Source organism: Mus pahari, chromosome 4 (genome assembly GCF_900095145.1).
Source record: "Mus pahari chromosome 4, PAHARI_EIJ_v1.1, whole genome shotgun sequence".
Lineage (NCBI taxonomy): Eukaryota > Metazoa > Chordata > Mammalia > Rodentia > Muridae > Mus > Mus pahari.
The window spans coordinates 135228296-135300384 of NC_034593.1; positions in this window are offsets into that span (position 1 = coordinate 135228296).

Consider the following 72089-nt stretch of genomic DNA (forward strand, 5'->3'; position numbering starts at 1 on the left):
ATTCCATAGTGGGGAACAAAGTCAGTCTAGGTGTGACATGCTAGTCTCCTCCGTTGAAACTCTATTATGTAGCAGTTCAGTATTTACAGAGTTGAATTGACAAAAGTGATATCACAAAGCCAGAAAGAGAAAACTTAAAGTCCTTCAGCATCACAGAGCCAAGCCTCTCTTTGTATTTGAAAATGTAAATAGCTTGTCCAAAGTCAGATACCCGGGGTTAGACAGTTCCTGGGGCCTTCAGTATTCTCACTAAACAATAAACCTTCAACACCCGTACCTCTTTCCTTTTGAGACTTCCAGAATACCATTTGCCTTGGGTTCAAGTTTTCGGCACTGGAATCAAAGTTCTCTCACGTTGGGCAAATCATTTATTCTCTCCCACCATTTTTTTTTCTCATCTACAAAACTAAATGAATAAAATGACCAAATTCACTGGGCCACTAGAATGACTGTGAATATGTAATGTAGCAATATTGTCAGACTGTTTCCATCTGCCAGCTCCCAATAGTGACATGGGGACTTTTTTTTATTTATGAAAGCTTAGGCCTTACAGCCTAGGCTTGTTCGCAATCAACTTAATTAGCCCCATCTACACATGGTCTCACTATGTTCCAGTTTGTCTGACTTCCTCCATGTCTGGCTGGTGAGTTGTGTGCATCTCAATTCTTCCCACAGTTCCTCTCTCTGTCTGGATGTCCCACCCTCCCATTCCTCTCCTGCTATAGGTCATCAGCTCCTTATTAAACCAATTAGAAGGTGATCAAAAGGAATGTTCACAAAATATGATGCAATACAATTGGAATTGCAATACAAGAGTCGGTCCTATATTCAGCTCTCTGCCTGCTGGTGGAGGAATCAAGGTAGGGATAATACAAAGACAACCGTTACACAGTGAGCAAGAAGATTATCCCAGCACAGCAATAACTGTAAAGTAGTAGTGACAGGTTGGCCGACGATGGTTGTCTCATGAATTTATGCTGTCCTTCAGGGAGTGGCAGAGAGTGGGCAGGAGAGGTTAGCACTAGAGGAACAGGCTCTTCTTGTCTGTCCCTCTCTCCAGTAACCCCCACCCCATCCTTCTTTATTTCTGTCTTCACGGCTCGGCTCCAAGAATGTAAAGTTCACTAAAGCTGAGATGTAGTTCTGGTCACTGTAGTAAACACAATTGCTAAGATAATGTCAGGCCTACAGTATGCCCTTGGGAAGCACCTACAGAATAAATACAGTAAGAGGAATCCCCATGACTCTTGAAAAGCAAACATTTTTTTTTCTCCATTTTGAATTTTGATTTCTCAAGCTGTACTAAAATCTGTATGGCTTCTTTCTTTCCCACTCTAATCTCCAAATAAAGGCTGTGGATACCTTTCCTTTACAGTTCCCAAGAAACTGGCCCCTAAACTGCCCTGTGTTCTGTGTGTGCAGGAAGGTGCTGGAAAGTTTTCCACGGCAGCCTGAAGACCTGTAATGGCCCATTTGGAGTAAAAAATGTTTTCATATTCTAAATGAACGTCATCGTATATTTTAAGGCCAGCATTTGAGCCTCAAGTTTAAGGTGAGCCATGTATTTTACTATATTTCAGTATCCAGTTCTTTACAATGATAATTTTAAGCCCTATTTGTTGCAGCTACCCTAGGTGCGACAACAGACACATAGTAAACGCCCTGATAATACATTTTAATAGCTGCATACCTAATATAGTGAAATTTTATTGGTTTTTCTTTGAAGTCTGTGAGTGTTCAACATTATTATCGATCATCATGGAGAGGAAACTTCATTTTGATATGACAATAGAATATGGCTTCCAATCTGCTCGTATCTAAGACTTCTGGTTAAGGTAGGTACAAGTAATCAGATAGGTCCTACATTAGCAGGGCCAAGATGAAGCATTAGCAAACGAGTCTTCCTGACATTCTCTCATGCCCACAAGGATGAGAGGCTGTGGTTTCTACTCATCTGAGATTCTAATTGAATATAAACAGTATGGGACTGCATATCTAGGTCATTCCTCATGATGTTTGCCTCTACCTGCCAAGCTGCTCTTCTCCCCTACTAAACTTGTCTACTTGCCTTTGGACCACGGAAACCCTGACCATCATCAAAAACAGGCCATGGTTGCATCTCTGTACCTTATCTGCAGCGGAGTAAAGCAATGATGTTATCTATCTCCTTAAGGATAAATGACAGTGGAAGGAGAATGAATGGGTACTGTGGAAACGTTGCTTCACAGTAGAAATTATTTTGATCTACAGAAGATTATAATGAGACCATCTATTATATCAGTTTGTCCACTGATTCGCTTAATATTAACATGAGCTCCACTGTAAATTACCTTAACACTCATTTTATAAATCTCCATCTGAGTACTATTCAGAGTCCTGCACCTGATTTGCCTTCCAGTATCGTTCGAGTCTTTAATCAGTCTGTTAATACAGGTGCCTCAGACTTTTAGCTTCAGCCAATTACTTATAAGAAAGTTGGTAGACTGCCTCACTTAAGACTGAATAATGGTGCCAGGGCAGATACTTAAATCTAAAGCTTCTTAAGCCAGCTGCTTCATTAAGAGGTAAGTGTGAAACTGAGATTTCTAAGAGCATTCTTTTCTGGAGGTCTTCCATCAACTGGGATATACGCCAGAGTAATACCCTCATAAAGGAAGAAATACAGCAGACTAGACACAATGTAGGGAAGAAAGAAAAGACACTCATCTGAGGTTATTTTCTACAATCCAAGTGAATCTCTTGGTAGCCACCCAAAACTAAGCCGATATACACACGCTTCAGAAAAGGAGGGATTAAGAGACTGCAAGAAGGGATACGAGGACCATATGAACCCCGCTTTGCAGAGGGGAGGAGGAAGTGGCTATATGAACCCAGATTTGTGAGGGGAGAAGAGAATGGCCAAGAACATGGCACCCATGACAACAGATAAAGAGAAGTCAGAACATACAATGAATATGAACTTACTACTTGTTTTCAGATAACTCATATTAAAAAATAGACAGAACACATCACTGTGCTGTGAGTCTAACATAAGGCTGGACATCATAGGCAGTCCAGATGGAGATCAAACAGATGAAGAAGAAGCAGCAGCTCATGAATAGGAGATGGGATGCATTCATGAGCTGGAGAGACACACACTAACAGAATACATGTGCTCCTATTCAGAGAACAGAGGGCAGAGTGTGGTCAGCTCTTAAAGGCTTTTGCTTACAGGCTGGCTAAAGGGGTTTCACTGTGCTTAATTGGTTGCTTAGGACACAGTTGTGGTACACTGTAAGAATTAGCATTTATTAACGGAAACAGCTGGATCACTTGGTAGAAAGTACTCTAAATACACCAAGCAAATCTGTTTGAAATACTATATAAACAACTTTCCTCACGACCTCGTTTCTTTGTTTCTTGAGTTCACACATTCATTGAAATATGGGATGATAAATGGCCATCTAAACTGTATCTTAATTTTGCATGTTTCATATTTGTCTTCCCTGTTACAAAGGATGTGAATAAAACTGGAAATTGTATTTCTGTAAGGGTTCCATTCATTCTAACAGTTGCTAATACTGCTCAACAGATCAAACAATATTTTTCTATTTATTAAATATAGGAAATAAATTTATTACAAAGTCTGCTGGAATGAGGATTGTCATTTCCAATTAATACATAGCTCATAAGAATATAACTTATTGGTAAAATGTTACTGGAATCATTAATAATCTGATTCTTTTGTTTGCTTTAAAAATGTATGTGCTGAGAAAAAAAATGTCCTATAAATAAATAGATGTGACTTGAAGGAGTTTTGTCATGGCAACATCACTCAACGCTTTGAACATTTTCTGAGGTACATGTCAAAAATTACATCGTGGTCTATTATTATTTTAATGATCAGTCAGCTGACAACTCAATTAGGTCTTTCTTTGATTTTGTTGAGTGCAATAAATGATTCAATAGATGCTTGTTATGCAGGCTTCAGAGTCACTCACTTTGAGAAAAGTGCTTGCTAACCTGGATGAAAATTTCTTAGACCAGTTCTTATACTCAGATGCTTTTTCTGTTCTAACAATTGCAATAAGAATAAAATAAAATCTTTAAAACCTTACCCTCGTGACACCAGAACTAAGCATGGTGCCACATTTCTGTAATCCCAGCAGAGAGAAGACAGCAGTCCCTGGGCTGTGCTGACCAGTAAGTCTACCTAAAGAAGGGACTGGCTACTGCTTTAGTGAGAGACCCTGTGTCAAAAGCAACATGCAGAATGATTAAGAAAGACACTTAGGATTCACCTCTGACTTCCACACACATGTTTGCACACATATACACATACATGCACTGGCACACACACACTCATCCACACACATGAATGGATGAATGAATAAATAAATGAATGAACGAATAAATAAAATCTCCTGCCAGCAGAAAAAGAAAAAAACATATTTCTCTGATGCCTTAAGTTCAGCTTGGGATTGTAACTATTCTACAACCTGAAAAGTGTGTACACATAAGCATTATTTATAATAATGTATTGGTTTGCTATGTACATAGAGCGGTAATGGTTTCTTTTCCAAAGAGCGAGATGGCTCTTCTTTCTAGTATAATCTCACATCTACAAGGAAAATATAGGCTATTAAAATTTTAAGAGCTTAGGTTCACCTGAACGTGTGTGTATGTGTGTGTGTGTGTGTGTGTGTGTGTGTGTGATTCTAAGTGTGAGTTCTTGATTGGGAATGTGTTTGCTTGTTTACATGCATGTGCTGTGGCTGGATTTAGATTATGAAATACGCAAGCTATTGCATTGCTAAGAAATAGAAAAAAGATTCTGTGTTGATAATCTTTCTTTTTTTTCTTATCACACCTTTTTCACTGTTACTTCAACTTGCAGACTCTGACTGTACAAACTAGAAATAAAAAATAAAAAGGTAATGTCTAGTACTAGCAATAGACTTTAGCCAAATGATTCTCAAGAATTGTTAAAGGCAAGTGTCCTTTGACAACCCATTCCTTAGTTATCATTTCTTTATTGTAATAAAACAATATGACCAAAAGGCATTTGGAGGAGGAAACTATTCCATCTTACACTTTTGGGTAACAGTCCATCCCTGGGGGAAGTCGAGGTAGGCACAAAGCAGAAGCCAAGATGGAACACTGATTACTGCCTTGTTGACCAGGGTTTGCCCAGCTTGCTTTTGGATGTGACACAGGACTTCATGCCCAGGGGAGTCACTGCCCCCCAGTGACCTGGGACATACAACCTCAGTCATTAATAATACTAGAAAAAAATTCACTACAGAATTTCCTCAGAAAAATCTTATAGAGGCATCTTCTCAATCGAGGGTCTTCCCAGAATGACTCTGGCTCGTGAAGAGTTGACGGAGAGCTACCCACCACAACACCAGAGCTTTATGCAAATAGAAGTGCAAAGCAGAATCCCAGATACTTGGAATCAGTGCCTGGGACCTGTCCCATGCAACGTGCTACTGAAACTTGGACTGCTGTTCAGGTGAGGTGACAAGAGGCATGGCTCAAAGAAGGCCACACTTCAAACATGATCATTTCCCAAGAGTCTCTGGAGCAGAGTGTTCTCAGCACAGTCTGACAGGCCTGGAAAAAAAAACAAATAAACAAACAACAACATCAACAAACAATTAAAGAAAAACAATCTGATTATTTCACTATTGGGGTTGCAACCATACAAAATTATAAGATTTTATAGTCTGGGAAAAGGACTTTTAACATCCTTTTATGAGTCTGTGAGTCTGAAAACAGTGAGTATCAAAGAGAATTGGGAGAGATGCCTAGCCAATTTCTTGCAAAGTCACCCAAGAATGATTGGTAGTGTTATTGCCAATGATAACAGCGTATTATCCAAGGAACATAAGGAAGCAAGATCATGAAACACTGATTTTTTTTTCTTTGTAATTAGCAATAATACTTGAGGCTACATGCTTGTTTTCATTTGCTGTGAATGACATCATGTTTTGTGGGCTATTAAAAGTTTGCAGCCAGGTTTTATTAAATGTGAAGAGTGACTATGTTAGTTAAATTTATTCTTCATGGCTCAAACCAAATTATCTTTGGTTTTCTACTGTTGCTAACAAAGGACTAAAAGCTTTAGTGGCTCATAACAATGTGGATTGATTGGTTCACAGTGTTGTTGGGTCAAGAATCTAGCTGAGGGTTAGTTGCATCTTCCAGGAGGCTTCAAGACTGCATAGTATATCACTGGTTCTGTGATCTCACCTTAAGCTTGGGGCTCTCTCCTAATGTCATGGATTTTTTAGTGGAGTTCATTGCCTGGGTGTAGTGTTTGTACAACTGTGAGCCCCTCCTTCTTGCTAGTTTTCCACTCGTACTGCCTGCACTGCTTAGAGGCTAACTTTCCGGCTAACTCCAAGGCTACTCACTTTCTTGAGGTTCAGTAGGATAGAATATTAAAGAGATCACTTGATTGGGTCAAGCCCACACACATTAATTTAATCTTTGGTTCACTAAAAAATGAAGCGAGTTGTGGGTGGGGATTATCATCAATCACTGACAGTACACTCAGCAGAGAAAAGAAGACAGGACATGCACTGGCTCAGCCATTTCTAGGCTCATTTAGCTTCCACCTGCCACAGTGTGCGTGTGTGTGTGTGTGTGTGTGTGTGTGTGTGTGTGTGTGTGTGCAGATATGGGAGCAAATGTATTCTCCTGCATGTGGAGTCTGAAGAATAATCTCTGGCTCAGACACAATCCACTTTTTCTTATGAGTAAGCATCTCTTGCTGTCATGGAGTTCACCAAGTTATATTGATTGAAGCCCAGTGAACCTAGGAAATACGCCAATCTCTGCCATCCCAGCACAGACGTTCCAAGCATGCCAGTCTGCACTGGTTTAACTGTGAGGGGTTTGGGGCATGGAACTTAGACCCTCTTGTTTGCACAGCAAGTATTTCATCAAATATGCTACCTCATTAGCTCCTCTACCTGCCACCAGGGTTAGGAATTGATTTTACACATCATATTTTCTCAGTGTTCATGAGAATAATAGTAAATATCTCAGAAGACCATATGTTTTAAATACTTTATTGACTTGACATATATCATAGTAACCAGTAAATTATGCCATTATGTATTTGATATAAGTTTTGAGATTAGTATAACCATCATAATAACAACTGAACATATCAATACAAAAATAAAACTGACCAACACTTAGTATATAGTTTGTATGAAATCAAACATGTGAGTGGAATGCAAAATTTTACTGATGCATTTCCAGTTTTCTTCATGACTGCATAAATTCTGTATTATTTAGATGGCTCTTAATATATGTAATCTGAGCAGAAATATCTTTTTACCATTAAGAATGCATGCATGGCCAGCACTTAGTAGTCTTTGTTTGTGTACATGTTTATCTAAGGCAAATGATAAATATGAATATGGAAATTTAAAGACAAAGAAAATGAAAAAAGAAAAAAACTGTTTAACCTGGAGGACTGTGTCCTTACAGAATGAGTAACACAAGCTTTGATTTGGTGTGAATTGACAAGTTTTTGTCCTTTCATCTTAAAAATGTTTACAAGTGGAAAGAAAGAAAGAAAGAAAGAAAGAAAGAAAGAAAGAAAGAAAGAAAGAAAGAAAGAAAGAAGAGGAAGGAAGAAAGGGAGAGAAAGAGAAAGCACTGAAATTAATTTTATCAGGAGTTAAAATTAATTGTTTTCCATTTCAGTGTATTTTATTGCCCTGTCACCTGCTCAAATAACACCAAGATGACTGTCATTTTTAATGACTTCACCTATGGAATAAAACACAGTAACACTCATCCTACGACTCACACACTTTGTGATCCGCTGGGGTCGATTCCACAACAACAATCTGTAAAGTCAGCGCCCTGTTGCAAGGCATTTTCCTGAGAAAGGCAGGAGGGGAGATGTAGTCACTTGTTCTCTCCAAACAAACGGGAGAAAATAATTAGTATTTTTAAAAGTTGGAAAGTAGTGATGTTGGAAGAGAATAAAAGAACCTGATGTCACCTGGAATGTTCAAGTCATTCATTTTAGTGTTCTGGAAAGATGTGGTTTCTGCATGTGATTTATTGAATAACTTAAGCTGGTTTAACGCACTGTTCCTACTCACAGAGGCATATGAAAGTTTTATATAAAAGTTTGCTACTGTGGCCACTGGTAAAATGCTACCTCTTCCTGCTCTAACTTAATGATATTGGAAATTTTCTTCAGTAACTTTACTTCTCAATTGAAAGGAAGACATATTTTAGAATCTATTTTTTGTTACCCCTTTAAACTAAGTGTTCCTTTCTAATACAAAACAGCACTCAGTGATCCATGCAGATTTCCATTTATAATATTAATAGAAGACATGTTCCATGCTAATCCACCTCATTAATATTAAAGGAAGAACTCCAAGACTGGTGAGCACTTAATCATTCGCAATTAGCACCTAACTGTTAATTCTATGGAGGGCTCTTAGGCAAAGCAGCAGAAGTGGCTCTCATTTGCTAAACATTAGTTGATTTAACTTAGAGTATTTAATTCTGAGAAAATTCAGCAATTAGAACAATCCAAGTAGCTAGACAAGTTTAATTGATCAGTGAAAAATAAAAGTCACCAACTGAGAGCAACCACACATGGACATTTTCAAAATGTCCATGGCCCAGCCATCTGGCTCATTTACTGTGTGGGGTTCTGTGTCTTTCTAGGCCAATCAATTTGGCATTCATGCTGAGGTGAACCAATGTCCAGTTCAGCCTACCTCAACACAGATCCCAACATTCAATTAGCAGAATGGGAAGGTTGTCTGGTTCAACTCCAACTGAAGCAGCTTGATTTCTCAGTGTCAACTCAACCCTGAAAAGGAAACATTGTGAAGTTCCTTCCTTAGGGAGGAAGCAGTCCTTGACTGAACATAAGTCTTTTATGCGGAGGACTTGAAGGACTTTTGTGACCAACTTCACAGGGTAGCCCAGCCTCTCTGCTTTCAATACACCTGTAGTCTGCTACGCAGTAGTCTCTCTTTCCTAGCTCTGAAGGCTGCCTCCTCTATGCCAGATCTTTCTATCAGTTCTTCTTCTCCTTCTTTTGAAACTTCAGCAGCTACAGAATAAGTGCTGAACGACTGTTATAAGGCCCTGAAGGGGCAGTGCTCACAAGTCAGATGCGCTTAAATAAAAGAGATTTCTATCTACTCACCCTAGATCATTGACCTAATTCTTAAAGCTGTTTCCAGCGCCATTTTTTTTTTTTTTTTTTTGGAAGAAGAAAGTGATTTTTTTTTTTTTTTTTTTCTTTATTTACATTTCAAATGCTATCCCGAAAGTTGGTTGCATTTTGGAGCTAAAATAAGAATGGTCTTAGTATTTTTTTTTTTTTTTTTTGGAAGAAGAAAGGCTGAGATTGGCAGAAGCCCTTACAGAGCAGCAGGACTCTGTGAAATGAGCTGAAGGCAGACCTGTCCATCTCTTCTGCTCATGTCATTTACTCAATTAGTAATGATAGAGTGCCCCCAGGACACACCACACCAAATGGTGACTACGACAACCTTTACCATCAGTTCTACTGCCAAGTTTTGCAAATTAACCAGATTTAACTGAGCACAATTTTGACAGTTTCTAATTACTGGAATGAGGTGGGGTTTTTTTTGTTTGTTTGTTTTTGTTTTTTAAGAAAATATATCCCTTTATATAAAATGAACAAGAAACTTTCTTCTGCTATCCCACCATGGTCTGCTTCTCATTGTATGAGTGCTGTCAGCTCTTGCTGTGTTCCTCACTGCTCTGGTAGCTGCAGTCCCACTGCCCTTCAATGTACCGTTCCGCAGGAGCTTGACTTGACTTCTATTCACATTTGACAACAAGCCCATCTGTTACCTTTGCCAAATGTTAGCCTTATTTCCCAGCAGCTCTCCAGATGTGTGCGGGCACTACAGCTGTGTAGCCTTTACATTTACCATGGAGGAGAAATCTGTTTCTAGCCTCCAGCCTTTCAATAAGCCCTAATCCTACCCAGATGTATTTAAGTGCTTTAACCTTTAAGGGTTTGGATGAAAGAACATGGGTAAAGCAAAGAATCATCACGTTAGATACATACCAGCCATGAGGTTGCCTCCTGGCATAGAACTCTCCAGAAACCACATTCTATGTGAGGCTTGCTGGAGAACTACATACATACACAAAAGATTGAGTAGTTAGTAGCTGTTATCTTAAAATAATCTCTCTGACTAGTAAACAATAAAGACCAAATTTGAAAGTTACAGAATCCAATGGAAAAATCCTTGGGAGTTGATGAGGGGAAGCACTGAGAAAGCCCACCATTCAGATCAATGGTGCAGCAGAGTCAACTCTGCGTGGACTCTGCCTATGAGTTTGCCAAGCTAAAATACTGCTGCTTCCAGAACAGTTTCCTCACCTGTGAATTAGTATCATAATGATATCCTCATCTTTGGGTTCTGTAAGGGCTGTCAACACCCATGATCGTATTCCTGTATGTGCCTAGACACACCTCAAACCCAGACAGGTTAAAAAGGGTTAACCCTGTAGTTATTTTAGTCAAACAATTAGTTAGATGTCTTCCCATGTTATTTTCTTCAACAAATCATAAGCCTGAGAAACTTTTCTCTTTGAAAAAAAAAAAAAAGATAGAAAATAGTTGAGTTTTAACTCCCTTTACCCCATGCAGTGAGTTTAACAACAACAACAAAACTATAACAAAGAAGTAATTAAATATAGAAAAAGTCATTACATGTCACTATGTAGGAAAGTTGGACATGTGGGATTAAGATGAATACTGTCATGAACCTGAAAAATGTAGGGGTTAAAGATTATGGAAGGGTTGGAGAGAAGAAATGATGTTTTATAATCTAAAAAAAATGTAAGTCATAATTAAATTTTTAAGTACACAAAAAATAACATTCTCCTTTTCAGGAAACCCTGACCAGAACATTGACATGAGGGTATTTATTCAAATTCTGGTGTATCTGTTATCTCAAAAGATTCACGGTTTTATAACTAACTCAGTGTGTCCCATGCTTAGCTTGTCAACGTGACTAGATTCAGGACCATTGTGAAAACACACCTATTTGTCTGTGAGGCTCTTTCCAAGAAGTTCAACTGAAGAGGGAAGATCCACCCAGATTGTAGGCAGCGCCATCCCATAGGCTTAAGTATTAGTCTGACAAAACGAAGGAGGTGAGCTAAGCCCCGCTTTCAGGTCTCAGTGACCTCTGACTGGGGGAGCAGTGTGCTCCTCTTTCCCCCTGGGAAAGCTGCCTCTTCCTCTGCTGCCACAGTTAAAGGTGCTCTCAGCAACGTGCCCTCCCTACCATGACTGAACCACTGTATGCTTCAAACTGTGAGCTAAAATAGTTCCTTCCTTGCTTATATTTGTCAACTATTTTTTCACAGCAGGGTTAAAAGGGAAACGAATACAGAAAACGCAATGCTTGTGTAGAAAAATGTTGACAAGTATGAGGTCTTTCTCCTTGGTAACATTTTTTGATCAACCAGAGTGTCAGTGAATACAAGTCTTAGATGTAGAATTTCAAATTCAAACATGACTAAAATAATCTATGCCAGAGAAGCAAATTGCATACTTTTCTGATAGGTTAGTTTCTTAATCCACAAAATGGGGACTAAGGCCTATGTTGTCAAGATTATTTTAACAGAACAATTATTCTCTACATGCCCAGCTAGCTTTTGAAGTATAATGGCATTGGTGAAAGGACAACTATAAACAATATTCATAATAGCTTTATAGGTTTTCTAGTATAATAAATCACCTGGATTGGGTTAAACTTCATCTAACCCCAAAAGATTACGTTGGTCAGAAGTCCAGGCATAAAGCAGATGAGTTCTTTGCGAAAGTACACATGTGAGATGGGCTGTGTTCTCATATGGACCTCAGGTCCACTTCTGAAATCAAGGAGGGCTATGGAAGAATTCATGTCCTCGTAGCTACAGGTCTGGGGATCTCCACTTCCTTGCTAGCCCAACTTGGAGCTACTTCGGGATCTTAAACACTACCTATATTAGACTACCGATGTATCCTTACCTTAGCATTCACAAATCTTTGGCTTTGAACCTCAACATCAAATGAAGAAACAAGATGACTAGCCACGTTCTTACACAGGCATCCTCTATCTTCACGGGCTGCAATGCAGTCATCTTGCACTGAATCGTCCTTACACCATTCCTGTAAAAACAGGCTGACATTTGATTCTATAATAGGTTTCACTGGCTTTGACTAAGTACCAGCATCATTTCCTTTTTGAATTTAACTGACTTGGGAACTCAATCATACCTGTAAAACTCTCTAGATTAGTAAAAAAAAAAAAAAAAAAGTAACAGGAGAATATATGTTTCCAGTGGAGATGAAGAATCTGGAGGTATTTCTTAGAATTTTGCCTCCCACTATCATCCAGAGATGAATATCTCTATTTTTAATTTTTGAAGAATTAATTTCCAGAGGCACTCAGGTCTATTTTCATGCAATGTCTGGCAATACTTTATTGACTTAATAATGTAAATTATTTTACATGTAAATGTGGACAAGTCTACAGTGCTGAAATACAAGCAAGGAGGAAACCTGCTAAAGAGTTGAGACAATTTCCTCAGAAGTCTGTCCTGTTTGTGTTGAATCATTCACAGAGACTCTAACCCACTGTGTCAAAGACTGGTCCGTGCTGCTTCTGTATCTGCAAATATACACTAAAAGAAGGTTTCTTTTTAGGAAAACATTTCTCAGATTCACAGATACCAACTTGGAAGCTCTCTTGCTCACGAGAAGGTGTTTAACACCATCCCTGGCATCTGTTTATTTAATCTTCACAGTTTCTAAACCCTCTGCCTCCAAACCATGGCTGACAAAATATTTATCCTAGGATGGACCAGCATCCCCTCTAATTCTAAGACAGACTGCTGTACTAGGATCATTTTCCTCCAGTCAAGATACCCTACTTCAGACACAAGAGTTGAATCCTCCCTTACCTCTTCTTGCTTCTCTATTGGCTTGAAGGCAGGTATGATGCCTACCACCAACACAGACATCAGAGAACAACCTTTGGTAGCCAAATGTTGAAATACTAAAGGGATTCTATTCCTTGACTGCAAGACCTGGAACACTTCCACCTCCACCTTATGTATAAGAGAAAGATGAATCCCTGTCTTGTTTCTATCACCACATTTGCCTGTTCCTCTGGTATACCAAGTGCATTTTTTATCCTAATGCACAGTTCCTGAGAAAGTTGCTTTGGCAGAGTTGGTAAATTTTACACACACTGCCTGTTGCCTTAGAATCCTTCTGTTTCCCCTTTGTTATCCAGAACACGCTTTTTGTGATGTAGCCTGTCCCCAAAGAAACTGTTCTTGCCCTGAAAATCAGCGCTTGATTCTTCAGTAAATTCTTTGGTGCTGTTCTAACAACCCAAATGGAAGTTTCTGTTGTAAACATTTGTTTCACGAGCAAACACATATGAATCAAAATGTTTCTTTTCATTGTTGTGGGCCAATATGCATTTGCTTTCAGGCCTTTAGGGACTGCTGAACAGCTTTTGTGAATGTTTCTACAGGCAGCTGGCCACTCGAGTCTCGCCCATTGCCCAGGAGTTTCCATTGTTCAGACACTCCTCAGGGACATGTTACCTGTCTGGTAAAAATGAGTGAATGACAAAACTACCCTGCACCTAAAGCAGTTAAGACTCCTATGAATGCATGAAAGAATGCATGTATGCTTTTGTGTGTGTGTGTGTGTGTGTGTGTGTGTGTGTGTGTTTGAATATGTGTGTATATCATTAGCTCATATAGTCTAGAGGTAGTTAGTTAGGAGTGTTCCTTGCTGGTTTTTCCACTTCATTTCTGGAGACTAGGTCTCTTACTGAAACTGGAGCCCTCCAATTTAACTGGACTGCCTGGTCAGCAAATCCTATGGTCTTCTTCCGTGTCTGCCTCCCTAATACAGGAATTGCATGCTTCTACAACTAAGTATTTGGATTGGGTGGGTGCTGTCAGATTGAACTTGAGGTATTCCCATTTTCGGAGCAAGCACTTTAGTAACTGAAAAACACTGTTTTTTAGCACTACTCATTAATGAGCACATTAGCCTAACTATGGGTGTGTGTGTGTGTGCCTATACCCCAGTACTCTATGACTGGGCAAAAGATTGCTGCAGCATCCAAGCATCTTAGCTCAATCAGCCAGATCCTCCACTCACTCAGAGTTGTAGCTAAATTAGACACAGCTAAGGTTATTTGCTTCTTTGTTTGTGTTTTTGCTTTTCTTTTTGTAGTTTTATTAATAATGTGTGGTAAATTAGGCCATGGCCACTCTGACTATTCTAAGCAGACATAGAAAGCAGTCAGTCCCCAAAGGTATCGACAGTCCTCAAAGTACAGACACAGCTGAAGCAAATGAGCCCCCTCACTATCCTTTGCACACATCCACACACCAGAAAACTAAATTATCAAAAACATGAATTTCTTCTTTGAAATGTGTAGCTGGTCAGTGGTGGTAGCATGCCTTTAATCTCAGCACTGGGGAGGCAGAGGCAGGCAGATTTCTGAGTTCAAGGCCAGCCTGACCTACAAAGTGAGTTCCAAGACATCCAGGACTACACAGAAAAACCCTGTTTCGAAAAACCAAAACCAAACAAACAAACAAACAAAAAGTGAGGAAGGAAGGAAGGAAGGAAGGAAGGAAGGAAGGAAGGAAGGAAGGAAGAAAGGAAGGAAGGAAGGAAGGAAGAAAGGAAGGAAGGAAGGAAGGAAATGTGTGTAAAATAATACATGAATCTTAGCAGTCATTTTATCGCTTATCAAAACTGGAAAAATCAGAAACTCAGAAAATGCAGAATTAATAGGAAGTAACTTTTGTTGGCATTTACTGTAAGGCAGACATTACTTCTGTTTTATCACTTAAACTTCACAGTTTAATGAGAGTGCCAGATGATACATAAGAAGGAGGCAGTAGTTAGCAGATATAATATTATACTTAGTTGATTAAAAACCAGAGGTGGAGACAGACAGAGACAGAGACAGAGCGACAAAGTCAGAGAAAGATATTTTAAAGAGATAGATTATATGGCCAATAAATGGCAAAACTGGGTCTCAACATCAAATAATTAAGACAGCTTACATTATAATACAAAAACAAAAGATAAGAGTTTCCATTTGACTGAAGAAAAGGGCTAGAATGCATTAAACCGAGAAGTGAATCCTGTATATTTGACCCTTGGGAGTGTTTTCCCAGAATCTTGGACCTTGACATTATGGCTAGCTGAGAGTCTACACAGGTACAACAATAGAGTAACAAGCATACCATGACCTTAGTCCAATATATATTCATTTATGGCAAGTCAGTACCTCATGCCTGGTTCTGCACGGACTTCAAGTCTAGCATGACCAGAGGGGAGTGGGCTGGATATTGCTAGCAGCTCTCTGCTCTTAACTTGCTCTTACAGTGAGAGATCACTTACTCTCCTCTTAGTGGCTCTAAGGGCCTCTTTGATGGTTTCACAGACTTATATATATATTCGATCCTCAGTCTGTGGTTGTGCAATTTCCAAAGTGTCTCCCAACCCCACTGCACCTTAGTAGTGATTGTGGTTTGTATGAAATGTTGTTGCTAAGTTAGTCAGAGAGCAGAGGGCGTCTGTGAGGCCATCTAGTCCACAGAGCTTAGGTTTGTGTCAGGTACCAATGCCTTTGCACTTCTGTTATGTTCTAACAGCTGACTCCCACAGCCTTATTAGCATTTAATTGATGCTAGATTTAAATCAATTTACCATAGTGTTTTTAAACTTTCTGCAGTCTTTACTGTTACTCAGTTAGAAGTTCTGAAACTTCTCCTCTAATCATGACTCTTCCTATTTTCTTGGAAGGAATTTTGGAACAATGGTATCCCCTTCAAATTGGGTTTGGGCAGCACGCTTTCTCTTTGGCAGGACCGTAGTGTGCGGAGAAATGGAGTCAGAATATGATAGGCAATAAGCTGTGATTTAAATCTTGGCTTACTCTCAAGCTCTTTAAATACCCTTTCTATCCCTACAACTCAAAGTCGCTCCTTTCTCATCTTTAGCACAATGGATGTGATCTCCAAACGTGTTTCTGCAAAGAAGAAAAAAATTAACACATTCAGACCTGGGGAAGCTGTTCAATTATGTTGATTGTGTTTCTTGAATGAACACATGATTTCTTAATGGGCCTAACATTCCAGGTAGTTCAAAGGAAAATAGAAAAAAGTATCATAAATGCACACAGCCAACACGTGAGTCTTCGACTCCTGGTGGCCCTGGTTGAAAGTTGATGGAGTTGAAAGCACTCCTATTATTTAGTTCAGCTTTGAAAATTAGGAGAACAAAATATATTCAGTACATCAGGCAATCATCTCTCCAGGGATCTTTCAGAGCAGAAGTAAGTGTGCCAGGCAGGGCCAAAGTCAGGCAGGTCTCCTACATAAGGACCAGGGTGTTAACTTTGCATCACAAAAAGCAGGGAAGAAGGTAGCCTCCCTTTCCAACCTCAGAGAATGCTGCTTGAGTCTTAGGCACCCTGTGAAAGGACACAGTACCACACTGAATAAAAAGAGGCACTTTTGGGAAACCAATTAGGGAATTTTTGATCCAAATTATCACTTACAAGATATCTAGACATAAAAAGAATCATTGTACTTACAAAGACTAAATGAACTACCACTTACAAACAGATCACTTCCTGGAATGTTGTAAACATGTTAGCACATGTATGTAAACAAAACACATGATCTATTGTCTCTCTGACCTCAATGATTTTCCACATGTATTTTAACATATCTTGCCAGTTTAGAGTGACTACTGCTTTCAGTGATCAGATCAATTCATTGAGACATCAAAAGTATCATAGATAACAGGCAGTTTGGGGCCCAAGGAGGCTGTAGAATGACTAGATAGCTACATTTCTAAAGCTAAGTAGCAAGTTCCTTTATCCTCTGATACAGTTGTGCACTTACAATAAGAGACTTCATTTTACCAAAGGAGAAAAGGATTTAGAATGTGTTTGATGCTTTATAGTATGCTTGGACAGTTTCACAGTTTGTCAGACCTTTTACCTAATGGCCATCCTTAGCCAAATACTAACTAATACTTCCTTTATTTCCTTTGGCTTTTTTTTTTTTTCTTGTTTCAGGTTGTAATGCTGGAAATTAATCTCACAGCCTCCCAGGTTCTAGGCAAGGACTCGACTCCACCACTGAGCTACATTTCTAACCTCAAGTTTTGCATGATATGGAGGTACTTAGTGGTCTCAGAAAGAACTGTAGTCTTTGTTTAAGCTCTTACATTAATGATATTAAGATATTCAAGATAAATACAGACCTGTAGAAGCAAAACAGATCAGGTGCACACCCACGCTGAAACTGGAGGAAGTTCTTGATTACTGATGTTACCACGAAAGTGAGCTTGCCACTGGTCTGCTAAGAGTGTCATTCATGATTCAAACTTTGTAACTTCATTCAAAAATATTATGTCATTAGTCATAATAATGTCTAATTTTTCTTCAAAGCAATGGAATTTTTAAACACAAATATTACAGTTATATTACACTCCACTATAATGTTTAACCAATACATTTTCACAAAGGACAAATAAAAGGATAAATAAAATACACTTTGTGTTTCTTTCACATAAAAATTGTATCACCGTGGGAAAACCACATGGTGAGACAACTATTTCCTCAACTCATAAACTTCCAAAGTTGCTCCTGAAGCCAGAACTGCCCAACTGGTGGGAAGAGAAAGTGAGCTCGTAACAAGCACATTTAAAGAAATATCTGTGGTACTGCATTCAACATATATACATCGGAACATACATATTGTTCAGAAAGCCAGGAAGGCCTAACCAAGGTCCAAAATAGTACATCAATAGTCTATATGTTCTACTACCAAGTAAAAATAGATGGATAGATGTAGAAAGTCTGTCTTTCATGACAGTAGCTGCCATAACTATGTGACTACCAGTGTCTGAGCTGCTTATCCAAGGACTTTTGGTGACAATGATTGATAAAGGAAATTTCCACGTCTATTGTGGAAGGTGACCAGGAATGTTTTGTTACTAAACATTGCTATAATTATGAAATCAGCACCTTTTGATTTCTATTTCTATAGAATTTCTGTGCAATGCAGCAACAAATGTAGGATCATTTGTTAAACTGATCCATGCTAAGTTTAAAAGTTATGAAATTTCTCAGTGAAGTATATTAATACCGTCATGGTTGGGAGGGAAAAGCAATGGAGATGAAATTATTATTTCCATATGAAGTGTTTCCCCTTTGCTCATGCACTTGGACCTCTGAAATGTAGAGCTCTTTGAGGGGGGTTTTGAATTTGGGGGACACGGTGTCTACCTAACAAACATAGGACATGAGATGCCGGCTTTGAAGTTGGCATCGATTTCTGATTATGCATCAGCATTTTGCTTCATGATCCTCCAAGATACTAGTAAGCCGTTTTTCGGGATCTCTCATCATGCCTTCTACACAGCTGAAACTGAACTGGACCAAGCCTACCATAGCTTAAGTAGTTTTTCTCAGGTGATTTATCATAGCAACAAGAAAAGGAGTAATACAGAGGGTACCCGGGGTGGGTTGACTTTACCATTCACAGTTGTGAAGTGTCTGTCCCTGTGATTACATGGCCTTCTGACAAACCCATCCATAATTGAAAAAACCTGAACCACTGATTTTTTTTTTTTTTTTTTTTTGGTTACTAGGAAAGTCAGTACATTCTGCAGCCGAGTTTTATAAATTTGTAGGCTAAGTGTGCTAAGTCTTTCTTGTTTATTATCTGCACTATTTCCTTCATTCTGATTTATTGAAATTTTATGTGATTTTTCTATTTCACCTGCAGGAACGGTGTATGCATAAAAACACAAACAAGTGTTGGGGTTCATACCACTGTATGGCACTGCTACCTTTATTCCTTTATAATTGCCAATGGAATTAAACAGACATAAAGAGAGCAGCTTTTGCTTTAAGTGAAAATCAGTTTAACTTCTTAATGATAGGAGACACATGAATGAGTTTTCTCCCTTACAAAAAAACATGAATGTCAAGTTGTAAGTCATTGAGCTGAGAACTTATCCATGCCCTCAGAACATCCGTTTACCTTTCGCATCCTTGGAAGAAGGTAGGGCTCACTTGCCTCACTGTATTTCTATCTGTAGACTGGGGATTCTGCTTATGGGAAAGAAGTGAAATGCCCATAATAACTCTCCTAGTGTTGAACTGTGAGGGTTACGAATGTGAACCCCAAATGTGTGTCTCACAATACAGGTTTTTACATGTTTGTTAAAGAGGTATGTGTACCTCTGGCCAAAAATAAACAAACTAATTTGTATTGACCATGTGGGTTTTTGTCATGGATGAAAACAGTTGAGACCTTTGGAATGGTAGATAATCAATTTAGTCTGATTAAACACAGTTCACATCTTAAATTATGCAAAATACAAGGAACCAAGAGTCAAAGCTTAGGTAGAAAGAGACCCGAAGGTGCTCTGCTGTTAAGCCATAGAGAGCTGTGTGGAGACAAAGCTATTGGGATGTGATTCTTAGCTGAATAGCTTTGAAAAATTCTGCTTGCTTAGAAGCAGATGATGATTCATGCTGCTAAACTCCAAAGAAGAAAAATAGTTTAATGATTTAGATTACAGACATCAGTATTAAAAGAAAACAACAACAACAACAACAACAACAACAACAACAACAAAGCCAAAAACCCTGAAACATAAAGCCCCTTCAGTCGATAACAGGACAGTTTTGTAAACCACTTAAGGCTGTGATAAAATCCTACTTGACTGGCCCACGAGCAGATGTGACAAGTTGAATTTATTTCCTTGCTTACCAGGAAGCTTTGCAGGAAACTCTTAACATATGGTGCCTTTCGCTTCCATCTAGTGCTATAAATGTTATTGGAGAAGGACGTTCCCAAGAGCAGCGAATTTCTGACGGCTCTGCCAAATGGAGTCCAAATGATCCTTCTGTGGTTCTGAATTCCCTGAGTTCTTAAGAGTTGGCAACCCAGGGCCTCTGATCCAAACGCAACTCAGTAATTTAATTATTTTATTATAGATTTGTGGAAGCTCTTTCAGACCAGTGACTTAGCATCTGTATTGTATCTAGCTGTACAGGAAACGCAAGTTAGAATGGTGTAAATATTTTGTTTCTTAGCTGCTTTCATTTGAAAACTTGGACGTCACTTCACACAGAAACCAAGCACAAAAGAATGTGAAATCGAGATAAGTCAAATTTGCAGGAAATTTTCTCATTTGCGGAGCCTTACATGTTGTTTCTGCGTTAGATTTAGATACAGCATTTATCGATGCATGATGGGGGAGAGTGTTGTGTAATCATGCAGAAGTGAAATATTGTTAGTAATAGCATTTGACTATCTTATGTATAGCTCTGTAGACATGATGGCTGAGTATGTACAAACTTGCTTAGTACCTCTCTGAGACATTTTACCTTAATAGAGTAAAGGGTCAAACACTGATGCTTTGACCATTAGAAAGCAGCTGCTACCTGAGGCAGCAGCTTTGTCAGATACTCATACAGTGCATGATTGAGTAAATGTATCGAGCATGCGTAGAAGTCCAGATATGAGTTATCACAATTATATAAACATATCACAAGGTTTACATTATAGTGAAAACATTTTGAAATCTTAACTGTAATTTAAAGAGTTACCTTAGAAAAACAAAATGTCATTTGAGTATTTAAACCCAAAGTAGTTCTTAGCACTAAAAAGAGAATAAACAAGTTATAATATACCAAAGGCTTTATATTTTAAGACACCTAATTAGAAAAAATTAACATGAACCAACCATTTATACGAAACAATTTAAATGTAGTTTTGAAATTATACTTTGGGCTAATTTTTAGTATGCAAGAATTCATAATACCCTACTGTTACTAACGATGATCATTTAGAATCAATACCCCTACAGTCCTAGGGTTGCTTTTTCAGTAATGAAATACCATGACCAAGAACAACTTAAAAAGAAAGGGGTTATTTCACTCACAGTTACATATTACATTTCATCCTCAAAAGCAATGAGGGCAAGAACTTGGAGGCAGTAGCTGATACAGAGGCCATGGAGGGGCATGGCTTATTTGCTTCCTCCCCCATGGCTTGCTAAACCTGCTTTCTTATAAAACCTAGGACCACCAGCCCAGGGATGGCCCCACCCACAATGTGCTTGACCGTTCGCCATGAATTACTTATTAAATTCATGCTCTACAAGATTGCCTACAGCCAGATCTTATGGAGGTATTTTCTCAATTGAGGCTCCTTCTGACCACTCTAGCTTGTGTCAACACAAAACTATTCAGGATACTTACTTAAATAATTATAATTAATCTTATTTTTTCAATGTAATATCTTATCAAGGTCAATTTCCCCTTCTATTGTTGTAATTGCTTTAATGATTGCCAGTAACAAGATGGAGAATTTGCCTTGGAAACAAACCTCTCTCTAGGCATGCCTACAAGGAGGTAAACAAAATGCCTTCACTGTAGGATGAAGCTCTAACCTGGATGTGCATGGCACCTTCCCATGGGGAAAGTAAACAGAGGGCCAGCCTTCTCTCTCTGCTTCCTGAATAGGGATGGAATGTGAACAGACACTTCCAGCTTCTGCTGACATGTCCTCCTATCATGATGGACTGTACTTCTTAACGCAGAGATGAGGCCTCCCTCCTTTAAGTTGCTTCTTGTCCAGTATACCATTCTCACAGCAACAAGAAAATTAACTAATGTGATTGCTAAGTAGATTACTTCATCAGCAAAGAACTCACCGATAATTTTATAGAATATTTCCCTTTTCTACTGCTAATCACACTTTGTAAGAGACTACACTCCTAATTTCAATTATCCTAAACATTAAAATTAGTTTTAGAGACAGAGCCCTCCTTTATCAATAGCCAAGAAAAAAAGAGTTAAATGTGCCACATCTAGCTTCTTGCATACGCTACAAAGCAGATAAATGCTTAAGCTAAAGATGGGGTGTTTATAGAAACAACTGATTTTATTATTAATATGAAATTAAGATAAAACTATTCTGTAGTTTATTTGCTCAAACATTTTTAGGATTGTTTTCTTTAAAAACAAATGGGTGTTTTCTTAACAGCTCTACCAAGATACCAACCATTATATCACTCATTTAATCTTATGTTGTAGTTGTTTGGATTGAGTCTAAAACTAATTATGCATTCTCAAATTATTCAGAAGAGAAGTGACTTCAAATATTCAGTGGTTTGATATTCATATAGCCATGATTAAATAATCTAAAATAATGCAACTTTTGACTGACATTAACATGTGGCCAAAGCCTAAATTTTAACTCATATAATTTTCTATTAAAAAGAGGGCATAGACTCTAACATTAAATGTTGTTGCCATTAGCTTTTATAAACTAAACATTTTCTAGACCAATGGCCATTTTAGACCTAAGAAGAGGTTTTGTGGGAATCTAACACAAAGCCACAATTTTGTAGATGAGGCAAATGAACTCAGAATGTATCTTTCAGACCTCAAGAACTGATATCATATTGAGACATAAATTTAAATCACAGGAGTTTGGATTGATTTATACAGACACATGCCCTAAACAGGCCAAACTTTTCATATCTATAGTCCCTGTACCTTGGCTCCTAAGAAGTTATTCATTTACCTTGTCATAGTGGTTGAGTGGGGATAATTTGAATGAAATATTGGGATTTTATATAAAGAAGACAAGGGTTAAAGGGACTACTAAGCTACATCACATCCCACTTTGCTATGAAAAGTAGTATACTTTTTAAAATAAAAAAGGGGTGGGCAGCCCATTCTAGGTTTTCACAAGCAATTACAGTCAACCCAGAAAAACAGACACATACGTACACCCTCACACACATGCATACACACAAACACATATGAAATATGAATAATAATAATAATAATAATAATGATAAAAATAATAAATACGAAAGAAGAAATTGAAACCACTAAAAATGAAATTGCTATTTTTCTTGGGAGTGAGCAAGTTTTCTTCAAGTCGATGAAGGTTCCTAAAGTTTACAAACATTGGATTTTCCATAAAATACATCAGCAAATAAAAATCACACACATAACTCTGCACAGGAAGATTTTTTTCTTTCTCCTACTTCCTTTAGCCTTCCATGCCATGTCATTCATATTGGTTCCTACAGCAGGCATATCCAACCTTCTGACATTACTACAGGATATTGCCTTCTACAAAGTTTATCCTGGTGAGCCATACAGTAAAGTCACCCTGCTAAAAAAAAAAGTCTCAAAATGAAGTTAGTTTATGTGTTAGTTATGTGTTGGGTCACTGTCATAGCTAGTCTAGGCTGCACACAGCAGGTACATAAAGTGTGGACATACATGCTTATCCTTATGAGAATGAATTATTTCGACAGTGGAAGTGAAAGGGTCAGCAGTGTCTTTATAACATAAATGACTAGAATAGCTCTCTAGAAACTTAACTTATACTTATTTGACTCCTTCATTTCTATTGGTATAAAATTTAAAAACTTAAAAACAAAGTTCAACGAGAAAGTATTTTTTATCTTCAGCAGATAGGACAGAAAGGAGTTGAGGTGAACATTTTGTTTCCTAAATATAATTTATCTAGAACTCTCTGTGGTCCGGAAATATTGACTTATTATTAATATTTTTGGTGCCTGTGTTCTGCTATTCTATGCTTGCCCAGGCTAAGAGGAGATGTAGAAAGCCATTGTCTAAGGTTGCCTTTTTGATACAGTCATCATTCGTAGTGCTTACCACATGTGCCCATCACACGTTTCTGTTGTCTGGGCCCCACAAAATGATGACTTTTCAAGCCTCTGGACTACTGAGAGTTGAAGATAGATTAAGATTTAAAAAAATAAAAATTAAAAAAAAAATCTCAGGAAAATTGACCTGTGGATTATCTTAAAACATGCTAGCAAGCTCAAAACAAATTCAGTAGAACACAAACCCAATGGAGTCTTCACCATTAACCTAGCAATACCAGAGAGTATCCCACCCTCACTCTACAGTACCTAGCTTGAACTGCTTAGTTAAAAGAGGGGTCACATCCAGCATAGTTGGAGGGAATCTGCTAACACCTAATTGGTGGGATGTGTAGAGTGCTTCCTGCCAGGTATTCCTTCTCTAGAATAGGGTGTGCTCTTATATTGTATACTCTAACCATCAGTTAAGTCAGGGACATCATATACTTATGTGTTCTTTTCATTCTTGTTTTCACTACAGTGAGCAAGTGGGGCAATCAGCTTACGTACTCAAATGTCTATGCTGAAAATTGATGCTGTATCTGTTTGTTAAGTACAAGTTGATAAATGTATTTACAAAAGTTAAGAGTATTACTGAGCATGTCTTTGGTTTTGATCTAGGAATAAGCCAGGTGTGTAAGTGAGCCCATGGAGGCCCATAGTCCTGAACATTGGTGAAACAACTGAAGCATTTTAAGCCAAAGGTAAATAACAAAACTCTACCCTGGACCCAGGGTAACACTGTTAAGGTGAGCCTGGTTATGCAGCTAGGCAGTGCCCAGTGTTCTCCTGACTGCCGAGTTTTCTCTTGGTGATCACAGATAGCCTGATCAATTCTAGTCATTGTGATCTTGATAAGATCTAAAATGACCTATGGAACAAACTCCTGGGTGTGTCTGCCAATAAGTTTCTAGTATGGGTTAATTTAAATGGGCTAAGCACTCTAAGAGTGAGCAGGTAGAAGGTACAATGAATGGGCCAGAGTCCCAGACTGAGATCAAAGAAGAAAGCAGAGTGAGAGCCCTTGCTGCTTTCTGTTCCCAACAATGAGTGCACTGGGACCAGTTACTTAATGCTCCTGCCACCATGATGGGCGGTACCCTTGAAATACACTTTTCTCTCAACAAGTTTGTTTGTTTGTTTTTTATGGGCAGTTCCTGGAGTTTCTCGCAGTAATGAGCAAAGAAATGAAGTCAGGTACATTACTAAACTGCTCTAGATACTGTTGACTCATCTTTAAAACAAAAGCGGCACTGTTTACTGTAAAGACTGAGAGAATTCTTTTCTTTTTTCTTCTTTTCTTTTTTAAGACAGGGTTTCTTTATGTGTGTGTGGCTTTGGTTGTCCGAGAATTCACTCTACAGATCAGGCTGGCCTCAAGTTCAAATTCACAGAGATCTTGCTGCTTCTGTTTCCCAAGTGCTAGGATTAAAGGTGTATGCTACTACTGCCCAGCAAGGATTCTTATTAAATGAAAATATTTTTAAAATACTCTCATTAATTCCTGGAAAAAAATTTAAATGGCACAAAGAAGAATTTCCAGGTTTCCCCTGTCTATGTTCCTTTGATTGCCTCTGCAAAACCTGGCTTAAAAACCAATCAAGTAAACCACAATAGGGTTCCGGTAATAGTCAACCCTACCGCACATCTTCAACTCTAGTATTATCATGCTGTAGCTTTTCTTCCCATCCAGTTTGAATACAAATTGCAACAGACTTTGCACACAAATGCCTATCATTAGAAGTCTCTCATGTCTCTGCTTCTAATGAAATCTGTTTCTCAGCCTCATTATTACCCCTCATCCCTTGATAGCTCGCTACTGTCGCACATCATCAGCACCTCTTCTGGCTTCATTTGCTTGCCTAAGCAGCCTTGACGTTAGGGTCAGTCATTTTATTAGATTGTCACACTCTCTTGCCCAAGAGCTGCCATTCTAATCCCCAAGAATGGGTAAGTACAGTCATCTGCTTTCTTGCCTCCCAGTCCGGGGCTGCCAGACACGGCAGAGGAAAGTCACATAGGCAGGTTGCCTGGTTCCAGTTACGTCTGAGTTCTCTGCAGCTTGACAGAACTTGTTCTCATGGGTGATTTACAGTCTTTGGTCTTTTCAGTGTCAAATCCAGTACTCCTCCCCACCTTGGTCCAAAAGGGACACATTGTTCCAGGAACTAAAGAAAGTCAAGCCCAATGTTTGTTCTTTCTCGTATCTGAAATCTCAGATTTCCATTCTGGTCCCCTCTCCTCTCTGGCTTAGCCAGCCTTTCCCTTGAGCCTGTAGTCATTTGATCCCAAAGCTTTGTTTCCTAACTAGTTTACTTCAGGTACTCAGGGTGCCATGTCCTTGACCTTTCTTGGGAAAGAAAACAAAAAACAACAACAACAACAACAAAATGGACTCAACAATTGTTTCTGCCTTCTCGCCATTACAAGTTCAGTATCTTCTGTTGCTTCTTCCAAGAAAATTAAAAAAAAAAAAAAGTCTGGTGATGTGTTTAGGTTCCTCCTTTATGTTCTGTGTAAGATGACTGAAACTCCTAACTCTGTATTGTGGTGATCTCCTCTGTGTCCCTATCAGAAATGGTCTCCTCAGATGCCTGCCTCCTTTCAGTGGTAGCTGATCTTACACAAAATTGAGATTCAGAGTCCACAGTGTACCTGCTCCCTATACCTCCTGATGCCCTTCACCACTTTCATCTGAACAATTTCTGTCACATTTCTGTTCTATCAGAAATTACTTTGCAAAATGACTGAAACAGATTAATACAATTTTCCTCTTACTGCTTCTCTTTCAGTTAATAATATATTTGTGCTCTGGAATTTCCAAATCTCTCAGAATTTCCTAATGTATCTTTTATTCTTAGATTTTCTCACCTTTATCCTATCAAAAAGAAGCCTGTGCTCTTCCCTATATAAAACCAGAGATTGCCAGCTACTTGCTTGAACTTGAAGATCGAAGGAAGGGGTTGGTGGGCAAATAAATCAACACCTGGATATTTTCCTCCAAAAGAAATATTGCCAATACCCGTGGCACCTGATTAAAGAGAGTAAAGACCAGGGTCTCAGATTCAGAGAACTGTTCAAGCTGTTAATGCACAGAATACATATTGTTCTGTTTCTAGAGTATGCTTGTGTTTATGCGTGTGATATAGCTTTATCTAAATAATTGAATTCAATGTTTTATAAAATGCTCTAAAAGGGCAGGCTTAAAGGCATCACGGAGGCAAAAGCATGTACAACTGAACTATGAATTAGTTCACTGGGAGGAAATACATGCTAAATACATACTAAGCCAGAAATGTTGATCAGGGGCTGGCAGAATGGCTCAGTGGGTAAAAACAGTAGATACAAGTGTGATGACCTGAGTTTGATCCTGGAGACCCACATACTGGAAAGATAGAAATGACTCCCACAAGTTGTCTTCAGACCTATACACACACACACACACACACACACACACACATACACACACACACACCAAAAACCACACGATGCCATATGAGTACATGCATATAAAACAATTAACGTAATACACAATCTTGAAAAGAATTCACAAATTTCTCTTTGAATATCCTTTCTCTTAAAGTGCTTCAAGATGTATGTTACCCAGAAAAGCACTAAGACCGCCAGAACTCTAAAACTGGTATTCTAGGAAAGCTTTATATTCCCCTCACTTACAAGTGTGCTTTAGGTAAGACAGTTTGAGGGGTGTTTGGAGTTAAGCACATATGTGAACTTAGAATAATAAAGGTTTCCACACATCCTTAAATGGCCTAAGAAAGCAATAAGATCAAGTTCTTTACTTATAGGTTGTCTAATACCATCAATTATCAATTTAAACACATACATACAAACACACAGAGAGACAGAGAAACAGAGACAGAGAGACAAAGAGAGACAGGTACACAGGGACACACACACACACACACACACACACACACACACACACACAATGCCTCAGGGTATTACATGCAGGGTTGAGGGTCAAATCAAGAAGACTTTGGTATTGATTCCAACTTAGCTGTTTACTGCCTGTGTGACCTGGGGACATATCAAGATTGCTATGAATTCCAGTTTTCCCACTTACAGCATGACCACATCAACTACCTAGCAAAAAGGTGGTATGATTAAGAGGGAATATATTTGAATAACACAACTTTGGAGACACGTACACATTTAACAAATGTGTGCTCATATCTCTAAAATGCACAATGTGGAGCCTGAACCCCAGCTTCAAAGTCTTCTTCAATGTGCACACTATACATGTTCTGCATTGCTCCTACCAGGCTCTTCTTATCCATAGTGATGGCCTTAAAGGATCCTGAGGAAATAGGGAAGGTGACACATTTGTGCAGTATGACTTTCCATTGTTAATGATTTGTAGAATTTACTAGATATTTGCGGAGCTGAAACATGACTATTAGCTATCCCCAAAAGGGAACTAGTCCCGTTTTAACATCTGACAATCTATGGAAAAGCTGCCTTGTGCTTCAATCTCAGGGACTGTTCTTCAATGGAAATTCTCTGATTAATACCTCACTTATTTTTGCTACAAATTTAACTTTTATTAACATGTTAATTACATATTTTAGTGAGATAATGTGATGTTTCCATGAAGGGACAAAGCACTGAGCTCATGCAACCATCTTTTCTTGAAGCTTCACAACAGCATCATTTCACTCCCTACCCCTAGTTAGCATTATTCTACTTGAAAGTTGATGGGTTTGATTACCACACAAGAGAGAACATGGAGTACTCTTATTACCATGTCTAGCTTATTTTATTTAATATGCTATTTTAATTAGATTTATTTGACTGTAAATGAGCGGGCCTAATTTTTCTCATGGCATAATAATACATACATATATGTATTAATAATGTATTATTATATATGTATTAATATATATATGTATATATATCACATCATGTTTCTCTATTCATTCATCTACTTATTAATGTATTATTAATAATGTATTATTATATATGTATTAATATATATATATATATATATATATATATCACATCATGTTTCTCTATTCATTCATCTACTTATGAGCATTTAGGTTGATTGAATATCTTTGCTATTATAAATACTGCCCCAACAAACATAAGTCTGCAGTGTCTGTTTTGTGACTGACTTTAATTCTTTTTCATATACACTAAGGAATATAATATATGGATATTATGGTACCTCGTTTTTTTGTTGTTTTTTTTTTTTTTTTTTTAAAAATAACTTCCATGTGGTGACTATTCTTGATTGTCAAGCTGTCCACATCTTTAATTAACTAAAACCCAAGTAGCTGGGTATACCCCTGAGATTATTTTCTCAAATAATTTGGTGTGGGAAGATCCATTTTAATCTGGGTCATTTGAGGTGGGAAAATACACTTTAATATGGTCCACACCTGCTGGTGGTAGCCTATATAAAGGGCATGGAAGAAAGAAGCTTTTCCCCTCTGCCTGCTTGCTATTACTGGCAAGTAATTGCCTACCCTGGCATTAGAGCCTACTTAGGAATTCTGGAGTATACTGGAATGGTTGGACTATAGCCTATAAGCTCTTCTAATAAATATGTATAATACATATGATAAATGATGTGTGTTTATATATGATAAATTCATTCTATAAGTTCTGTTTCTCTAAGGCAGTGGTTTAGATGCTATGGGTTGCAACCTTTTGGGGGTCACATATCAGATATCCTGCATGTTAGACATTTACAATTAATGACAGTAGCAAAATTATACTTATGAAGTAGCAGCAAAAATAATGTTATGGTTGGGGTCACTACAACGTGAGGAACTGTATTAAAGGGTGGGAGCACTAGGAAGGTTGATACCACTGCCCTAGAGAACCTTGATGAATGCATTCCATACTGTCTTCCCTTGTACTTTCTGCTACTCATGGTTGTCCTCCTGATAGTATAAGAGGTTTTCCCACCCTTGCTGCGTTTGTTACTTTTCTGCTATTGTGATAACAGCACCTGAGGAAAGTCAACATAGCAGAGAAAGGCTTTACTTTACACCAGGCCAGGGTTCCAGAGAGTAGAGAATGGTGTGGAAGCATGGTGACAGTAAGCTGGTCACATTTTCTCCATCCACAGGGAGCAGAGAGACAACAGGAAGTAACCCAACCCCAGAGAAGTACTTTCTCTACTTGCAAGGCACCTCCTTAAGGTTCTTTAAGGCCCCCAACTAGCACTATCAACTAAGGACCAAGTGTTCACACACCTGAGCCTATGAAGACATTTTTTTTCAAGCCACCATTGTTGGGTTTCTGGTGTTGCTATCTTTATTAAGTATTTTGACTTCCTTGGATGTTCTAGATATCAACTATCAATGATGTCAGAAGAAAGGCTAGCAAATATTTTTACCAAATTTACAGACTGTCCCTTACTCTTCTAGTTGTTTCCCTCACAATGTAAGAGATTTTTGATTGGATTACATCCTTTTTATCAATGGCATGTGCTTGAACTCACATGGAGTCAGACATGCCCCTTGTGACATCTGGCAAGTTCTTGGATTTCCCAGCTCTTGAGTAAACCACTCTTGCTTTGTCCCTATACCTCACCTATTCTATAGAGTGAAGAACACCTGCTGAGTTCAACTTGAGCACCCTGATAGCTCATTTGGCATTCAAGGTCATCCAGTGTAGTAGTGTATCTCCTGAGTTCAAGATGTGGGGATATGCAGGGTTCACTGATGCCCAGACCAATACAAACTCTTTAAGTCACTTCTCAAGACAGATCTAGGTTACAGCAACCTGGGGCTTGCTGAGAGATGAGGTTAATTCATTTCTTTTTTTTTTTTTTAATTTTCTTTATTTACATTTCCAATGCTATCCCGAAAGTTCCCTATACCCCCCCCCCCCGCCCCTGCTCCCCTACCCACCCACTCCCACTACTTGGCCCAGGCCTTCCCCTGTGCTGGGTCATAAAAAGTTTGCAAGACCAAGGGGCCTCTCTTCCCAATGATGGCCAATTAGGCCATCTTCTGCTACATATGCAGCTAGAAACACAAGCTCAGGGGGTACTGGTTAGTTCATATTGTTGTTCCACCTACAGGGTTGCAGCCCCCTTCAGGTCCTTGGGTACTTTCTCTAGCTCCTCCATTGGGGACCCTGTGTTCCATCCAATAGCTGGCTGTGAGCATCCACTTCGGTGTTTGCCAGGCACTGGCATAGCCTCACAAGAGGCTGCAATATCAGGGTCCCTTCAGCAGAATCTTGCTGGCATGTGCATTAGTATCTAGGTTTGGTGGCTGATGATGGGATGGATTCCCGGATGGGGTAGTCTCTGGATAGTCCATCCTTTCATCTTAGCTCTAAATTTTGTCTCTGTACCTATATCCTTTCATGAGTATTTTGTTCCTTATTCTAAGGAGGAATGAAGTATCCACACAATGGTCATCCTTCTTGTTTTTTCTTCTGTTTTGCATAATGTAGCTTCGCTATTCTAAGTTTCTGGGCTAATATCTGCTTATCAGTGAGTGCATATCTAGTGACTTCTTTTGTGATTGGGTTACCTCACTAAGGATGATATCCTCCAGATACATCCTAATTCATTTCTAAAGCATGAGTACTCTGCAGATTCCACCTGTCATCTAAGTCATGCCTGGTTTTAAAGGCTTGGTGTTTAGTATGCGGTGATTGAGTTGTATGGGTGCAAATCCAATAAATGATTAACTATTTGGCTCAATCAAACCTAAAATGTTGGTGAAGTTTTAAAGGTTAGATACAGTGGTGAATTTGCAGGAAGCAGGTTGCTTAGACCATGCCCTTAAAGGGTGTACTTTGTTCATATTCTCTCTGTGTCTCTCTGTCTCTGTCTCTCTCTCTGTCTCTCTTTCTCCCTTCCTACTTCCCTCTACCACTGTCTTTGCCTCGGCTTCTCCCTCCCTGTCTCCCTCTCCCTCCCTGCCTCTTGCTTCCACATAAATCAGGAATAGTTTCTTATTCCTACAGGGTAGTCCTACTCTGACTTCTAAAAATTTAGATTCCCCTTTCTGGAAACATTAGTTACTGATAAGTTCAGAATTCAGTGGCTTGAGCATCCATTCTTAATTCAACACAGCCTGAAGTCCACCCTGGCTTCAGAGATTCCCATGGAATTGGCTTATTATCATTTTTCCTTCTACCTAACCCCATCATCTTTGCTGTCATAGCCACTGTTCCTTGTAAATAAGGCATCTGCATGTAACACTCCATTTCAGAGTCTGTTTCCAGGGAAACCTGTTCTACTGCATCCATTATCATCAAATAATGGAAAATAATTGGCAGGATGTCTTTACCAAATAACTTGAAAATTAGAAGCTTTCTATGTAAGCTCAAAGTCCAAATTTAATCCACCAAATGCTTTGAATTCCTCCTCACCCAGAGGATGGGAATTATCTTATTTTATTCAATTTCTATATTTGCAAAAGGAGAAAGAATGTAGAAACCCGGTCATCCAGGAAACAGGGACCCTGTCTTGTCCTCAGATATCAAGCTACATAAGGCAGGGCCAGGAAAACTGACCTTCTCTCCTTGCAAAGCTGCTTGGTTTTGTTAATGGTGCTTGTGGTTGGAATGTGCACCATGCTGACACGGCTCCAGTTGCTTGGATCTGTCAAGAATGCCCCTGGCTGAAACGTGGGCCACATCAAGACTGATATATGGATGAGATTGTGGTCTTCAGCTGATAACCCAGCAGCACAGCTATGTGCATTTTAAAGAAAAGTGTTGTATTTGAGCACAGGGTTCTGACCCAATATCAAGAGGTGTCCTGCTGTAATGTGGTTCTCGCTGCAGAGCCCAAAGTTAGCACAAGTCTTTACAGAGTAATAGGCAAAGCATACCTGGGTTTTTTCCTGTGAGCCACTCGCTTTTCTATAAATCCACCAGTCTTGAACCATGTAGCTTCCATTCTGATGCCCTTACTAATCCTACTCAGGCCACAGGGACCCCATCTCTAAACACCATAGTTGGGTTATTCCCCCTGTTCTTAATGTGACTGAAGATTTAGCTATAATACAGATGTTAGGGAATTAAGTAATTTAAGTGGAAACTACTAGATTTAATTTTTGATTCTTGGACCTCTTTTATACAGCATACAATGAATATTTCCAGCATTACTTCACATTTCCAAAGTCTCATCTATCATATCCAAGAAGCAGTACCACCTGTCTGCCTCTAGTACAAGGTGCACACACCCCACTCGAATCATAGGTACAGCACTGGGCTATTTCACCAGTGAAAGGAAGGAAGCATCATATGACGTCTCTGCCGTAGGTGCTCTGTAGAAAGCATCTAGTTTCACCATCTAAAACAATTCCCTCGCGGAAATCTGCACCTAGGGAGGCTGGAGGATCTCACAGACAACCAGGAGGCCTCTTTCCAGTTGCTTTGACAGTGACCATCCTGTGCTAAAGACACTCATTTGCAGTGTTATTCTTCCCTAGCACATTTTCTTCCACTACAGATTTTCCAAATGTTTGTACTACATTTTCCTTTGCTCTTGAAATCAATCAGAAGCACCAAGCCAGCTATGTCTGTATCTTGTTTAGAAATGTCATCTGTCAGATAAACTAGCTCATCACTTTCAAGTTCAATCTTCCATAAAATCTGAGGTCATGGGCATAGAACATCTAGGTTCTTTGCAATTGTGTAAAAGGACAGAGTTTTCTCCCATACACGATCAGATCTTTTCCATCTGAGACTAGTTTCCTGTCTCCTTGTCACCAAATTCTCCTGTAACTCACAATGAATACCATTCTAGGCTTTTTTAGATTTCCCCTCTCCAGACACAGTTCCAAGATGGTCAGGAATAGTTATGACAATGACTCCACTTCTTGATAACAGTTCCCTCTATTTCTTAATTTCCTGTTACTAAAACAAAATACCCAAGGCCAGGTATGTCTAAAAAGAGTTAATATAGCCCACTTGTGGGTTCAAATGCATGACAATATAGTCTGCTGAGAGTGTCCTGGTAAGTAATAGCACAGTGACTGGAGCACTTACAAGAGAAGTCACATTACCAGACAGGAAGTTAAGGGGCCTGGAGAATGGCCAGACTTAATCTTTTAAGCCAAATCTGCTTTAAGAACTAACTCAGAGCTGCTCTAGGAACTGTGTTATTCACTCCTAAGGACATTCCCTCATGAGGTACATTTCTGTTTGTTTCTTTGTTTGTTTTAAAGCACATAGAATTGAATTCATATATGCTAGGCAAGTGCTCTACTACTGAGTCAAGTTCACAGGCCTCCCTCTTAAATAGCTTCAGACTTCCCACTAAACACCAGCCCTTGAAGGTCTTACTACCTATAGTCACCATCATAATGGGAACTAAATCTTCTAACATATAGTCTCTTGGGGAATGCACTCAAACTGTCCATAGTGATAGATGTTACACAAGCTCTGCAACTGGTATCAGATGGTGGCAAAGAAAATTGGCAGCAGTCAGTTGGGCATCATGGGTAAGCAGAACAGTAAGTTAATTATCATATATTCTCCCTTCTAGCTAACTGTACCGATGCACACCTGGTGAGATTAACTTTGTATTTGTCAAGTACTCAATCACCTAGAAGCCAGAGTGCAGACAGTTGTCACCTGTTACCAAGAAAACAAAGTTTAGATGAAAACATTATCAAACCCCTTAGCTTCCCTCTTAACTGCTGTATGAGTTCCTCATGGGAGAATACAGCTCAATGACAACAAAAACATACTTAAATAAAACAATCCAGGGGCAGAGGAGCTGTGTAGTACAGTGCCTGCTGGGTAGGCATGAATGTTTCCCGTGGATCTCGATCCAGCACACAGAAGCTGAATAGAAGCAAGACAGTCCTGTGACTTGGTGCCCAGCAAGACCAGGCACATCAGGGAGCTGTAGGTGCAGGGAGAGACCTTGTTTCAAATATCATGTGGGGGATGATAGAGAAAGACACCTGAAGACAACGTGTGACCTTCACACATATACAACATACATATTTATGCATCACACACACACACACGCACACACACATCAAGAAAGAAAAAAATCCAGTAATATAGCCAAGAGGAATAAAACAAAGCCATTATCTAAGCAACCAGATCTTAAGTTCTTTGTTTTCTGGCACCTTGTACATTTGAAAAAAAAAAAAAAAACAGATTAAAATAACATTTTGATTGGACCTGTACACATTATTGATATGTCCTGTATTGAAGAGGAAATCATACATTTCTAATATATTTGTGTCTCTAAAATTACAGTAATAAACCCATGATATAGTGTCGTAAGTAACTAAAAATACTTTTTTCAAAACCAGAAAAGTGTTTGAAGAAAAAAAAAAAAGGATATCTACTTTTGTGTTTAATATTTTGCAATACTTGTTTTGAAGTATATAAAAGTGATTAGGCATAGGGCGAAGAGGCAGATGGAAATCAACAGTATTTTAGTAATTAACTGTAGATGCTGTTCTTTGATATTATATTACAATGATACAATAGCTTTTAAATTCAGTTTTAATGTAGAGTCCAAACTCCTGTTGGAAATTTATCATATCTTACTATATAGAAAGTTATTTGATGTGACTTTAACTGTATCTTTTATTCAATGTATACTTTTGTAAATATATATTGGTAAATTGAAAATATTGATATATTTACTATTACCGATTTTCTAAGTACTAACATTTTCTTGTTTTAAAATAGAAGAATTCAAAAATACCTCAACAGGAAAGTGAAGGTTGGGAATCTGTTCTAGTACTACATTTTCCTTTAAAGCCTGGATTGTATTGGCTGCCAACAACATTGTAGTAGCTCCTGCAGAGACAGGTTTACCAAGTTCATTTCTAACAGAACATCTGCCAAATGTCTAAGTGTGAACAACCATATTTTTCTGCCAATCATTCTCTTAAACAAAAATGACATTCCAGGGAAAATGTCATTGGTTCTGCCCACCACTCAATGGTTGACTGCATTTTAGTGAGGCAGCCAACAGGCCAGCACACAGTAGGATGTCACTTTTTTTTTACACACTTCCTATTTTGTCATACAACATTCTAAAAGGAAGACAACAAAACAGAAACTGATTTAATTTAATTAATAAGTCATTCCACTGCATTAACTGCATTAGAAGCGGGGGATACAGAAGCATTTTATTTTTGTACCAGTAATCCTGTACCCATATGAAACACAAGCACCATTATTAGGGTGTGGTGTTCTATCTTTCATTCCTGAGAGGCCCAAGCTCTTTCACTCTCTGTCACTGTTCCACCATCTGCACAAAAACAAGCCCTGAAGAATCAGCAAATTTAATCTTGGTTTTTGCATAAAAAAGTTTTGACCCTCAAAACTGAAAATGTCTCAGTTGCACCCAGATATGGGTGACTCACATCTTAAAATCTATTGTATTAGACTTGTATTGGTCTGAGCACAAAAAGCATTATTTTGGTAACAATGGGCATTGTGTTTCCAGCCTTATAGGGCCGATGAAAGGGTGTTGGCTAAAATTCTAACTACTCTTTGTGTTCTAAATCACAACTGGAATTGGGTGGAATATAGAAGTTCAAGAGAATTATTAACTATCCATAACAATACCCCTCCACGCCACAGCAACAACTGTACAAAACATGGTCATTGGGCCTTATGAAATGTGTCCACCCCTGAGTTAACTGGCTATGTAAATCATCCAGTCTGTTTCAGTCTGGCTTGCTCTCTGCCTCTAAGGTTAAGTAAACACCCAATGAATTGCAGTATTCTCTACATCTTGAAGAAAAATAATTGTGCCAATTCTCTTCATAATGTTCTATGTAGAGCCCCCAATATTTCCTGATATCACACTAATCAAAGACCACAACATAAATTTGCCTCCTGATACTCATTAAATCCTTGTGGAATGGCTACTTGGGATGCTCATTATAATAACCAGGCATGTATTCAAACAGATTATATGTCACCTTTCTTGTTTCTTCGGGCTAAACAATCCCAGATATTAACCTTTCTGCTCAGCCTTTATTTTCCTATGCTTTTTATCATTTCTGTTGCTCTGTGTTGGACTCACTCCAGTTTTGCCACATTGCTCTTAAAGTGTTTGAGAATAAAACTAGACACCATCCTTAATAAGGTCTTCAGCATTGCCAGCAGAGAAGAAATACGACTTGCTGGACTTGAAATGTCATGCTCCTCCTAATATATAAGCATCTTAGGCCTTTAAATAACAGCCTCGTTTTGCTGACTGGTTTTCAGTCCTAATTCTGCAGTTGCTCTGGCCTTCCTGATGCGGTAGTGTATAGGGTATAGACAGCTCCTCTTTAATCTCTGCTGTTTGTAGCTGGCTTCTGACTGTCACATCTTGCCCTTGCCCCATTTACGTTCTTCTGGCTTCCCCTGCCAATTTCCCTAATTTATCAAGCTCATGCTGAACTATTCCTGGCTCCTGAGTTGTAAGCAATACCAACCACTTAATGTCATTCACACATGTTCCATTTCCATCATGTTAGACGTTCGTTTAAAAGCACTGCTTGATGTGGGGCACATTATTTTGTAGTTAGAGAAGAGAAAAGTGCTGGAGCTAAAACAGGCTTCCCACTGGAACCTCTTCCCCACTTTTTCAGGATGCAGAGGACACAGAGGTGCTTTTTATGTCACCCATAGTAGAAATAAACACATCCCAGTTCTGAGCATTAGAAAACTCACCTCCACCCAGTAGGACTGAGCTGCAGTGCAGAAGAGGCAGCTGCATAGAGAAAGTAGGGATTAATTCCTTTATAACAAACCCCAGGTGGGCAGTTACCATTAAGGTGCCAATTCCAGGTTTTCACCAGGTTGTTTCTCTACACTGCTCGGGAATGCTGTCTTCACCTGCAGGTGTACACAGCTGTACACAGCTGGGCAAGAGGACGTGAGTAGGAACGGAGGGTGTGGGCCTCACTGATCTCCTTTGTTTGAGTGTTTCATATGTGAGTACACTATCCTTAAATAATCTTTACTCCTCATCCTTCCTCCTCTCTCCCCTGACTTTCCCGGTGTCTCCCTCAACATGACCCTTGAGTGCCTATGTTTAGGGCTGAATACTAAGGTTTGGGGGCCCTGAAACAGTCAGTACTGTCCAAAGCTCTCTACCTAGAGGTGGGTCCTGTGAAGTGCTCCTCTACCCATGTTGACGTGGTGACTGGTGTGGTCTGCGCAGGCCTTGCCTAGGGAATCAACGATTTTGTTGGGAAGCTAAGGGAGCAACGCCTCAGTCTGATCAGAGCACCATAAGCAGTGTTCAGCCTCGTCGTCGTTGAGTTTCACACTCTTTCTACTTTTTCTCTGTTCCCTGAGCCTTGGGTGTGAGGACTCAGCTAGAGATATGCAGACTGCTGCTGGGCAGGGCAGTGTCCCAAGCCCAGCTCAGGAATGACAAGGACTTTTGTTGCTTCTGTAGGAAAATGTTATCAACAAAAGGTGCTGGGAAGACCATTGAGATTATCAGATGATGGAAAGGCAGATTAAAAAAAAAAAAAAAAAAAAAAAAAAAAAAAAAAAAAAAACTGGTTTATACCACTGAAAATCTAGACTAGTTTAATTGGTATCATCTATCTTTTTGATTGGTTAAACTGAATGTCATGAAAAATACCTCCTTTCTCTGAAAGTGAATATTAGCCTTGTTCATGAGGAGAATTGCCTTTGGATTAGTTCAGTCTCTTCTGTATGAATAAGTGAGTCACATGACACCTGAGGATGTGGTGCCCTTCTGCAATATCACTCTTCCACTGTAGTTACACCCACCCTTTGTTGTCCTCTCAAGCTGATTACCCAGAACTTGGATTCCCCCAAACCTAAACTGGTATCACTTAACACGGTTCCTTCCCATTGGTACAAATGTGAGAAGGAGCTGAATGACCCACGTCTCGTGGATATTCATGCCTAATCTAAAGTTAATCAATTTCCAGATCTATTGAGATCCTTGATGCTGAGCTAAGTCCTGCAAACATACTTGGTGAGCTTCATCTGCTGTTTAAGAAGAAGCAGGGCCTTCCTTGCTTTGTGCCTAATGGAACAATTAGGTCCTTGGTATTTTTGTTCCATTGTGGAAAAATTATAATCCCTGTGTCATTTCTTATGCCTAATAAGATTAGAAAATGCAGATAAGGGATTAATATGCATAGGGATCTGTTAGTTTTACTCTGAGATGAATGATTACCGTCAATCAGAACCAAATGCCTCTTCAGGTCATAATTGTGTGTCCCATCCTACTTGCAATACCCTTCTGTGGATGAAGGAAAAGAAGGAGGAAGCCTGAGATAAGGTTTTGAGAAAATGCTTGTTTGTTTTCATTACCGAAAATAAGCATGTTATTGACAATTGGCAGACACCGAATAGTCATGTGTTTCCATGGGAAACATGACCCCACCAGGGACCAGTATGTGACTGAAAACCAGAGCAGCTATCTGGATCATCACACGGTGAACCTTTGCTCTGCATTTTCCTGAGAGTGAACTCTCTCATATCTAGAAACATGTCCTGCCTATTGTGTGAAATGTCACAAAGAAATGAGGGTGTCAAAAAACAAACAAACAAACAAACAGAAATGAGGGTGTCTGACTCCATTATTTAGTTTTAATTTTATTTACAAATGTACACACTTATTTATGTTTTAACCCCACCCTTCTTCCCTCCTAAAGCAAATGCCAGGGCTGAGGAGATGATTCAGTGGATAAACCAGTTGCTGTAGATGCATGAGCACACAGTGGCTAAGCTCTCCCGAGGCCCAGGGCAAATTAGTTAGATAGACTTCTATAGCTGGGTTTAGTGAGATGCTCTGCTTCAGAAAGACATTTATGCCTACAGACATGTGAACATACACATGTGCTCATAGCACACACAAAGATGTCACACCCTCAAAGAAGAAGGTTACATATAGTGTATAGTGCGGTGGCCTTCCTGTTCACACCAACTGTGACATAATCCAGTCCTTTCCTTATCTTCCCACCTGGCTGTGGTACCTGATTATCCACTAACACATTGATTTAAGAACACAGGAAGAAAGTCTTCTGTTTTACTCAAGAAACACTTAGCCAGGGAGACTAGGACCCTTAAATGCAGGAGATATTTGATGCTAGTGCTAAGCTTATATTGTTGCCGTAGCAACCTGGTCATTAAGGATATTTCAGCTTTTTCTATTAACCTCTATTTTCAGAGGTTTATAACTTCTTGATAAAAACTGCCTCCAGGCTAAAATCTGGCATATATGATCTTAGACGTGCCAGGTGTCAGTGAATATATACATATGTAGTATCCATTTTCTCGAAGACCTGGTGAATTTCCAAATGAATTATCTCATTTCTCACAGGGTACAGATCCATTACATTTTTGTGAACTTGATTGGCTTTAGAAGTTGCTTATGACAACACAACCGAAAGCATTTATAAAATCTCAGGTTTGCTCTTTCCTTCCCTCACCCTCTCTGCAGGGAATGGTCACTCTGATCTTTCTAGAAAATTTGTAAGGCATGCCTGCCTGGCTCATGATAAGTTTTAACCTTACTTAAGTAGACGCGATTGCACTGTTTACCTGGAATATATAGCTTACTTTCTTCAAAGTATAGGGAAGAAATGAGAACTCTAGCAGTATGAAGGGCAGGGGTCAGAGGCAATAGCATAGCCAGCAGCTACATTCTGAATCCACCTTTTCCACTGCTTGGAATTCCAGGGACCCCCTTTTTCATAATCCCAGGAAGAGACCCAATATTCATCAGTTAGAATTGGATAACACCAAATTCAAAACTTCCTCTTTGTTTTGTTTCCATGTAAGGTTCATCTTCATTATCTTCTTCCCGAATCTCTTTTAAAAATTTAAACCCATAGGAAAACTGAAAAATAATAGGAAAACCATTTACTTAGCTCCTGCATTAACCGAGCATTAATACTGAAAGGAGTCATTTGAGAGTTGTCAACACTGCTCATCTTGAGATTTGAATTTGAACTTGAATGGCTATCTTCTGGACACAAGGATAGTCTGCTATGTAGCCACACAGTGGTCACCTTTAGGCTGTTTAGGATTGATTCCTTTATCTAAACTGATCCATATGTAAATGTTCTCAATTTTTTCATTAATATGCTTTATGATTATGTGACACTTCAGTAACAAATAGTGTATCATGGTTACTCAGATTATAGTGTTCTTCAGGGCAGACTCTCCCTTAATTTAACCTCATGTTTCCTAGTTATAACTATTTTAAAACTGCGTGTATTTCCCCCATATTTTGTACAATTCTCTGGATATCCAATGGTTTTTCTTTTGCTTTCTTTCTTTTTTCTCTCTCTCTTTTCAATTAGAGAAATTCCCCAAAGTGAGACTGACGTGTTTGAAAAGCTATGTGCTTTCTTTCAGTTGTCTAGATTGGTTAAGGTCTCTCCCCATTGGCCTGGCTACTGCTAGTGTTTGTGAAGGATGTTTTCCACATACCTACTGTCTGTCTTAGGGTTTTACTGCTATGAACAGATACCATGACTAAGACAACTCTTACAAGGACAATATCTACCTTCCCCTACTACCATGTCCCATGTTTAAAGTCAATGGGAAACTACAACAGGCTAGGCATCCTCCGTTAGATACCAGTCATAGGGCGGGGTCTAGGATAAAATGAAGTCTATTTGGGGGAATGCGAAGGGAGTGGGAAGGGAGTAGAGGCAGAACAAGAGAAGGTCCGACAGAGAGAGGGAGAGAGCCAGGGTGTAGAGGGTCAGAGAGAGAGAAGAGGGTCAGAGAGAACAAGAAAGGCCAAATGGTCTTTTTAAAGCAACCCAGGCTCCTACCTGGCTGTTGCTAGGTAACTGTTGGGCAGAGCCTAGAAGGAATTTTAACATACCAATAATACTTACTCCAACAAGGACATAGGTCCAAATGATGCCTCTGCCTGGGCCAAGAATATTCAAACGACCACACCTACTATAAAGACTACTGTAATTTGTACCATGTCACTTCTTTAACACCTTACTCCATGTTTGGACTAGTAAGATATTGGAAAAGCTTCATGTTTAGCACCTGTTTTGATTTGCTTATTGATGAATTATCGCTTCAATTCACCCTTCTCAAAGAGTTTTTGTACCTGCCTTGTGAATTTGTGGATTTTTTGTGTATTATGAATATGAATTACCTCCATTCTTCTATATTAGAATTTTTAACAATCATGTTTTTGTCTACAAATTTTCTTTATGGAGTCATCTGTCATTCAAAAAAATCTTCAGGTTTTTTTTTTTTTTTTGGTTCAATGGTGTCTTTCTTTTTATCTCTTGCCTCCTTGTTTCCTCTATAGGAAGCAATGAGTCCCCATCGTTGTGATTTATATGAAATCTAGAGTAGGCAATAAACAACAGTCTGCAAAAATATTTTCAAGGCTTTCTTGTAGTTTTAATTTATGATCTGTCACACAGGCCTTAATTTTATTATCTTTTACCTGACTATCAATTTAACATTTTTAAACAGGACAATGCATTAAGTTGTCTGTTTTCTTCACACTGCCTAGGAACACTGCTTTAATCACATTAGAGTCTCATGTTTGTTAATATGTATTTTTCAGTCTTTTTTACTGGTCTATTTATTTCTTGATTTGCCTATAACATGGTGACTTGAATACACCTTCCATTTCAAAGATTTATTGAGTGTCACCGCTATCTGCATTCAATCACTTCCATTGGTTGGGTTTCAGTGCAAATATATTTTCTGCTGTCAAGATGACTCTGTAGGTAAGGCATCTGCTGCCATGCCCGGGGACATAAGCTTGATCCCTGGAACAGACAGAGGTAGTGTCCTTTATAGCTGTTGCACATATGCAAGAATATTTTCATCCTGTCAGGTAGATAATAATTGGCCTGTTTAAAGTGAGACTGCATTCAATTCCAGGCTCTCTGGAGTCTCTGTAGGTGAGGTTTATCTATGAACCTGGCAGTGTCGTAGGTAAAAAACCTGACTCCTGGTGGGTTATCTTTGTCAGAAACTTATGCTTTCTATCCAGAAGTATGCATCAAGCTCTCATCATTTTTAGAATCCCAAAGTTCGACTTGTATGTAAACACACATGGACTTTTCACGACCTGATGAACAATGGAATCGTTTTAATCTGCCAACTTGGTTTCTTCCTTAACTTTGAGGATTTCTTCAGTGACTTATCTTTTTTACCATCTTTGGTCTTATTTTTCTGCAACATTAACTAATCTGCTACTTTCTAGAATCTGTCTTCCTTGTCTCACATCTCACCCATGCCAACATTATGTAGCTGTGGAAAGCCCATCCCATCCAAGATGCAAGTGATAAAGGATGTCTGCTAAGAAAAGCCACAGAGTGGGCACTGCTTGGGGGAAGGTCATGTGTGCTACTGGAAGTAGAGCCTTAGGGGTAGACCTGCCCAAGCCTGATGGAGCTCATACTACCATGTTACCAAATGCTCCATATATGGGATATAGAACTAAAGTATTGAATGTTTGTCTTGATGAGTACTTTATTAGAGTCACAGAATATATGGAATAAATTTCTCTCTCTCTCTCTCTCTCTCTCTCTCTCTCTATATATATATATATATATATATATATATGTGTGTATATATATATATATATATATATATATATTTGTGTATGCATATATGTATACATATATGTATACACAGATACATGTGTGTGTATGTGTGCATGTTTGTATGTATGTATGTATGTATGTATGTACATTGTTACAACTCAAGACCTGGATCAAAAGCCTGTAGATCTTGCAGACTCAAGCTCGGAGCAAAGGCACATTGTCTTCCTGCTTCAAGATTGGCATCACAGTTGTGTCCTTCATTTCTGGATTGTAGTCCATTCCATATATAGTCCAGTTGACAATTGAGAATAGCTTTCTGAGGTACTTCCTCACTCTGCTCCATCTCTCGTGGCTATCATCCCAGTCTCTCACTTTGAAATGGGCATACTTGCAGTAAGGCATTTTATGTTACTTTCACAGGAGCTCACAGTTAAGATTATTCTCAAAAGAGACTTTGGACTTTGGATCAGTATTGGGCATTTAAGGAGAATCTAGGGATTGAACTAAAACATGCATTTGAATTATGAGATAGTCATGAGGCTTTGGGGGCCAGGCATGGAATGCTATGGACTGAACCCCAAATGCCCTCTGCAGATTCATGTTTATAATACTTGTTTCTCAGCTGGTGGCATGATTTGAGGGAGAGCAAGTTGTATGACATAAGTCAATCACTAGGGACAGGTTTTGACAGCTTCTCCTAGCTCCTGGTTCATGCTGTCCTTTCCTTTGTGACACAGCAGGATGCACAGCCAACACTATATGTCTTCTGCCCTGATGAAGTGGTCCCACCATGCGTAATGCTCCTGTGGTGGACTGAAACCCTCAGCAAACATGAATAAAAGCAAAATGTTCCTCCCTTCAGTTGTGACACATATTATGTCACAGCAACAGAAAAATAACATGCCTGGGTTCTCTGTCTGGGACCTTGCTTAAGACTTCCCAAATTGTTAACATTTTAAGGGTTAACTCTTTTGGAATTATGGTGGATTCTAAGAAAAGAATATGAATTCAGATATATGTTTACTTTTTTAAGATTTATTTTTAGTTTTTAATTATAGGGGTGTGTGGGTGTGTGTGTGTGTGTGTGTGTGTGTGTGTGTTAGGCCAGAGTGTACATACACACAAGTGCAGTTGCCTACAGAGGCCAGGAAATGACATCAGACCCCTGGAGTTGGCGTTTTAGGTGTTTGTAAACCCCTGATGTAGGTATTGGGAAGTGAATTCAGAGTAGCTCTCTATTACTGAGACACCCCTGCTCTACTTTACCTCATTTTTCTATAATAACTTCTACTTTTAGTTCTAATGATGTTTACTTTACATTTTATAAGAAAATGATTAATTTGATAATTGGAATCAGTTCGATTTTACTTTCTATTTTAACTTGTGAATGTAAGTGAGTTTGAGTTTGAGTTTTCTCTAACATACTTGCATCCAATATACAGACTTACTTGTTTTCCAGTTGGGCTTTTGAAATCTCCAACTATAGCTTTCTCTTTTCTTGTTGAGAATGAAAACTGTCTCCAAAATTTTAATCATACGTGAAAAAAATACTAAAATTGATCTCAAGATGCTTAGATTATATATTATTCAATTTGTTATTTTCACCCACAATTTTCTCTTTATAATTTGATTATTATTTTAATCAGTTTGAAGTAGATCTGGGTGTTTAGTAGTTTACAAATAACACAACTTGATGACATAGCTTAAAGCCATTTGTATTACAAGACATTGCTTTCTTATGCTGTTATTGCTGTATAACAGATTCTAGTGAAGTTGAAGCATTGTACCCTGCAGGAAAGCTCCTTGAGCATGAAGAGAAACAACTCAGAATAACTTCAGGAAGTCCCTGAAACCAGCTACAGTTCTGAGACCACTCCATACCAGAGAAAGTAATAAAGTGGGAGTTTTTCTCAGACTGAGTAAAGCCAACCTACAAAGAAGAAACTAGAACCAGACCAGCTATCTGAAAAAAGCAGAAATCAGCTAAGTTGCCTGGAAGAGCCTTAGACAAACTGAGGCACCTGAAAAAGACAATGTCCACCCTGTTGAGCTGCCTGCAGGCTATGCAGTATGGTCCAGGTTTCCAACTTTTGTGATCTGGCATGGACTTCCAGTTGCTTTTGAGTCATTTCCACTGGTGTCAGTAACCTCTCACCCATACTCCTGTAAGGAACACAATTAAAACTAATGGGTTCAACCGAGGGCAGAAAGAAGGAAGAAGATCACTAAATCAGTCACAGGAAATATCCATCAGATAAGATGCCATAAGATGAGCGAGAGGACAAACAACAGTAGCACCATCCAATTAGACATCTACAACATCCAACAGAGATTAGCCAGGGAATCCTACCCAACCCATCAGGCTGATGCTCCCGGGCACCAGGTTTCTGGGCAGAGCACACTGACCTCTCAGGGATAGGCTTCCATCCTCTTGTTCCCACAGCAGGTACTTTGATACTTTGGAGATAAACAACAGTGACCTGATTTGGAAACAGTGCACTTTCTAGCTGATCTCCAGGGTGCCTGGTTTAAATACTTTCCCCTGCTCGCTGTTCTCTCCTTCTCTCTGTTGAAAAGACAGGTGACCAGTCTGGCCAAGGACAGAGGACATATGAAATAAACATGCTGGCATACAGGACAGTCTGCTCTCAATGAGGGAAAACAGCACATGACAGGTTTCTAATCCGATTTACCTTAGGGGAACCAAAGTATTGGGCATCAGGTGAAGAGTTGGCTGGAACAGGATCCAAATTTAGGCCAGAAACCAAAACTTTTGTATTCCTCAGATGAACCTAAAGGAAATATAACCAATTGCAAACATCCTTCTAAAATTGACTAAGAAAAATAAAGTGTATTTAATATAAAAAAATGAAATATTTTCATACCCGTATTATTTTCTGCAGTCACATCTGGTGTCAGTTTTATGTTTGAGTGCATGAAGCTCAGGGCTCTAAATGCCACTTTGAATTTTTCTACATGCCAGATCTTCAGCTCAGTAAGAGAAATCAAACTCAGGTGTGTCCAACCTTTGGAAATTGCAAAATGCTATCATTTACAAATTAATTGTCAGAATCATACAGCTGAGTCACTGCCCCTGCCTCTTTACTTAAACTCCTTGAAATCTTTTGTAGGTTAAGAGTTTGATGCTGAGTTCCATTCACGTTGTGTCAAAGCATGTGGGATGCTAACAGTCTGCAGATTTGAAATTCTGAAGCATAATTAAAAACTATGTTCAAAGTTAATAGATAGTTTCTTGTAATTAGTAAACAATGCACTAGTCAATAAATCAAATAAGATCATTTTAGCTCTTCTTCCTTGCGTGGAAAAGGCATTGCTAGCCAAGGAGCCCTTCAGACGTGTCCATTTCCTGAATTTGAGATTCTGTTCTACTGATCCGATAAGTAGCTTGACCAAGATGTTTAATCACAAAGAATCTCAGCATTGCCTTTTGGAAAATGAACATAACATTTGTCCCAGTGAGCTATACTTGTAAACAGCATCATTGTGGCTGAATCTAAACATGTTCACTTGCTGAAACTTTTTAAAAACAGCTCCTGTGTTTCCTATATGTTCTCTGCGCACTTAGGGTGGGACTTGGCGGGACTTTAACTCTAACCTGTACCAGCTTCCCTGCAGTGGTAGAATCCTATACCCAAGGAGAAGGTCTTCCTTTACAGGAAGCAATAAGGAGACTTTCTAAGGTCTGAATGTTTCTCCAGGTTTGTGTGTGGGGAAACAGCATCTTCAATACAACCAATCCTGTTGAGACTTGAGCAGGGGCAATGAATGGTGATTTGATCTTCAGAGTTCTGCCTTCAGGAAGAGGAATGATGCTGCTCTTGCAGAGTTCCTGACTTATGAGGAGTGTGGATTACTATGAGGCTAAGGAGAGCCCTCACTTCATGTCTCACGTTTGACCTCTCTTGTCCCTTTGTCTTTGCAGGGAAGTGACCCTCCATGCAGGGTCTCAAGAGATGCTAGCACCATGCCTTTGAAATTCCCAGAATGCAAACCTCTGAGCAGAATGAATATCTGCTCTCTCTGAATCACTCTGTCTTGATTTCCGGGCACAGCTGCAGAAAATACACAAAGAGTGTTAGAAGTGGTATAACTGAGCTTTGTCTCTGGTAGTCTTTACTGTCCCATATGTAAAGAATCCCAAATTTGCTTTGTTTTAGGGATTTATTTATAAAGTGGCCTCACTGTGAACTTACATAGTTCTATATTTAGCTGCATCCTAAGAATGTGTCGTCAGAAACCGGTAAACGAGAACTATAAGAAAATATTGACTTTAACTGTGACCCTTGTATAACCCATAAGATTGATACAAACATCCAAATGTAAAGGAATATTTTAATATTTTTTCACACAACCTTTTCCTATATTTACATGATATGAAATATTTTCATAAAAATTTCACAACCACTTTTTTTATTATTATATTTTCAAAGAATTTCCCCCTGCTTCCTATCCCCTTTTCCTGAAAGGTAAATTGAAAAAAGAAGTCTCGGGACAGAAACCATGTGCAATTAAGTTTTCAAAGGAATGGTTTCCATCTGTCTGTAGGTGTGTGAGCTGTATGGATTTGGTGAGTTTGAGGCTGACAGGGGTGAGGAGTCACTCTTGTTCTTCAATTCTCCACAAATCAGCTAAACCAGTTGCTGTGATCCGACTGTACAACCACCCTTCCTTCATATGTTGAAATCTTAATCCTGTGGCAATGGTAATACCAGCAGTGGGAGTGGGGAGGTGTTTAAGTCATGGAGGAAGAGACCTTATGAATGCTCTTAAGGGCCTTATAAAATAATCTCATAGGAGTGCCATTTATGAACCATGAATTATGTCCTCAGCACACAGTGAATATGCACTTAGACATGAATGGCCTGACCTTCAGAAATTTGAGAAACACACACACACACACACACACACTGTCCAATTAATAGTATTTTGTTAAAGCATTCATAGTGGTTTCAATTAAAGAAAAGAAAACTGGTATCATGGAGTGAGAATATTGCTTCAGCAAGTACCCAAAGTACCCCGAAACGTAAGAGCAGTTTTGAGACTGGGGTAATAAGAAGTTTATATTTTTTAAATGTTGAGAAAAGCACACCTATCCATGGACAAACCACAGAGGAAAGTTCTCTTGTGGGCCCACAACAGCATGAGAGACTATTCAAGTGCTCAGGAAAAGAATGTGGGTAGAAACATGGACAGGAAAAGCCATTCTGGCTACAAACACACTGATGAGAACTGGAAAAGACTGTCATAAAGTGCCAATCATCTTGACTGCATTGCACCTGTGTCGCAGTATGCAGTCTTCCCAGTGTGTTTTCTCAAAGCATTAACCCTGAGAGCAATGAGTTAGGAGATTTGCATGAAGATATTTCCAAAATAGTTGTTAATGATAAGGTGCAGGTTTCTCCTGAATGCTTATAGTAAAATGCAAAAAAGATAAACACTCAGAGACAGAGTTCTTTATCAGAATACAATGGGCATTCTTAGCTCAATATTTCCAAGAGCGAGAAAGTATATGCGGAAGAGAAGAGCAAGCACGGAAGCATTGGCCAGCTGCTTTTCAGAAAGCTAATATGAAAATGACCCTTCTACACTTCTCAGGGATGATGAAGACTGCCACATGCATTGCTTGCACGTCAAGCTGCAAGAGCAAGAGAGTTATTCGAAGGAAGGGATATGAACACTTGTCACCCTGACCGATTTGCCCTAATGTTTTGCTCACAGTACTTGGTCATAGCTCCAATGAGCTCTGGAGCAGTAGTACGAGAGGCTTCCAGAAGATGCCCTGGTGAGTCACTGAGTGCAACTAGAAAACCATCTTGGGATTGGAGTTGTCTCCTAGGCTTCAGATTAGTGGATTAACAAATATGCACTTCTAGACCAAGATGGCTACTTTTATGAATTAGCATTATTAAGCAATATTAATATATATGATTTGAGCGGATAAACCAAACAGCAGACCACGCCAAGGTGATTCCATGTGAGAGGTTTATTAAGCAGGGATGGGGAGCGGCAAAGCGGGTAGAAGAATAGAGAAGAGAGAGAGAAAGAGAAGGAGAAAAGGGGGAAGGGTGAAGAGAAGAAGAGAAGAGAGTGGGGTGAAGAGAGGAGGAGAAGAGGAAGAGAGCGAGGAGGGGGTGATCCCCTAATTTATACAGAGAATGACATCACACCAATGAGGGGGGGGACTGAGCCAGGTGAGTTGTGGGATTGAGGGTCGTTGTCCTGGCAACGCAGGTCTAGTGTCACATGGTTGGGCCAGGCCTTGGAGTATCCTGGTGCTAACAGCTACAGTTACACGACCAAGGAATAAAAGATACATGACCAAGGAATAAATCTGCTACTGAGGTGGGACCAGGAAAAATATCTCCCATGGGAGACAGGGCTTTTGAATGACACAGAGGCATCACCTGTCACAATACCATGCAGTTGAAAAGGCAAGGCCTCTGCTCTAGTGACTTCACAAATCGGAGAATTGAATTTGGACCTGCGCAGAGCCTATTACCTCTTTCTTCATTTCTATCTCCTCCTCATATAACAGAGATGTCTGTAGTGCAGAATCTCTGTAGAAGCACATGGGATGTTTGATTTCACCAGCTCACAGAGTCCAATTTCTCCAGAAGAAATACTGACTGATTTTGATGCTTTTTAGAGATCTAATATGAACCTTTAAGTTGGGTTGATGATGAAACAAGACTTGGTGATTGTTATGATGGAATGAATCTATTTTGCACGTGAAAAACGACATAAATCTGAGGGACATGGGACAAAAGTAACTAAATATTTGTGATCCTTATAAAAATTTTTATGTTTATATATACTTTATTCATGTATAATTCATATCCCATCTGTCTCAGAATGTGTATTACAACAAAGAAAAAGTCCCACTAATATAGATCTGATTGGCATTGAAGGCATAGTGATGGGCTATGTTAATGTGTAGTACATAGTAATTCTTTTCTCTTCAGATCCATTGATGACTCAAACTCTACTCTGTGGTCATTCCATCCTAGATGACCCCAGGAACAGAACTGTATATATTTGACTCGGAGGAAATCGCAGTCAGCTCTTTTTAGGGGTAACAAATTTTGGGAGTAAGAAGCCTAAATAACTAGTATTTGTACCTTTGGAAAATAGGACTCTAGCTACTTAAACTACCTGAGGACATGGTAAGAAGTTGTCAGTGTGCAACTCAGTGGTGGACCCTCACCAAAACCAGACTGATATGGCTAAGTGACTCTGCACTTCGCCACCTTCACAAGTGATAGATGCTGTATTAGTCAGGGTTCTCTAGAGTCACAGAATTTATGGATAGTCTCTATATAGTAAGGGAATTTATTGATGACTTACAGTCTGCAGTCCAATTCCCAACAATGCAGTAGTAGCTGTGAATGGAAGTCCAAGGATCTAGCAGTTGCTTAGTCCCACACAGCAAGCAGGCAAAAGAGCGAGAACCAGNCTCCCTTCTTCCAATGTCCTCATATGGTCTCCAGAAGAAGGTGTAACCCAGATTAAAGGTGTGTGCCACCACACCTTTAATCCCAGATAACCCTGAACTCGGAGATCTCCCTGTCTTAATCTTCTGAAATCAATAGCCACTGTGTCTCAAGATCTCCATACCAAGATCCAGATCAGAAACTTCTATCTCCCAGCCTCCAGATTAGGGTCACTGGTGAGCCTTCCAATTCTGGATTGTAGTTCATTCCAAATATAGTCAAGTTGACAACCAGGAATAGCCACTACAGATGCCTTTCACACCTTGCCAAACCATAAGGATGATGGTATTTTCTTGCTAAAATCTACATATAGTGGCATACCATGTGATACTTAGGGGGCATGAACAGTACCATCCTATTTTAAATGATTATTTATTTTAATGTATACTAGCCTCCTGTGTATGTATAGTGTATGTGGAAGACTGTGTGGTTGTAGGTCCAAGCTTGCCGCACTGTGCATATAGTCATAGACACTGACTCCTCATGACTTAATCTTGGCTTCCTCCTTCTTCTGAGGTAAGCCATCTCTTGTGTTTCCCTTCTATAATTCTGTATACCCCAGGATAACTGGCTCTGGGGTTTTCTGGATCATGTTCCTGTCTCTAACTGCTTTTCTTCCCTGAGAGCAGGTTCTGAAGATCAAACTCTCTGACCTGTCTTCCCAGCCCATAGCTAGCATGATTAAACCTCAGTTTCATGATCTTAAAAATTCATATATATTTTTCTTATGGGGCATAGCTAAATGAGACAGTCAACAATACTAGAGAAATAATATTAGCATGAAAAGTTGTATAATTGTTCTGTGATTGGATCTTGACACTGTACCTTTCTGACATAGAGATGGATACCTATCACGGGACACTAGAAGACCAAAAGAGTATGTGAGGCAGGTATGAGTAACATTTAGAGCCTTGTTCTTTTACACCTTGACTACCCAAGGAAATTTCAAGGTCCAAGGTCTTGGCTCAGCTATTCTCCTGGCACTGCAGCTCTTAAGATGATAAGAGGCACAAGGATGAGAGCAGATGCATTTCTACATTTCCAGGATCCATCTGTGTCTATCATTCCAGTGGATGAGCTGAAACACAACCCTCCTCTGCTATGCTATGTCATCATAGCAAGATAGGCAAGATTGTGTGTTATCCCTATTGTCAGTGACTACAGTAAACAACCTATAAGTTGTCTGAATCATGATCACCATGATATGGGATGGGAGAAACTCCTGAGCAACTAAATTTTTTATAGGAACTGAATAATTGAAACCTCTCTCCATGACTATTCTCTTGGGCGGTGGCTGAGTTTATGACTGTAGGCTCATCAGACATGGAGTGAAACATTTAAAAGTTCCAAGTCTTCAGAGACAAACATTTTGGTTACTTATTTATGTATAATTCATACCCCACCTGCCTCAAAAAAATGTGTGCTACAACAAAGGAAAAGTCACAGTAATATTCACTTGATTGGTACTGAAGGCATAGTAATCAGCTCTGTCAATGAATGGTGCATAGGAATCCCTTTCTCTTTAGGTTGATTGATGGCTCAAACACTGCTCCAGGTTATTCCATCTTAGAGACCTCCAGGCTCAGGAAGTATAGAAAACAAAAACAACAACAACAACAAACAACAACAACAACAACAAACAACAAAACCAACTTGATCAATTCCTTTTGGTTTCTGTACAGACTAGATTCATTCAGTGATTCCAACCATTCAATTCTTTCCTGTTGCAAAGGATTCTAGGTAAGCAACGTTAGAAATACAAAGGGTTAAGGCGGAAGGAATCTTTTTTTTTTTTAATGGAGGACATGGGTATGTGTAGGAATGTATTTACACAGACATGAGAAGTAGCCCCTATTAAATTGTTGTCTGGTTTCCTACTGTAGAATAACCTACTTAAAAGAATAAAATGAGACGCAACTGTTCCCATTTTAAAAGAGACAAACTCATGTCCTTAATGCTCATCACTCTATGTAGATATCCATTTCTCTCTTTGCTATCTTTTTAGGAAATCTTTATTTAATAATGCTCAGTAAATTAGGCCTCCATAGGCTTGGCTTTATCCCATCCAGCCAGTTTTCAACCTTCCCCCCCCACACCCACCTCCTAAAAATATCTGCGCGCAGTCTCTGATTTGAAATGTTAATTAAGAAGGGCCTGGCCTCAGGTTACAGTTTGTATTCCTTTTTGCATGCAAAGGGATATGCTAAGTAGGCTACTTAGAATCTAGGGGCCGACAGGGAGGCTTGCAAAGGACAGAAAAGTCCCCGAAGAGCCCAGGCCTTCTCTCCAACTCCCAAGGAAGTGATCGGTAAGACAGCTGGCTGAAATGAGTTATCTGACACACCAGAGTGTGTGGTCTTAATGTTCAGCCACTTTTCCTTTTCTAACCTAGAAATGTTTGTACTCAGCTACCATAGTTATGAAATCGTTTAATTAGGTGGTCATAAAGTCCAGATAACTCTCGGAACAATCCACTTTACTGATTTCAAACAGTCAAAGGATGTTGAAAGTGTTTGCAATTAGGATGTCAGTTGTATGACTTTCGGACTCTTCAGTGGGTATTCACTTCAAGTCTTTTGGCAACAAACATAGAGATGATGTCAGTAACACCCTGAAAAGCGGCTGCCTGTGTTTCTGTGTACTTAGTGATGTTTGAGTGGAAGTGAGGGGTTGGGGATGGGAACTGTAGATGGAGTTGTAAATGCACTTAACACAGTCCTACTGGCAAGCTAAGATTTAGAGAGACAAAATCTACATTTGAAAGCAAGGGCATCCTAGATGTTAACTTTAAATCATGTAAGATGTGGCACAAAGAAATTAATATTGTTGTGGAGGAGTATTCTAAATTAGCCTCTAGAGACAGAACTCGCAAAATAAATGCAAAAGTTATACCTTTAATTACTGCCGTGGGAACCTTTGAGATTTCGAAATGTGCATTTGTAGAAATAACACCAGAAAGTATTCTCAGAGTCTTTTGATTATAATGTTGAGGATGAGAACTAGTAGATTTCATTATTCTCATACTTGAGATGTTTAAAGTTTTCCCTTTTATTAACATGAACATATTTCGTTTGGAGAGGATACTCATTCAACCATATACAAAGGTATTGAGTGAAACCATTTTCTCCAGGGAGTCTCAGCTCTTGTCTTAACCCTCACAATAAGACACTCTTTCTTTCAAGCAGGAGGGAGTTCATTGTGCTGCACTTGAGGCTGCCACACTGTCTGAGACACCATCCTGTAGTAATCCAGCCTTTCAATATGGTGTGAAGGATGTGCACTTCTGCCTCTTCTCCTTGCTACAGAACTGACTAGTTAGGCTGTTCATGCAAAGTCAGGACTGATAAAGCCTTTGAATGAGTTAACAAATGGTATCTGGAGCAAATGTATGAAAAGAATAAACAATATAAAACGGCAGCAGTGAGAATTGCGGTTTACATGGTCATTGCTAAGAATGACCTGCGGAATAAGTGAATGAGGGGTCTGTGTGTGTGTCTGTAGATGGCATGGGGTTGCCAGTGAGCGATGGAGAAGACCAGATTGTCCACAACATTGACAGTGTGAGCACCTCACAGTGATCCATTGAGAACATGTCTCAGAAAGAGTGGAGTTTAAATAGACTCTAGCCCACAACCAGAGGAAAGATGCTCATTTTCAGAGTGATTAGATGGTTCTTTTAAAAGAACAAATTAAAGCAATTTTAAGCATTGAAATGAAGCTTGGTGACACCTGAAGAAATTACAAACTAATTCCTACTGAGGTTTAGAATTCTTTGCTTTGAATGCCTTTTCAAAAATATTTCTTTCTTGCTGCAGTATCTGATAAATAGCCAGTTTTGTGTAGCTAGCATGATTTTTAAATTTGCTTTCTGGCTACTGCTGTTTAGGGAGTGCAGTACTTGAAACAGAGACAATAAAACTGGGTGGGGTTTGACTCTTCACTCATAAGAGTTATTTTCATTTTTTTTTTAAAAAAATCATTCTCCACATATGATATATAATTTAAAGAACAGTAATAAGTAATGTGTAGATTTTATAGGCACGGCCCAAAATTTATTCGGTTTTATTCACTTACAAATATATCGTCTTTATTTTGCAAAATTTTGGTAGTCAACCCAGTAATTCTTGACTTGACAAAATTGGACAATAAAACCAGTTAAGGGACCTGTCATCCAAGTGTACGTCAACACTGTCATCACTTTCCTTTGGAAGGTTTAAAACGTTCTCACTCTGAACTAGGCCACATTCCCAGACCCCTAAGCTGAATTTTCCTTTCATGGTTTTCTCTAACTCCTTAGGTTATGGCTTCCCCAGTCGTTGATAATAAAGATCCAGCCAGGACTTTCCACTTCCCAGGAAAATATTTAAATAAAGTTTCTCGGAGCACAAATGAGATGCAGCATATTTCCATTTTTATTTGAGGAAGCCTTCCCTGCTATCTTTGTTCTTAATTTGGTCTCAAAAGAATTAGCACTAAGAGGAAAAATAGTCTGTAAACATGTATGAAATCAAATATAGAGGGTAGGCTAAAAGGTACTGCGTGCCAACAGAGCTTAGCTGCGGGAGGCAAAATTTTCACCATGGTTTTCTTCTTGGCTGAAAACACAGTGCCTTCCTTCTAGATTATTTAATCCTCAAAACGCACATCAAAGTCTCCCATCGGGTGGCACATGTCTTTATAGGCAGTTGAATGTCAAAGATCTAGCTTAAAGATTTTTTGAAAAATGTAAAAACATAATAGAGCCCAGATAATAACACAGCGACAAGAGCTGGCGCACTATCCCTTCCAGCAAAGTTGCAGGCATCACGGGCTGTGGCTAATCTCTGTGGCAAGGGGAGCCGCACATTCTGCAGCCGGGGACTGTGTGACATCTGTCCACCGGCTAGAAATGAGACGCTTAAGCTGCGTTCCAGACTAATATTAGCCTGCTAGCTCTCCCAATTCCACTCCACACCTGTGGCTCAGGAGAACTCAGACCCATAAATTCTGCCCCGCTCTCATGCCCAATTAGGCAGTGGAAGAACGAATGAAAAAAAAAAAAAAAAAAAAAAAAAAAGTCAGTCTTTTTCTGTCCTGTGCAAGGCGAGATGCAGCCTTCAGCTCAAGCTCCCCCTTGTTAGGTCTCATTTTTCAGTTCTTGGCAAGGACAAATTACTTGTAATGATTACATCAACTTCTTTAAATGATTATATCATTGTGAATTTAGTTTAAAAGCCCTTTAACACATTTATTTCGTACTTCAGATGCTGGCTTTTGTGTTAGTGAGACAGTGAAGCATATGGAAAGAGACAAAAGCTCCAAGATCAGTTGGAGCAGTCACACACAAGGGACTTGAGGGTTTCAGAGGTCACAAGCTAGGTGTAATAGAAACTGAAATACTCCTTTCGGAGGGCTCCAGATTGGATTCATTTGGATGAAGAAGTTTAGGTGACCAAGACCTAGGCTTCTGTCCTTTCGGAGTGGAACACATTACAAGAGGTTAGCCCATAGTCGACATGCCATCATCTTGGGCCGATATCTTTACACCCATCATCACAACCCAGTATCTTTCCACTCCTTACACCGAAATTTCTCCGTGTTTGTTTATATTCGAAAGATCCCTCTGATTTGTACTTGGCTCGTAGCATTGTCCTTTCTAGATTTCTTTTTCATATAGGAAAAAATGAAACCAGAACATTAGAATAACTGAAGAATGCCAGCTGCCAAGTATCTCCCCCCTTAATTAAGGAACACCAAATCCCTCCTCCGTGTAATCTGCCCAGCAACAAGGCTCTCCCAGGCTCCTCTGGGGAGAGCTCATTATAGGGTATTAATCCAGGTCTCCCAGTGATCGGGGAGACTGTATCGCCACACAACAGTGGTATTAAATACATTATTTAAATGCATAAGCATTTAGGGATGCATTTTGGCATAGACGTGCTACATTAAATAAAATTTTGTTTTATGAATAGAGTTGTGTGGGAGAAATGGGCCATGGTGCCCTATGCACAATTTTAAGCCTGCTCCAGATTTTGAACAGCCATCATTTTCCTGTGTGCCTTGGCTCTCTTGACTGCCTCATTGATTTCTAAGCCTTATCGGGAAAGAAGGGCATGGAATGTTTCTGAGGACTCTTGATGTTTGGAGTGCTGTAAAAAGACGGAGCAAATGTGTCTCCCAGATGTTGTCTTCTTTCTGCCTTGGAAACGCTGTCACACAAAAGAAAGAAAGAATGGCCAGGAGGCCTTGTTGACTACAGACACTAATATTCTCACAGGGGTGGCTATTTGCATTTCTGCCCAGCTGGAAAATGTCGTCTGTTGTGGTAACACAGCTTCCTCACTTGTAAGAAACGCTTGTCTCTGTTGGAGGGCTCAGGAAGATACCCCTTCTCATGCACGAAATCCCCTTATAGAGCTGCCGCCAATCCCCCTGGGGCCTCTCCGGCCCAGCTATGGTAGTGGTGAACTCTCATCAGCTCCTCCTTGGTCTCTGTGATTGGGACCCGTATTAATGGCTGTGACCGTGACTTTTCTCTTTGGGGATTTGGCCTTTTTCATTTGGTTGGAGACTCAGACTGAGCTTTGTCACAGAGAATTATTCTGTGGCAGTGGGTTGGGGAGATAAGTCTTTGTTGCGACATAAAACACATACAGACCAAAGTGTGAAAAATTGAAATGACAAGGGCGCTGGGTTGTTGTTTCTTAAGTTGGTCAAATGTTCAGGCATAGGAAGTAGGTATGCCCTGGGTCCTTTGCATACTGAATCGAACCTGCGTCCCTTGTTCCCCAGAGCGCAGGGCGACATGGTAAGGCCAGGTGCCTGTGACAAACAATACCACAGTGTCCTGGCCCTTCCTTCTCATGCTATGGGTTCCCTGTTTGATTTTGGTGTGAGTCGGAAGAGAGATGCTAGTGTATAGGAAACTGGTCCAGGTACAGTGAAAGCTGTTAAAACTGTTGTTTTCATGATATTGTGTTCCTGTCCCATGGTTTAGAAGGAGTTTAGCATCCATGGGTCCTCTGTCAACGCGGGAAGCTGGGTCTGTGTCTGACTCTTAATGCCTGATCAGATGTTTTGTTTCTCTGTGGTATATATAACATTCTGATTTAATTTTAATCAAACTTGGACATATTTAGGCTTTGGGTTTAATATTTTGAGGTGCACAAGAAATGAAGGCTTTAAACACTAAAAACACTATAAATTATACCTCTTCCTGTCACCAACCCCACCAATTGTTCAACAGCAGTCTTTTGCTCACTGAAGAGAGCATCACGGAGCACTTGCCTTGGCATGTTACAGAGGGCTTTAGAAAAAAGAACTTCTTACTAATGAAATTTGCCCTCCAGACAGATTAGAGAAATGTGTGGTTGAGTTATTATTAACTTCTTCTTAAATATAATTTACATCCTGTTTCTTGTGGTCCTAGGATTCTTACAATTCTGTCTATCAATGTTAGTAAGTGTGTGGATGTTACAGGTTTTATTTCTTTTATTCTGTAGCAGCAAACACTTGTAATGAACAGGGTTAATTTGTGAAGAGTAATTCCCCTGAAAAATCTAGAATTTTGTTTTATTATAAAATTGAAATGAAAACAGAGCATATATATGCTTAAGTACAACTCAAAATTGAAAAGTATGGATTTGCATACATTCAAACTGTGTCTTGTCTAATGATGCAAATGACCAGGTTGCATATGATGCTAAAATATGACCTAAACAAATAAACTATTTAGCCAGTTAAGAATTCATGTAACTATAGCCACAGGAAGAAGTATTATTGAGGGATAACTATAATTGAAAACCACTTCATGAAAATACATTATTTTAGAAATAATAAATATTTTCTATATATTCCATCCACCCTTAAATGTAGTCCAACTTCAATGATTTTCAGTGGCAAATATTATAGTAAAAATTTATTATTGTTATGAAAGTAATAATGGGAGTCTGGGAAGATAAAGTAAATTAGAAAAAGAAACAAGATTCAATGTATAAGAGAAAATAACTTCTTCTGACTAAGTTCTCTCTCCTTCTGCATTAAGAGACCGAGTTGGATGCGCTAAGCATTTTCTGTTCTCACTTCCTTCATGCTGCTTTCAGATCGTCTTCTTTGGCTGCAAGCAGTCCTCAGGAATCTTTGTCATTGTGAATCCTAGCCTGAGAATTTCTCCGTATTATGGCACCATAGTTAGCTTCTTATTTATCCAACTAATAAAAATACGTATGTTGTTAACAAATAGGTTCACATTCATCCAAAATTGAAAGCTCCGTACCAATTAGAGTGAATGTCAGTATCAAATAAGAATCTGTCTGTCTGTGGGTTTTAAGCATTCCCATTAATTTGATGTTATGATAATCTGTTTTACAATATGCTAAATCATTAACAAAGTAACTTTTTTGGCCTTTAAGTTGTATACTCTAATTACAAGTAAAAGCAAATTTGTATCAGATGCCCTTGCATCCTCCTAATAGGACCTTTTGTTAAAATATACTAATTACTTAGCTATGTATTAGATATTTTTGTTTTTATTTGTAGATAGTTCTTCAAACATTAAAAAATATTGAAACAAATCAGAGAATAAAAGGCTCTTGTTCTTGATCAAACAATACTTTAAAATGGAAAACGTGTATTACAGACCATTTGAAAGGAAAATGAATGTTTTCTATAATCTACGATCCCAAACTGTATATATTCAGCATTTTACGTAATTCATGAAGTAGCTATGAGAGGCATTTTATTCCATTATCAGGTGATTATCCCAAATATCAAGGGATCCTCACCTTTCCAGGATTATATAAACAGTGGTGGGCAGTTCCACCCGTGGCCAGAGCTCATCTCTTGTCACAGTCATTTAAATTTAATAAGATGGAAAAACATATTTGTAACTTTCTAGAGTGAATGAATGAACTTATTTGACAGGTGTAAGTGAGCCTGAGAAGTTAGAGAAGGGAACTGTGTGTATTTTAGTAGTGGGAAAGAGATTTATTATTATTATTATTATTATTATTATTATTATTATTATTATTATCATTATTATTATTATACTCAAATGCATCCTTTCTAGAGAAAACCCAGCCCTCTGTTAGTTGTAACTTTCCTCAAAATACAACTTGCTCCTTTTCTAAATTTGTCTAGAGTACTAAAAACTATTGGTAACTCCACTCAAACCGACTCTCACCCAGTTCCTGAGTGTGTGAGCACGAAGTTGCTGCTTCTGCATCCTGGTGTGGCAGCGTTTGCCAGCCCTGAATCAGTTAGACTTCATTTGGCCCTGAAGCTATGTTAGAAAAGATAATCAGAAGTCCATCCTGACACAACCTGAGAAGATTAAAGCTTTTCTCCTTTCCTTAATTTTCTTTGCTGTTACATTTCTGTGGATCTGTTGGGGGAAATCTGAAGGTTTTTTTTTTTTTTTTTTTAATAAACCGAAAGCCATTTATATAGTGTGCCTGTATACATGTGTGCGAGTGTGTGTGTGTTCATGTGCATGAGTGTGTGTATGTGTGTGTGTGTGTGTGCGTGTGTGTGTGTGTGTGTGTGTTTGTGCGTGCGTGCGTGTGTGTGTGTGTGTGTGTGTGTGTGTGTGTGTATGAGAGAGAGGGGGGGATGTCTTTTATGTTTCTGGCTAGTATAGTACTATAAATTTATACCAAATCAAATTTAAAGTGATAATTGCTTACAAGGACTATCATTTTGTTGTTGTTGTTGTTATTTTGAGTTGTTTTATGATTCTGACATTCTCTTGCTATAGGACATTGAAATTAAGCAAAGAAAATAAACATTAAATTGTATATATTTTCGATTGGTTACATCCTCCTTTTAGTTCCACAGATAAATAAATTGGAGATGATGATCTTATTTCTTAGGCATTATAAATTACTCTTTAGGATTTGTTCTGTTTGCTTATTTTATAAAGTCACACAATGAGTTACACTGAGTAATAACATCACAGCAAAGGGTGAGTTGTAGTCAGCTACACTATTGCAGAGTGGGGTTGGAGAGAAGGCTGTGTTAGAAGCTAAGACTGTTGTACAGAGGGCTCAGACCCTAACTTAACACACTTTCAATCGACAGTTACAGTTCCCTGAGACCGAGTTTGAGGGGCTGAGTTGGGGGAACTGAAATACCAACCTTTGAATGGATCTCAGGATTGTGATTGTCTCATCCTTCATGTGTGATGAAACAAAGCATGTTCTGAAAGAAATACGTGATATAAACATTAGGGCTTATGCAAAATAAGTTTGAAATGTGGCCAGGTCTCTTGGTAGTGCGTGCTTCATGCTTCAAACAACATTGGGAATGAAACACAATATTATCTGGCTATAGCTGTCCTTTACTCTGAAAGCAGAAAACATCTTGTCTCCTCTCTGACACATTTATTTTAAATATGAATGGATTCACTTCCCCCCTATACTATATATTTCTGACTGCCTACCATTGTACTGCACTACATAAGAAGTACAGGTACCCGCTCAAGGGTGTTATCCGAGGTAGGTTTGCAGGAAAGATATTGTTAGTGTGAAAGAGAGAGTTGATAACATACAGCTCAGTTTAAGCTTTGAACCAACTGCTTCAGATGAAATACACCACACACACACACACACACACACACACACACACACACACACATTTTAAAGCAACCAGCAACTGCTAACTAATCAGTTTGGTTCTTTAAAAAGGAAAGAGAGGAAAGAAACGACAAACAAGGAAATTGTAACTAGAAAGAGGACGGAGCCTCTTTGAGACTTCAAAAGGTACAGAGAATGCACAGGCCCCTGAGGCTGAGGGATAAGAACTATAAACGTGCCCTGTGATGTCTTTTCTCCTGACCTCATGCCAAGGTTAAGATTGAAGATTTTTCTTATGACTTTGAAACAGAGTTAAGGTAAAAGAATTTGATGCACACTGGTAAGAAACCCGAACCCTTGAGCTCCTTGGGGTAGAACTCCTCTGAGGAGGCCACGCACAGCCTCCCAGGGTGTTCCCACTTGTGTCCTGAGTGAGTCTGGGTTGTGACTATTGTACATGTGTCTTTAACTTCTGTTACCATGAGTTCAGACCGCCAAAAGGCTGTGGTGCAGGGAGCCGGATAGGGCACAGCAGAGCCCCTGATGTGCTAGGTAGAGCTGATTCTTTGTCAGCGTAGCCATGCCTTCTGTCTTTACCCAAAATAAATGCTACAAAAAAAAAAGTAAAAGAGACTACTGGAACTGTTAGGTTCGCCTGTTAACTTCCTATAAATGCCATTTGGTGGTGCTGTGTGAGGCTGGCTGTGCCCCACGTACCGCACAAAGTCACACTTTAGTTCATAAAAGATGTTGTCTTCAAGAGTGGCATGCTATTTATGAGTAGCGCACTTAAACTTCTATTCCTAATTGTCAATATTTTTTTTTCCTTTCTGTGGAATTGTATGTAATTCTGTTCTTCTGTAACAATAAAAGGTAGCCATTTTCCCAATCACAATAGAATATTTTAATGGTCTATATTTTTGAAATGCATGTGTTAGTTCAGGTCTCTCAAAATTATGCCCTTTAAAAAAGAATATGAACAGAAATTAAATTTTGGCTTTGGAAATAGGCTTGTTGGTCTATGTGCACATTCTTCTTTTCCTCAGCCCCTCATAGAGGTGTGGCTTACTGGGAGCACCACTCACAAAGGATTTGTTCCCAAGGGTGTCTGCCTATTTGCATTGTTCTCCTTTTTTCAGTAAATGTGTTACATGTTCTATTAATTTATAATTAAATCAGTATTCATAACAGCATCATGTACAAGTTGTTACACTGAAAAACAGTACTTATTTCTTAATCCGATGTTAAAAGAGGCAGTAAGAGTGTGTACATGTAGCTCAATGGTGGAGTGTGTTTTACACATCCATGGCTGCCACTGGTCTGATTCTGAGCCCCCAACGTCACCTAATAATACATAACTGAGAACCATCACGGAAAGTGAGCAGATGTTTAAATGGAGATGAAAAGGACATCCATCTTAGGATGGGAAAGCAAATTTGCTTTGAAAATGAATCTTTCCTGGGACTAACCCCAGAGCAAGGTGCTGGCTGAGGAAGTACAGAGCCGCAGCCCAAGGTCTGTGCAAGCTCACTGGGGTGGGGGTGGGGCTGTGGCTGTGGAGAGGCTTCCTCTCAGAGAGGCAAAGTGAGCTTTTAAACCTGAGCGAGATGCTTTCGGGGTTCAAGACTTTTCAATGAAATCTGAAATCTGCCCACATGCATTCTCTGAGGATTTGAGTTTTCTGACAAAGGGTTAAGCCAAGGAGGAAAGGTCCCCAACATTTACTAAAAGGAGGGACATGCAACCAGAAACAAAGGGGCCCAAAGGAAGCCAGATGATTAAGCAGGTGAAGCCAAGAAAGGCTGAACTGAGCAAAAAGGATGAAACCATAAGAGAAAGAAAGAAAGATCAGCTTCACACCCAGCTGCTTTCTGAGGGTCAAATCCACTGAGAGAGACACAAGGCCAGGCCTGAATGATTAACCCTGCATTACAGAAGGCTTTGTTTTCAAACTGAAAACTGACTCACGGAGCAGTGTCTGCACATGCCATAGCCAGGTTCTGATGAGCCTGGAGACTTAATTAGATCCTTGGGTCAGTTGCAGGGATCCTTCAGGTCAGGTTTCTGGAGCCTTGATGGGGAAACTCACCCTGAATTAGCCTCCAGCTGTGGTTTCCAGACACCCAAGAAAGCCTTTTCTTGCTCCTGTGACTTCCTAGTATATTGAAACAAAACATGGATCAGGTACGCTACTGCTGGGCAGACTGGGAAAGTACACATGACTGGTGAATGTGGAAGACTGGCTCACAATTACTTTGTTAAAATAATTTTCTGCCAATACTTAAAAAGAAAAACTCTGATGTGAATCAATGGGCACACTTTGGAAAGTTAACATGTTACTTAATTAGATTGTTCTCTTTCTTTGGTAAGGAAGGGCTGGATTCAGAGTTTGCTCATCTGCAATTTCAAATAGACATCTTGCCTCTTCTATTTAGATTTTATATTCTTTGGGGGTGAGCGCGCAGAATTGCTCAGTCATAAAAGTGATTTGTTTAGCAGAAGTTCATTTTGTATTGTTTGTGGTTTTATCTCACTAAATATAGAATAGATTTGAAGACCAAGGAATGCTATTTATATAAAAATAATTACAAAGTTCTAAGTGAAAGACCCGAAGACAAAGGATGCTGACAGCGACTCTGGCAGCAGAATGCATGGCTGTTGATTTCACTGTGGGCCTTTGACAACGCTGTTGTCTCCATCTTTCTCCCTTCAGCTCTGCCAGTCTGAGGCAGTTCTGTATATTCTGAAGGCGATGGGAGTGTGTCAAGGCCTTGTCATCGCTGGTCAGGGAAGGGGTTTGTCAGGAGAGTTTTCAATAATAAAAGCATCGGCAACTCATCAGAATATTTGCTGTTTCTTTTTGACAAAAGAGGCAAGTGTCTGTCAAGAAAGATCCAGGCTTCTCTTCTTCCCCGCGGAACCTGGAGGCCGCCTTGAATAGCTGCAGACTCCAGAAACCTCGTGTGCAAAATAGCCTTATTGATTCCTGTAGACTCTTGTTATGTGTGACATCCAACAGGATAAGTCAACATGATTTTGCCAGTTTGTTAGCATGTGTGGAGCAGAATGAGCAGCGACCATTAGCAGGCAGTACATTACGATCTGGGAATGGAAGACTCGGCGGAAACCCACGGAAACACAATCAACACAAAATGGTCCAGCACGGAGACAGCCCATGCGCACTGCAGAGCCCTCGAAAGGGTTAAATATTGATGGATTGTTTGGGTGTTTAAAATTTTTTTTTTCATAGCTAAAAAAGAAAAATGCATCCTCATGCTCATAAACAAATACATCAGTTGCTTAAGGGTTATATGGAATTTGAATGTAAATAGCACATTGTAATGACGCCCCAGAGACTGACATTGTAGTCCGTTTCTTGAGAACACATCATGGCAAACTTGGTTTGTGCTACTGGTTTCCTTAGTAACTGGAACAACATATTATTGAGGACATAAAATAATATCCTGCTCAGCCACTGAGCATCTTGAACTAAAATGTAATTGATTTTGCATGAGGTGTAGGATTACCGTACCCTCTGCACTGTGTGGAGATATTACAGCTGAAATGAACGTGGTTGGAAATTGTTTTTATTTTTATTTTTCAGATCAGCCATTTTGCTCCTAACCATCGCTCTGCCCAAGCCCTCACATTCCTAGCAGTGTGGAATGTTCTGTCTTTAAGACGAGCTTATTATTAAATAGAGCTGTGCAGCTGCTGTGTAATTCCTCAGCATACAGGAATAATATTATTTATTGTGCGTGTGGAAAGTGTACCATATGAAATTGTATGTGTCGGTGGCATAGGCAGGATGTTCATTTTCCCAAGCTTACAGATTTACTGCACGATCATGCGAAAATGTGCAAGCAGAAGACTGCCTGGTACCCTGTGTAGCCTTGAGTCAGAAATGGGGACAAAGACTCTGGAAATTCTATTTTAATTCCGCTTCTGCAGCTGGTTGACTATACTGCCATGGGTAAATTATTAGATCTCTAGTGTCTCAATATCCTTATCTATAAAATGGGAATAATAACACCCGCCCCACAAGGGTGTTATATGGATAATTACTTGATCTGTGCAAAGAGCTTTGAAGATAGAATATGCTAAATCTTATGATTGTTTCAAACTACATATGCAGCAGTACGTTACAGGCATAAAATTAGAGAGCGCTTTAATGAGCTTAGACGATTGGCGGCCTCTGGTTTAGGATAAGAGTGTCTGGAGACCAAGCAAGGCTTTGTCTGCTGCACTGTTCCTGCAAATAGCATTTCCTAGAATTGTGTGGTAAGAGCAGGATGGCTCAGCAATTGATTTTGATGCTCTCCTTTCTGGAAATACTAGGTTCCTGAGGAGGTGATAATGTAATGTTACAGGCACCCCTGCACTAGTGAACTTCATGCCCACCTCCCCCCACCCCCTATTTCATTGGAAAATTGATCTCCTTCCAAAGAGATCTGTGGAGGAATTATGGGCTGGATGGAGATTTTTCCATATGGGAGCACTACCTCCCAGAATACCTTGTTACCATCTTTACCAGCAGAGAGGCCATTTCCCTTATACCAGCAAGGGATTCATTTTATAGGAAGTAAGCTTGTCAAAGAAAAGACCCTAGCTATTAGATGTAGTGTGCTAATTTATTCACTCATACAACAAATATTAAAGACTTTCTATGAGCTAGCTACTATTTTAATTAAGTCTTTAGAGCAGTAGTTCTCAACCTTGTGGGTTGTGACACCTTAGAGTTGCATTTCAGATAGTTATATGATGATTCATAACAGTAGGAAAATTACAGTTTTGAAGTAACAATGAAATAATTTTGTGGTTAGGGGTCAACACAACATGAGACACTGTATTAAAAGGTCACAGCATTAGGATACCTGAGAACCACTGCTTTAGAACTTACAACAAACGTTTCAATACACACACACACACACACACACACACACACACACACACACACACATATATATATATATATATATATATATATATATATATATATACACACACACACATATATACAGAGCCAGTTCCTAAACTCTGTCCCAGTGGGCCACTGCAGAACTGGGTGTTGCATGTGAGTTTCATGTATGTAGTATACAGAAAGCTCTAGCTGGTTCAGGAGTATTTGAAATGGCAAATAAATTTGAGGAGCAGTTATTTGCCATCTGATCTGGGCCTCATGAACAAGAAAGATTTCCAAAGATAGTCAGGATTAAAGGGAAGTTAGAAAAGACACGGTGTGCAATTGCTTGGTGAGGGAAAAGGCAGCAGAAATTAGATCTCAAGCCATCTAACTTGTCCAGAACACGCAGTACGTGGCGAGGAGTACTGGGAAATAATCGTAGAACACAGCTTTATGGCGCATCGCTTCTCCTGCATAAGAGCAATATGCCATTAACAACCCAATGCCATTTCTTCTCTTCTCCCTGTATCCACTCTACATAGGCACCGCGCCCGATGACGCATGTTACATTATTGTTCGTTAATTACGTGTTAAACAACAAGTAAGGGACAGGCTGTAGAAGGACGTGATACAAAATTAATGGGCATGAGTTTGTCCCCTAGGCAGCATGTGGCTGCAGAGTGTGTCCTCTAAACCTGAAGAGGAGAATCAGAAGGGAGGAACCATTGTTAGGAATTTTCTGCACTTGTTACAGAGCAGGTTGGCATGTGATAAACCAAGGCAGTCCTGATTTTGTAGAAAAATGGAAGTATAGTTTAGACAAGATGCCTGGACAGAGGCTGTGGCTGTGGGCTGTGCTTGTTGGCAAGATTCCACTTAGAAGGAACTGAGTGGATCGAGGCAGGCACTGAACATTTGGAGGAGTAGATGGAGAAGGTGGGAGACTGGTGGCTGGGTTTGGGATACCCATAGGGCATCCAGGAGGAAGCATCTAGAGCTCTGGAAACTGGAGGACAAATGAGATGGAAAGATCTAAACAGAGGTTTGTTTTTCTTGTATGTGTGATATGTGGTGAGATTGTATGTGCAGTATGCATGTGCATGTATGTGTTTGCACATGGAGGCCAGAGTTCTTTTGTTTTTGTGATAATTTCTCTCTCTGACATGGTAGCTCAAAAATTAGGAAGGCTGGATGGCCAGTGAACTCTGGGAATGCAAGTGCCTCTCCAGTACAGGGAAGGCAGGACCACAGCACTGCACTTAGCATTAATGAGGATGCTAAAGATTCAGAATCAGGTCCTCTTGGTTGATTGGCAAGTACATTACTGACTCAGCCTTCTCCTTTCCCCCAGGATATACTTTTCAGTGTTATCCATACAGATCCAAGACTTGAACATCTTAATCACTGATGGAGGGAGGGAGGGGCTGACAAGAAAAATGAAAGACTTCAAAAAGATTTGCATATAAAAGCTAGGGTGGGAAACAGAACCAAGGCAAGAGGGACTGCAAGTTTTTAATTTTCAGTGAAAAGAGAAACAGGATGTATAAATTAAAAAGCAGAGTCATTTGATTAGTATAGTTGAAGGTATAAGTGGAAGGAGACACAGAGAACCATTGGATTTGCTTATTTAAAGTTCACTGTTGATATTTAAGGGTTTCATTGGACCCATTAGTACCAAGGCGTGACATGAGGAGATTAAGGCATGAATAAATGAGTTTTAGAAGAAGTGAATGTAATCATTGTAAACCTTTCCACTCACAGGTTGGCAGTGGCAACTGTAGAAAAATAGGGATATAATCCGAGAAAGCTGCCGACAGAGAACCCTGCAAGCTTATCCCGCAAGGGTTGCCGCCTAAGATGGTCCACTGCTAAAATCAATTTTCTAATATGGCGATGGCCAACTGTTTAGAGTCCTGCAATCATAGCCCTAAGGTTGGTTTCTGTTTTTCGTGGATAAAAGCTCTTTCTTATGTGCCTTGATGCCCTTGTTCAGTAAAGTTACTGCTCCGAGAATGCTTACTTCTACCTCCCGAGCTGATGCTTGTATAATCACCCAATTATAAAATAATGTAAAAGTCTAGATACCAAGGCCTCTAGTGAGATAAGTGAACCCTTAAACACTGAAAAAAAAGTGAGATATTCTCATGTTAATTTCCAGACAGGTATTATAATTTAAAATGCACATTTTGGTCCCATGTTTATATGTGGTGTAATTTTGAGCTTTTCTTGATGGGTCTCCTTGAGTATACTACACTTCCGGCTTATTACAGGATAGCTGTAATTTCATATTAGGAAGTGGAGACACTGTCTGGAGCAAATGATAAGCATGTACTAGCCAGCTTGCTGTAACATTACCCACTGGTTGTATGTGTATCATTTGGCACTTATAATGTTAGCCTGAGTGACAGACATCAGACATCTCAGGGTGGCAGTAATAAATGGCTCTTCCTAAGGCTGTTGCTGTGCACAGACCATGGACTTTGGCAGTTTCAGGTCTTCATGCATACTCAAATTCTCAAAAATGTGGCCGAGCACCTCATTTATCTTAGGATACGTGCTTCCAAGGCAACACTCAAACAGCCAAACCATTGTCAGTATTAGAAAACGTACCAAGAATCCAACTCAGAAGTATGAAGTGTTATCATCCAATCAGTAACTGTAGACCTAGCGTCCATAAGAAGCTAACAAGTCAGCCTTGTCCCCCCCTGCCCTAAGCGGGAGTCAGTAAGAGTACATTGTCAGTCAGAGCTTAGAGCATCCTCTGGTTAGGATCCCTTTCAGCTCACGCCTAGATGCACAGGTATGATTTTTTTCCCTCACCAATCACATAATACGTCAAGGTTTTATTCTCTTACTTTAGTATCAACGTAGTAATCTGAGCTGACATTTCATACATTTCTCACATATGTTAAACAGTATCTAATAAAATTGTTTAGAAGTTAATAGTGAAATAAACTTTTAAAAAATTTTTAATTTTTTTTCTATTTTTTAATTTTTTAATTTTTAGATATTTTCTTTATTTACATTTCATATTTTATCCCCTCTCTTAGTTTACCCTCCAAATATCCCCTATTCCCTCCCCCTGCTCCCCAACCCACCCACTCCCATTCCTGGTCCTGGCATTCCCCTATACTGGGGCATAGGGCCTTCACAGGACCAAGGGCCTCACCTCCCACTGATGACTGACTAGGCCATCCTCTGCTATATATGCAACTAGAGACACGAGTCCCACCATATGTTTTCTTTGATTGGTGGTATAGTTCCAAGGAGCTCTGGGTGTACTGGTTAGTTCATATTGATGTTCTTCTTATGGGACTTCAGACCCCTTCAGCACCCTGGGAATTTCTCTGGTACCTTCATTGGGGACCTTGTGCTCTGTCCAATGGATGACTGTGAGCATCCACTTCTGTATTTGTCAGGCACAGGCAGAGCCTCACAGGAGACAGCTATATCAGGCTCCTGTCAGCAGGATCTTGTTGGCATCTGCCTAGTGTCTGGGATTGGTGGTTGTTTATGGGATGGATCCCCAAGTGGGGCAGTCTCTGGATGGTTGTTCCTTCAGGCACTGCTCTGAACTTTGTCTCTGTAACTCCTTCCGTGGGTATTTTGATCCCCTTTCTAAGAAGGAACAATATATCCACACCTTGTTCTTCCTTCTTCTTGAGTTTAATGTGTTTTGCAAATTGTGTCTTGGATATTCTAAATTTCTGGGCTAATATCCACTTATCAGTGAGTACATATCATGTGTGTTCTTTTGTGTCTGGGTTACCTCACTCAGGATGATATCCTCTAGATCCATCCATTTGCCTAAGAATTTCATTAATTCATTGTTTTTAATAGCTGAGTAGTACTCACATATGTTAAATTTAGAGTATATAATAAAATTGTTTAGAAGTTAATAGTGAAATAAACTTTTATTTAATCAGTTAGAAGTTTAGGTTGGAGTTAAAATGGGCATTTTATTAAATAGCCTAGTCAAAATGGTCCCTATGTTAGAACAACGGAAAGCAGAAAAGATAGAACTGTGTTGCAATAGACAACACAGTGTCTCAGATATTTGATTTTATTTTTGAGACATTATAGTACTGTGCAGCTCTGCCTAACCTGGAGCTCACACTGTAGACCAAGATGGCCTCAAACTCACAGAGGTTTATCTGACCATTGTCCAAGTGCAATTATACTGGGCAATACTATTTTCTCACTAAATTCCTCTTCCCCTTCAATAAAATCTTTCTAGATTTTAAATATACATATACACATACATACATACGTACATACATACATACATGCATACATATGTGTGTGTGTGTGTGTATTTGTGTGTCTGTTTATAGTTGAAAATAACGTTAAACAGTTTGATAGACCAAAATTATTTTTTGTAGTAAATTACATGCATTTGTATTGAAGACCTTTCCAGCTCTTAGTTATTTTGATGTGGCAGAGGGATGCAAGAAGAAACAGCATCCTTCAAAGAAGGCCAGATCAGAGGCACAGAAGTCTGGTGGGTCTATCCTAACTAAGCCCCCTTGCCCCAGCCCTTACTTGATGGATGCTTGGGCCAAATCATTTTTCAGTTTCCTAGTGTTTTTCTGGAGAATCACATCACTGTAGCAGATTGGAAAGCTGTTAGATGTCTTAATTGACTTAGAGAACTCAATGACCTTAGCCCAGTGCTTGTTGCACAGTTATCTCAGTGCTTGTTGCACAGTGAGAAATCCCAGGGGGACTCACTGAATACCTGTGGAGCCATCTTTGCTATGGACCTGAAACTCTGATGTGACAGTCCCTGCGCCTTTCACACTCTTTCTAAGTGTAACAGAGGCATGTCATCGCAACCAAGATGACGTCTGGCTCACAATGGTAAATGTCACTAACTTCTACCAGGAGCTTTTAAGCAAGGTGAGCAGCTGAAGGGAGAATAAGGAATCAGAAATGTTGTCCCCTATTCCCAGTCCCATTACTGACTTGAGAGGGCAGAATAAATGCATCACAAATAAATAAATAAGCAAATCACTTAACCTTTCTGCATTTCAGTCTCAGCACAATGAGAGAGAAAAGCCTTCGCTTTTGAAGGGCTCGGAATTCATTGACTCCAAGAGTAGCTAGGCTTATTAACTTCTCAGTGTCTCAGCGCTTCTTGTGTGTGCTCTGAGTGTTTGCTTTTCATTTGGGAAATGAAATATTTCCTTAACATTAATATGTGGTAACTGTAGAAATTACGGATGCCTGCCAGTGTCTCAGATAAAATCAGAGGACAAATGAGTCAGGCAGCTAATTAGGTGAGAGAATGGGGCAGGAGAAAGGACAGCTGTGGCGAGAGTCAGTCCTGATTGTTGTCCCAAGCCCAGGGTGACAACTTGTGGATGTTATGTGATAAGAGGAGGCAAGTTCCTGCTTCCCAGTTCTGCTCAGTCTGCACTCTGCTTTCACACCCCTTTGCTTGCTGACCTGGCAAGCTCTTCCTGCAGAGCAGAGCTGCACGGCCTTATAATTTGTATGTCTTGCTGTTGCTTGACATACCTTGATTCATGAAATAAAACCTACTTTATTTCAAAAGTCACGTTCTTGGCCGGTCAACATTTTCATCTCTATTATCTGTAAAGCTTATCCTTGAAAGTACAAAGACACATCCCGTTGGTTATGTACAAAGGTACTATACAGGCGTACATAATTTTGTTGTTTGCATGAGCGATAGGGAATAAAATGAATCATTCTTATTAATCACTTGCCACTATTCCTATTCTCTTAATTATTACTAAATGATGAACACAGTCAGTCACTAAAATATTATGGAAATACTGAAACATCGCCATGTTTTATTTCTGGGCGTAAGACAGACAC